Below are 72089 nucleotides of genomic sequence, written 5' to 3' on the forward strand. Positions count from 1 at the left end.
TTTATTGGAATAAATGGCTTAAAGGCAATTTCATGGCCATGATTACAGAACATATATAGATTCAATTCCAAAAATTAATCTCACTTGAAGTTATCCTTATGTAATCATCCTTTTAACCTTCTCTCTTACTTGTGCAACCAAGCATAATAATTACTCTGACACTTTTTATGTTCACAGTATTATGTAAACATTTTTCCTCCCAACTTTGCCATCACATGCAAAAGAAATTTGTGACCTGTGGTTTCTTTTCATTTTAACCAAGAATGAGTCAGGACATTTGAGTCTGACATTTTTCTAATTCTATATCCATATTCCAGTGTTTCCTTTAAATGAATTTGCCTTACAACTGAATGTTTTGAGTAGAAACATTCCCTTGGTTATTTCCACCTTATTTCCTAATACATATAATATTTCTATCAGTAAATACTTTTGCCTTTCATTAGTAGTGTGGTCTAGGTAGCATTTTACCACCATTTTTTGCCACATGTAAGCCAGAGATAGACGATACCATGCAATATACATTTTAATTTCCTTTATGATTTATCATTCCAAACATAGAATCCTGCTCCTTAATCTGGTATGACATTGCCCTTCCCTTTCCAACAAAATGAGTAAAATCTTGGATAATCTGTCAATTATCAGGAATGTATGTTCAATGGTCTTTAACAAAGAGAGTGTATACTCCTTCATCATTCAGCTGAGTCATACCAAGAGAAAAATGAAGCATTACTAACCACATTTATATTGTAGTTATGTATGAGAGATTTATTAATACTAAATTTATGTGAATTGTTGTTGTTTCTTTCCCCCAAAGTGATCACACAACCCATACACTGGGATTGCCAATATTTTTTTTTAATTCCATCAGCCACAAAATTTCGTGATAGCCATGAACAAGCATATATCCTAGAAAACAAATTCCCTTATGAATGGCTATCCCTTCTTTCTTGAAGCACATGAACTTGGGTTTGTTCACCGAGAGGGAAAGGGCTTATTCTTATTAAAGTGGCTCTATCATGAAGATATGAACATAGCCTAGAAGAAAAGCTTAGGTATGAACACAGAAGAAAATGCCTCTCCCCTTATTTGTGGCAAAGATAATACATACGAACATAGAAAAATAATGTCTCTCTCCTTATTTGTGGCAAAGATAACTGTTCTGGGCAGGTTAAACCTTGCACCATACACATGGAAATCAATATACAATAACTGGAAGCACATGAGGGACAATTAGACAGCAACCCAATAACACAAGATATCAATTTGATACCAAAAATCTTGAAAAAAATAGTATGAAATGTGATCTACAGATTTGTTTGATAGGAAACTACTTGTTTGACACATTGTGTAATGCATTCCACAAATGACACATCTTCAAAAATACTAATTTTCCCAACATGTGGATTGTTCAATCTATTCTGGGAAATAAAGAAAAAAGCAAAATTTTTAAAAATGTCTAATAATTAGGAACAAGTAAAAAATAACACCTCTATCTTTCAGGATATAATTAAGACAGAAATAGTCACTGTGAAAAAAATAAAAGTAAATTATATGGAAACACATGTATAACTTCTTTGAAGTTTTCAACATATGGGGAAAAATACAGAGAAATATCTAGTTGAAAACATCCTCTTCAGACTTTAATAGTTCATCAAAATGATTCTTATAAGAATCTCCTTAGGGCTGAGAAAATTCCCCTAGTCTGATAAGGGAAGACAATTCCCAATTCAAGCACCCACTATCTTGAAATGCCTATAGTCATGCATCTGTTTTTAATAAGCTAATTCTGTCAATATTGGGGTTTCCAAATACCAGTTAATTAGATATTCTACAGGGAGACTTTCACAGACTTTAGATTAAAATGTATTCACTCAAAGGAGGAAGAGTTAAGATGGCAGAACAGCATGGAGACCCTGAGCTTTTCTCATCCCTGAAACACAGCTAGATCAGCACCAAACCATTTTGAACATTTAGGAAATTGATCTGAGGCTCACCACGACAATCTGCATAACTTGAGCCATAGAACTTGGCATGTACACGGTATGGAGAGGGGAACTGGGGGGGGGGGGAGAAAAACTGGGGGAAAGGGTAGGGAGCTGTTTTGGTGGAGAGACGACAGAGAAAGAGAAAGGGGGAGAATGCAGCACATTGGGATTGTGCAAGAAAAGCACTCCCCTGAAAGTATCTGGAGAAAGAAACAGTGAAAACACAGGGACTCAACAAGAAAACTTTTCCCCAAAACCACTGACGGGAAGAAAGGAGAGGGTTTCAATAACACCAGGATTCTATAAACACTGGAACAGGGAGTCTGAGGTTCTGGAGCTCAGTGCCTGGCAGTGCCCTGGTGAAGAAGTAGGGCAAATCCCTAGCAGCAGGCAGCAGGATCTGAGGGGTCCATGTGCCACATGGGGAGAAGCAGTTCTCCTGCTTGGAGTACCTTTGGTAGAGGCCATACGGCTTCCCCTCAGGCAAAGGTCCCAGATGACCCTGGAGAGCAGCTACGTATGCTGGTATTGGCACAAAGATGCCAGACTATGGTAAAACCTGGGGCTGGCTGTGTGTTGTGATTTAGCATAATCTCTGAACTTCTGCCGTTGTGCAATTGCTCCACGTTTTCTGGGGCAAGCTGGTACCCACCTATTGTTCAGTGAGACCCTCACCCAGAGAGCATAGGTCCAAGCCTCTGGAGTCTCTGAAATGTAGGGTTTTGAAACACAAGTTCATTGAGATAAAACTCTCCATCCCCTTACTTTCAATCTGAAGGTGTCTTTAAGTCTAAAATGAGTCTCTTGTAAGCAGCATATAGATGATCTTGGTTTTTTAAATTTTTTTATCCACTCTGATATCCTGTGTCTTTGATTGGAGTTTTTAGTCCATTGACATTTAGAGTGAGTACTGAAAGATATAAATTTAGTGCCACTGTGGTGCTTATAGAGTTGGTGTTTCTGGTGGTGTTGTCTGGTCCTTTCTAGTCTTTTTTGCTTTGGGTCCTTTTTGCTTTGTTATCTTTTCTCCATTCAAAGAGTTTCCTTTTAAGTTTCTTGCAGGGCTGGTTTAGTGGTCATGAACTCCTTTAGTTTTGGTTTGTCTGGGAAACTCTTTAGCTCTCCTATTTTGAAAGATCTCAAATACACAACCTAATTTTACACCTGAAAAGCAAGAAAAAGAAAAGCAAATAAATCCCAAAATCAGCAGAGGAAGGGAAATAATAAAGATTAGAGCAGAAATCAATGATATCAAAATCAAAAAACAGATTATCAACTTCAATAAAACCAGGAGCTGGTTCTTTGAAAGAATTAACCAAACTGATAAACCCCTACCCAGACTGATCAAAAAGAAAAAGGAAAGGACCCAAATAAATAAAATCAAGAATGAAAGAGGAGAGATCACAACCAACACTGCAGAAATGCAAACAATAATAAGAGAATATTATGAGCAATCATATGCCAACAAACTGGTCAATCAGGGAGAAATGGAAAAATTCCTAAAAACATGTAAACTAATAAAACTGAAACAGGAAGATATAGAAAAAATGAACAGACTCATAACCAGTAATGAAATTGAATCAGTAATCAAAAATAACCCAACAAACAAGAATCCAGGGCCAGATGGCTTTCCAGGGGAATTCTACCAAACATTTAAAGAAGAGTTAATACTTATTCTTTAAAAGCTGTTCCAAAAATATAAATGGAAGGAAAACTTCCAAACTCTTTCTATGAGGCCAACATTACCTTGATTCCAAAACCAGAGGAAGACTCCAGTAAAAAGAACTACAGACCAATTTCCTTGATGAACATGGGGCAAAAATTCTCAATAAGATTCTAGCAAACTGGATCCAATAATATATTAAAAGAATTATTCACCATGATCAAGTGGGATTTATTCCTGGGATACAGGGCTAGTTCAGTATCTGCGAATCAATCAATGCGATACATCATATTAATAAAAGAAAGGATAAGAACCACATGATCTTCTCAATAGATGTAGAGAAAACATTTGACAAAACACAGCATCCTTTCTTGATAAAAACTCTCAAGAAATTAGGGATAGAAGGATCATACCTCAAGATCTTAAAAGCCATATGTAAAAGATCCACCACTAATATCATCCTCAATGGGGAAAAACTGAGAGTTTTCCCCCTTAGGTCAGGAACACAACAGGGATGTCCACTCTTGCCAGTTATTCAACACTGTATTGAAAGTTCTAGCCTCAGCAATTAGCCAATACAAAGAAATAAATGGCATCCATATTGGTGAGTATGAAGTCAAACTTTCACATTATACTCTAAATGGAAAATCCAAAAGATTCCACCAAAAAACTGCTAGAACTGATCCATAAATTCAGCAAAGCTCCAGGATATAACACCAATGCACAGAAATTCGTTGCATTTCTATACACCAATAATTAAGTTGCACAAAGAGAAATCAAGGAATCAATCCCATTTACAATTGCACCATAAAATGCCTAGGAATAAACCTAACCAAAAAGGTGGAAAATCTATACACTGAAAACTATAGAAAGCTAATGAAAGAAACTGAAGAAATACACCAAAAAAATGGATAAATATTCTTTGCTCATGGATTGGAAGAAAAAATACTGTTAAAATGTCAATACTACCCAAAGCAATCTACATATTCAATGCAATCCCTATCAAAATAACACCAGCACTCTTCACAGAGCTAGAACAAACAATCCTAAAATTTGAATTGAACCATAATAGACCCCGAATAGCCAAAGCAATCCTGAAAAAGTAAACCAAAGCTGGAAGCATCACAATTCCGGACTTCAAACTGTATTTGGAAGCTGTAGTATCAAGACAGTATGATACTGGCACAAAAACAGACACATAGATCAATGAAACAGAGTAGAGAACCCAGAAATTGACCCACAAACATATGGCCAACTAATCTTTGACAAAGTGGGAAAGAATATCCGATGGAAAAAGAGAGAGTCTCTTCAGCAAATGGTGTTGGGAGAACTGGACAGCGACATGCAGAAAAATGAGCCTAGATGATTTTCTTACACCATACACAAAAATAAACTCAAAATGGATGAAAGATCTAAATGTAAGACATGGAGCCATCAAAATCCTAGAGGACAAAACAAGCAACAACCTCTTTGACGTTGGCCACAGCAACTTCGTACTTGACATGTCTTAGGAGGCAAAGGAAACAAAAGCAAAAATGAACTACTGGGACCTCATTAAGATAAAATGCTTCTCCATGGTGAAGGAAACAACCAACAAAACTAAAAGGCAACTGACAGGATGGGAGAAGATATTTACAAATGACATATCAGATAAAGGGTTAGTATCCAATATCTATAAAGAATTTATCAAACTCAACACCCAAAAAACAAATAACCCAATGAAGAAATGGGCAAAAGACATGAATAGACACTTTTGTAAAGAAGAAATCCATATGGCTAACAGACACATGAAAAAATGCTCAACATGGCTCATCATCAGGGAGATACAAATCAAAAGCACAATGAGATACCACCTCACACCTGTCAGAATGACTAAAATTAACAACTCAGGCAATGACAGATGTTGGTGAGGATCCGGAGAGAGAGGATCTCACTCTCCCTCTCTCTCTTCTCTCTCTCTCTCTCCCTCTTGAAACTGGTGCAGCCACTCCGGAAAACAGTATGGGGGTTCCTCAAAAAATTAAACATAGAACTACCCTATGACCCAGCAATTGCACTACTAGGTATTTATCCAAAGGATATAGGTGTGCTTTTTCAAAGGGGCACATGGATCTCAATGTTTATAGCAGCACTATCAACAATAGCCAAAGTATAGAAAGAGCCCAAATGTCCATCAACTGATGAATGGATAAAGAGGTTATATATATATATATATATATATATACGTATATATATATATACGTATATATATATATACGTATATATATATATATACATATATATATATACGTATATATATATATATATATATATACACATACACACAAACACACTGAAATATTACTCAGCAATCAAAAAGAATGAAATCTTGCCATTTACAATAATGTGGCTGGAACTACAGGGTATTATGCTAAGTGAAATAAGTCAGTCAGAGAAAGACAAATATCATATGATTTTATTCATATGGAATTTAAGATACAAGACAGATGAACATAAGGAAGGAGATCAAAAGTAATATAAAAACAGAGAGGGAGGCAAACTATAAGAGACTCTTAAATACAGAAAACAAACTGAAGGTTGCTGGTAGGGTGTTGGGTTGGGAAACTGCTAAAGGGGAGAGAGGCATTAAGGAGGATACTTGTTGGGATGAGCACTGGATGTTATATGTAAGTGATGAATCACTAAATCCTATTGCTGAAATTATTATTACACTATGTGTTAACTAACTTGGATCCAAATTTAAAAAAAAACAAAAACAAAAACAAAAAAATCTGTAAACAAACTGATGGTTACCAGAGGCTAGGTGGGTAGGGGGGATCAGTGAAATAGCTAATGGGAATTAAAGAGTTTACTTACCATGATAAGCACTGAGTATTGTATAAAATTGTTGAATCAGTACATTGTATGTCTGAAACCAATATAACACTGAATGTTAACTATACTGGAATTAAAATTTTAAAAAATGTTTAAAAATGTCAATTAAAGAAAATATTCAAATAATCAGGTTTCTATAAAATAAAATAAATGTATTTATAGTAGAAATCAGACGCTGATGTCACACACATACACTTCCTAATGTTAACCTTACAAAATAGAATACATTTTATTCTTTATTTTATTTACAAAAGCCTAGACTTTTTTTGCCTAGTCAAAAAAGTATATAACAGACTCTAAGAGTTGGGGTGGATATCTTTCCAGATGGTTTCTCTCAGCCAAGGACAATTCCTTGTATAAGTTTACAAACTTAAGCCATTACCTGCACCTTGCAGATGGTTACAACTTTAGGTAAAGGGAATGTAGGTAGTACATCAGGAATATTCACTAGAATCATCTAACTGAAGCCAACTGATAGGTATATAGCCTATAAAAACCTTCACCAATTTATGTCAGCATTTCAGTTTTTTATGGCGCATTAATGTAACATTTTTCACACCCTTTTTAAACTTTGTTTAAAGTTTATTTATTTTGAGAGAGAGACAGAGAGAGTGAGCAGGAGAGAAGCAAGGGAGGGAGGGACAGAGAATCCCAAGCAGGCTTTACACTGTCAGTGTAGAGCCCAACCCAGGGCTCGAATACACCGACTGTGAGATCATGACCTAAGCTGAAATCAAGAGTCCAACACTTCACCCACTGAGCCACTCAGGCGCTCCAACAGAATATATTTTTAAATTATTAAAACGTCACATTTCAAAATGTCAAAATTAACACATTCACACAAGTATACAATCAAATTTGCAATAAAATGTCAATACATTTGAAGAGTTACCATTTCTTGCCTTGAATGCATACCAGAGTATAAAAGATAACTGGCTCTAATCAGCAAAGCATCTGTATATGAACTTTCCTCAAAGATCTTTGCAGAGCCTGGCATTAACTTTTAAAAGCATATTTCTATGTGCTATGTTAGCTACTCATTGCTTGAATATTACATGAATACAATAGCAGACTGTTTTTCTTCACCATAAAAGTTTAGAAAAGTACAGGGTAAGACTGAATTTAATCAATTATTTTTATATACTTATGTACAAAAAGGCAACAAATATTCAGAAGGCCATGATAGATTGCTCATTTCTTAGTCTGTCTAAAGAAACTTTCTAGTCCAATAAGCCAAGGGCATCATAACAACTCCTTCAGATATTATTAACAAAGAAACTCTAGAAAACTGATAACCATTCCTTACAAGTGCACACAGAAGGAGATTAGGTATGGCTTTGCCGAATCAGCATAGTATTATGAACTGACAATCAGCCTGCAGAAGACAGCTCATTAACAACCTAAACCACGAAAACACCACAGAGAAGTAAAGATCTCCATAGGTGACATGGGGCTGAAAGCTGTCAGTGAATACTGCTTCTTCTTCAGTGCAATTGCCTTTAAAAGAAAAGTTAATGGGAAGAAATAGCAAACCAGATCAATAAAATCAGCATGACCTTCAAGATGGCAGGAGGCAGAACATGTTATCTAACCAAGTTAATGGTTTCTTGAGCAGTCATAGACGCCACTTATTGGAGGACAGTGTTATTTGTATCTGACATGGACATTACATACACAACTTCGAAACATAATTATTTAAGAATTGACCAAACATATTCTATATCTGACAGGAAATCACAAGGAACCATCATTAAGGCCATCTAAAGATTAAAAAGTCAGAGGGTGATGCAGTTTTGCAGTCGTATCGAATAAGACAAGAATTTTAAATGAAAGAAAAGGTGTAGGTGTGGTATCTGCATGTTTTATGTTAGAAAAATAAAGAAATGGGAGTATTTTCCCAAAAGCATAGCTATGATTGGCAAGCTCACGAAGAAGAAAATGTCAAATAACTAAGAAATATTTATTTTTATGATTCAAATATCTATATAACACCAATGAGTAAGTTTAAGCTCCACTAATTTCTATTATATAATTCTTCATTTTCTTTGAATTTATAAAATTTTCAACATAAGTGAAAAGCACAAACGTAACCAGTAGTCCATTAAGGTATAAATAAATATACAAAAATATTAGGATAAATAGATAGTAAGATATATTTATGTAGAAAATCTAAACTCTTGTTTATAAAATCAATACATATATACACACTGATGTATAAAAGAAATATATATAGATATATGCACATAAAACACATTTGTCTATGTGTATATATATATGTATATATACATACTTTAAATAATATGTAAGAGGTTACTATATTTAAATATAAAATAGAATGTCTGTTAGCAAGGGAGTACAAAAGGTTGACATCACGTCAAATCTAAAAACAAATCTCAGAAAACATATCATTTTGTATTGTGCGTCATAACATTTGACATACATTTACTTGAACAAAAATAATAGATAAATATAAAATAAGTTCAAATGCCAGAAATACACTTACAATAAAATTTGACATGAAACACTTGTGAGCGTTGAAATCAAAAGTGCAATTCAAAATGATAGTTCATTCTATAGAAAAATCTGAAACAACAAATTGAGATACATATACATACTGTATACATAAATGGATTTCATCTATTGGCTCTTCCACATAAATCTATGAATTAAATATAACATGACCATTGAAAAACATACCTCAAGTGCAAGTATACCATTTTTGGGGGTAGAAAATAGGCATGTGTAAGAATATTATACTTCAAAAAACACCACAATTGATACTTTTCTAAAATCACAGTGAATTTCTTCTTTGGGTCCTACTGCAAATCCTAAAGCTCTTTCTTCACAAATATAGAAATAGAGATTCTAAGCAAATGACACTCACTTGAATCAAAAGTATTTTGAAACAAGTGATCATACAGAAAATTCATACTTGCAGAATAAGAGTGTCTCTCATGGCACTAAAGAGAAGCTGCATTGTTTTAAAAAAGAGCTCATGAAGTCAACTTGTTCTTAAGAAATAAACATTAGACTTATTATTTTTTTAAAAAAAAGGAATTTCCTGGGGTGGCTGGGTGTCTCAGTCAGCTCACAGTCATGATCTCACTGCTCCTGGGTTTGAACCCTGAGTCAGGCTCTATGTTGATAGCTCACAGCTCAGAGCTCAGAGCCTGGAGCCTCCTTCAGATTCTGTCTCCATCTCTCTGTCCCTTCCCGGTTCTCTCTCTCTCTCTCTCTCTTTCAAAAATAAATAAAGATTTTAAAAAAAATTTTAAAGGAATTTCCTAATTAGTCAAGAATATCACTCTACCCTCCCCCTCCTGCCCCCCACAACACAAACTTTTTTTTTTTTTAATAGGTGGTTCAGGGAAAAATGTCTTTATAAATATTAATAAGTTAAAAATAAACAATATAAATTCAAAAATAAAAAGGAACTTAAAAAACTGTGAAATATGAAGCATTCTTACCAAGAAAAATAATATTGCTTTTGGGTGCGTTAATATTGTCAACAAAGATGCCATCATTACACAAATGTCATAATGAAGCTGTGTCCTATACAAACACTTTTAAAAGGTAAACTACAATATATCAAGGAAGAGATGGTAAGATACCAGAGATAGAAGTTGCATTGGCATAATTAGGAAGAGAGGTTAAAAAAAGTAGATTGTCCCCCCTAAAATTAAGGCAAGCCTCAAAAGATCAAATGGAAGAGATTTAAAAACAAACAGACAAACAAACAAACAAAAAAAAACAGTAAGGAACATTGTAAAATTCCAGGCTATGTTACTAAAGACACCATCTAAAACAGACACCATCTAAAACAGACACCGTCTTTGTTTTCTAAGTGGAAAGGTTTTAATTATAAAGCAGTGGTTCTCAAATTTTCTTCTCAGAAATATTTTATACTCTTAAAAACAATTGAAAACCCAGAGATTATGATGATGTGAAATTTTTTTAGTAATATTACCATACCTGAAATTAAAATGGAGATTGATTATTTATTTAAAAATAACCGTGATAAGCCAAGCATGTGTTAACATCAATAACCTTTTTTTAATTTCAGACACATTTCCAGTACAAAAAAATTGTGAGAGGAATGGCTTCATTTACATTAATGTCTCCCTTCATTATAGACAGGTGGATTCTTGTATCTGCTTCTGCCTTCAATGTTATACCATGTTATTTTGGTGGAATGGCTTTAAAAAAATCCATTCCCACAGAGATAAATCGTTAGAAAGGAGAAGGACTTTTTTCAAAGACTTCTGAGATAATTGTGGATATTCTTTGATTCTACACTGAATGTGATATAGAACCTAATCAATGATAATATCCATCAGTCTATCTCGTGCTTTGAATGGACTTTCTCATTATCCATCCTTCCTAATTGTTAAAGCTTACATTATCTACTTGTGGTGTGACCGGCTGTGTACAATGACTAGATAATGCAGTGACATGGCATTGATTGCATAAGAAGTATCTCAAACCAGGACCTATGATGCTACATGTGGGTAAAACAGCTCATCACAAAGAAGTTTTTGAAAACGTTTATATTAAAAAGTATATACCAGAATTATTCAGAAATGTGGCTGGGCTACAAGAAATCTGAAAAGCTTAGTCTTACCCTGAGATTACAGACTCCACTCTACTCATGCTGGCAACCAAGTGGGAGAGTGACTGCTCATAAGGGTATGCGGTAGGGAGACACAGGAATGTGTGTTCACGAATATTCCTTAGGCTGACGCCTACAAATAACTAAAGTAAAACTCATTTTCTGCATATTTTACGTGTGCATCAGAATGCTTATTTTTGCCAATCCTTAAATCCAGAACTGACACAAGTGGTAAGGGAGTGGCCTCTCTTAAATCTTTTATGCCTTCATACATGACCAAAAAAGTTTTGGGTTGTTTTGTTTTTTTTTTTTTTTGGAAATAGCATACAACCTTTTGTGGAATGTGGCACAATGTATGCATAGGAAGAGTTATCTCCAGCATTCTACAACAGTTATGTATTTTTAAGAAATGTAAGTCAAAAGTCAGCTAAGCTTTTTAAAACCCACTCATAGCTTAATAACAGTAAATACTGCTGAAGTTACTGTATTTCTCCCTCAGAAATTATTGCATATGCTTAAAAATATACAAGCTGTATAAAATAAATGGGAACTTCAATTTCTTCTAGAGAATATTCTAAGCTGGGTTCTTGGGTTAAAACTTTCAATGGGTAGCTAATGATATTCAATATTCCATGATATGATTATAAATGATAATATAAAAGATATAGTAAAATTGAATTTTGACCTCATATTCACCTCTGAATAAAAATGATAAAAGACCATGGGGACTAGGGAATTTAAACTGAAGGAGAAAAATCAATAAAATTAAGTAGACTTTTCTCAGTAGCCTGGAGTGTATCTTTGTGCTTAAGCTGCATTTAAAGTCTCTTTTTTTTTCTTTTTGCATTGGCAAAATGGTGTTTAAGTTATTATAGAAATAAAAATCTTTCATACTCATTTCAAGTTAATATCTTTGAAGGAAATTTAGCTTTCCAGAGTTTCTGCTCTCTTATTTAAAGACACTTCAATAATTATTGAAATAACTACAAATTACACTTTAAAAGGTGATTTTTCTACTTATTTACTAATTTCTAATCTAGTTTAAAAAGATTCCCCCTTTGGAATCTTAGTAATTACTTATTTTTTTTCAAATTTCTTAATCTTCTCAGTTGCTTATTTATCTAGGTCATAAATATTGGTATAGATATTTTTAATATCTTGCTATAGTCACTTCATGCTAAAGCAGTTCTGATTTTTGATACTTATTATATTCCAGGTTATTAAATACATATTTGTATATGTATATAACTATAATTATGCATATATATATACACACATATATACATCTCTTTAAATATACACTTTAATTTGAAAGCTATATATGCTTAAATTTTGAAGCTTGAATTTGACGTATAAGGAATAAAAGTCATACCCAAATGATACCCTTGCTAAAAAAGTCCTATTAGCCCATGGTCTCACTTCATCCATAGGTATACTCCATTTGATTTAATTATCAACATTAAGTGATAAGATTTTACTTAAATACTCCATAGGCATTTGAGTTTTGACTTTAGTTTTCCTTTGGATTATATTGCTGAGAAAGATTAAGGAGGTAGGAAACAAGCAGGTTTCCCATTGTTTAAAAATTAAATATTTCAATGTGCCAACAGAGGAAGTTCCTGTGATTCAGGTTTTTTTGTTTGCTTGTTTGTTTTAAGGTTCACAATTATTATATAATTGTCTTAGCTCAGACTATTATAACAAAACACCAAGGACTGGTTGGCCTAAACAACAGACATTTATTTCTCACAGTTCTGGAGGCCGGGATGTCTGGTTCCTGGTGAGAGCACTCTGGATCTGCAGACAGAAGTCTTTGCCACGTGTACTCACACATCAGAGGGAAAAGAGCTCTCTCACACCTATTCTTATACAGTTACTAATTCCATTGTGAGGGCTCCACCCCAATGACTTCATCTACACCGGACTATATCCCAGAGGCACCATCTCCTAATACCATCATATTGCGAATTAGGGCTTCAAAATTCAAAATATGAATTTTGGGGGGCACACAAACATTCAGTCCTCGAGAATGCCCATGAAAAGCTATCTCTTTTTCTATTCCTTAATATCCTAAAGGCAATATAAAAGGGTTTCTAATAACTTTCAGAACAGGGGATCCTAAATATCATTCAAAATGATTGCGAAGATGTGATCTTATTTAAAACAACCCGAACATTAAAACATCCTTTTACCTTCTCTGTATCTCTATATTATATAGAATCAATGAGCATAACATCACCCTCTAGATAAGGTTTAAAAATAAAGTAAACAAAGGAATGAGACATAACTGAACACAGGTTTTACAAAGCACAGAACCACAAAAGTGTGAGGTAAAGAAAAATGGTCACACTAAATTGAATGATTTATTATATTCATATTTTCTAAAATAGTAGAACTTCTAGTCCCTCTCATCAAGCAACCATAAAAATCAATATCATATTTCCATATAATTTCAAAGCATAGCTCCTGTTAAACTTGGGGAAATTTGTGGAATCTGCTGTTCCTGTCACCAGGAAATCTGTTCTTGAGAGAAAATATTCTCATAAAATCTCATCTCATTATGCTAAGCCTACACATTGCTTATAGGGTAAAAAACAGATTCTTCTGCTGACCCCATCAGAAACCGATCGGTTCCCTTACGGAGATGGCATCACTCTGGTAAACCACATTGTTGTCACTAATATGGCAATGTTCCAAGAATTACTTACATCAAGAAGCAGAACCAAGAAACAAAATTTGTAAATGTACACAGTGACAGTGGTTTTTGGAAAGCCATTTTGCTTTGACAAAATACATCTCACACTCCTTTGCTTAGATTTAGTGACTATGGGTTCTGAGAAATAACCACATGGTGAATCCTGTGACTTTACTAAAGTCACACTGGAGTAAGACGACAGAAGCAGCAGTAAATAATATGAAAAATTAAACAGCATTTTATATGCATGATCTGATTCAATCTTCTCAACCAGTTTATAAATTACAAATTTAATAAATGAAAATTTTAATAAATTAAAAGTTGCTGCTCTCCTTTCACCAGGATGGAAACTGAGGCTTTACAGTTATGTAAGTAACATCAACGGAAGATATAAATCTAGTAAGGGCCAACAGAACAATCTGGTTTAATCTCATTTCAATAACATGTTCTATTAGTAACTTTACTATCCTTCTTCCTTCTAGAGAATGCCGAGTTAAGACTTCTGACAGACAACACATTCTGGTACATGAAATTATAGATCCAGAACCCTTCAAAATAGCATCAGAATAGCTTCCACTTTGTTTCCACTTTGGTTTCTTTGGATTGACTCTGGTTATCCTGTTCTTACTCCAAATATTTACGAACTCAGACCATTCTCTTCCGTGTCTGTCTCCTCTTTCTATTCCTCCTCCCACTTCCTCTTATTCCTTAACCTTTTTAAAGATTTCCTTATAAAGAACTATACGACAGATGGACCTTTATTTACCTCAAGGGGTTTATTTCTGTATTCATTTCTGAACAAAACTTTCTTCTCTTCTCCATTTTTGTGCAGTGTAAGCAATCCAAAGAAGACTGTTTTCCACACACAGGTTGGGCAAATGCAGAATCAGTGCAATTAGTTTAGGAGTAAACCGTTCCAAAATGATTAAGTTATTTTATGTATGTATGTATATGTGTGTATTTATGTATGTATGTATGTATGTATGTATGTATGTATGTATTTTATGTATGTATGTATGTATGTATTTATGGCTGAACAATAGTCTTTTTTTTTTTATTATTCTCAAGTTAGTTAACATGCAGCGCAGTCTTGGCTTCAGAAGTAGAACCCAGTGATTCATCACTTACATATAACATCCAGTGCTCATCCCAACACGTGCCCTCCTTAATGCCCATCCCCTCACCCCTCCACCCCCATCAACCTCGGTTTGTCTTCTGTATTTAAGAGTCTCTTGTGGTTTGCCTCCCTTTTTTGTTTTTATCTTATTTTTCCTTCCCTTCTATGTTTATCTGTTAAGTTTCTTGAATTCCATGTATGAGTGAAATCCTATGATATTTCTTTGTTTTCAGAGAGACAGAGAGTGCAAACAAGGCGGGGAGAAGGCAGAGAGAGAAGAAGAGAGATAATCCCAAGCAGGCTCCGTATCATTAGCACACAGCCCAATGCGAGGCCCGCACTCAGGAACCATGAGATCATGACCTGACCTGAGGAGATCAAGAGATGAATGCTTAAACGACTGAGCCACCTAGGCGCCTCCCCCAACAAATGATAGTTTTATGCCATTATTTTTCTGTACTCTTATTTCCCTTCCTGTCTCTGCCAAAGCAGAATGATGTACATATATTTAATCAACTTATTTAAATTATTACTTCCCTGTCATTTTCTGCCTTCTTAAGTTCTTGCTTAGCAAGAAACTTGATATTGTTTCCTTTACTTTGTAACAGTAATACTTTACTTTATAATAATAATTATAGGCACTTTGGGGTGGAAGACTGTTTAACTGAAGAGATATATAACCAATTTCTTGAATATAAGGAACACTAAAACTTCTCAGTATTTAAATACAAACAGAGCAGGAATTTATCATATTAGTAACACTGGTTAGACCTTACATTTCTAGACTGCTAACCTAGATGCTAAATATATATGGTAAAGTCTCTCAAGATTGTTCTAAGCAGGCTCAAAGCATCTATTGTGTAAACTGTGAGGTCCTCAAATGACAGAGTGAGCCGAAGTGACTGCTAACTATCTGACTGCAAATTCTAGGATACAGAAAGCGAATATGGAATTCTGGGTTCATGATTACTTAGTTTCACTGTACCTTTACTATAGGTATTATTTTAAATATATATAAATAACTAAATAGTTAATGTGGCCTACTCTACCAGTAGAGTTGTTTAGATACAAGCAAATAGACTGTTTACCAGTCCACAATATTGACACAGTTGTTGTATTTCGGTTTTAGCATCATCATTTGTCCATTTATTTTACTCTACAAATATTTCCAGAACCATATGTGCAATCATTCTCAATCCCTCTTTCATTCCCCGCCAATGGCCTGTTTAAGAAAACACAAACATATCTCTATCTCAGAATCTTTCTATTTCACATCACTCTATTAAATGTGAACCAGAATGGGAATCAGAAATCTGTATTTCTCTTAATTTTCTGGTGTGGTGATTAATTTGTATTGTTTTATATATAGTTAGCTATCATATGTATGAATTGTAGAAATATGTCATTGTACATCACAATTTACCAATTCTAATTTTGCATCTTGATAGTACCTTAAAAGATGCTAAGATATTATCTTTGGTGAATATCATCTTTTATTTCTAGATGAATTAATTAAAAATTTTCATAATTTCTGGAACAATTATAATGTGCAGCCAAAATGGAAAAACCACTGATAGCTCAAGTGGCAGTGAGACCAATTTCTCTGGAGCCTTATTCTTGAATGCCCTGTGTCTTTCTTTGGTAATAGACAACTATCTGGGTTCTCTTACACTTACTTTGTTCAAACTGTGCCATTCATGTAATAACAAAAATCTTATTAAGCCCAAATATCTATTACTCCACTCCTATAAGATGAGAGGGAAGTGAGCATTTAAACCAAACATCTCTATCCACATAGCAAAAAGTTTTCCCTCAAACTGTAACACAAAAATTTAGTGTGACAGAGGAGGTTTGTATAAAAATACCTCTTATATCCTACCACCTTCTTTCCTTTCTAGTTATAACTCCTTAAAATAAAACACATCTGAGTCTGGAATAATTCTGAAAATAGTATATATGTGTAGAGATTGTGGTTTAGTAATGTAAGTGATTAAGTTCATCTGCATTAAATTGGGGGTCAGTAAACTTTGCCAGTGGTCTAAATCTAACTCATCAACTGCTTTTGTAAATAAAGTTTTATTGGAACACACATTCCCAGTCCTTTACCTGTTGTCTATGGTTGCTTTCCTGCTAAAATGACAAAGTTGAATGATTGTCACAGACTGCATTGCCTGCCATGCTTAAAATATTGGTTATCTGACTCTTTACGGAATGTCTGTCAACTCTGTACTAAACGGAAAAATACACACACACACACACACACACACACACACACACACACAGGTATGGACATATTTTTTTAAAACACCTCCAACAATGGTAGAGGATGTATGAGCTGAAAAATGATCATAGTGTAAGTGGCAAAAAATACCTGGATACATCAAAATAATTCCCTGAGAAGGATGCTACCAAACTGATCTCCTACATCTGATCTTATCTACAAAACATCCCTACAAGGGATCTTTGGAATGACTTCAAGGATTTAAGACCATAATTTAATTCATGGCTAGGAAACCATTTTTCTGCCTTGTAGAAAATGGATTCGACAAAACAATTATAATAGAAAATAAGTTGGAGAGTACACAGAAGAGAGTAAACATACTAGGTTTGAGATTGCTTGGAAGGTTGTTCTTTGGATCAAACGCTCAGAACTGGGATTTTGAGAGGGTTAAATAAATGATAATGTTTCATCATGCCTAGACTGTGCAAAAGATTTATATTCAATACTTGCTTTTAATCTGGAAGTCTGGAATTTTGATAAATTTTAGGTAGAAGGTGCCTATGTGACTACCTACCAATAATAAACCTTGAGTCTCTAGTGGGCTTCCCTTTAGAAACATCGCATACATGTTGGCGCATTTTCATTGCTTGAAGAATAATACTCTCTGTGAGCACTCATAGGAGGGTGAGAGCATAAAACAGCCTGAACACAAATTCCTCTAGAATTCAACCATGCCTTTTTCCATTATCATCTGACTATACACTCCTACTATGTCACTGTGATGAACCTTAGTAGTTAGTATAATTATATACAGAGTCTTGCGAGTCCTACTAACAAATCTTCAAAATGAGGGTTATTTGTGGAGCTCCAATACAAGAGGTATTGCAAAGAGCATAGCAAAATTATGGAAGTATAGAGAAGAACAAGGACAGTGGAATGGAGAGAGGATACATTCATGGAACTGATTGATAAAACATCTCCTAGTTTCTTACTGGATAAAAATAGTGTCTTAATAAATAAAATCAGAGAGGAAGATAGTATTATATTCCAGCACTAATCATAGAGAGCTCTATAATCAGGATTATCCAGATATTTTATTGAAGGACAAAAGCAGGCTCAGAATATGCGCAGAAGACATACAAAAGAAGAATGTGGAAGACTTTTTCTAAAAAAAAAAAAAATTTAATTCTTATTTATTTGAGAGACAGAGAGACAGAGCACAAGTAGGGGAGGGGCAGAGAGGGAGACACAGAATCCGAAGCAGGCTCCAGGTTCTGAGCTGTCAGCATGGAGTCCGACGAGGGGCTCAAATCCACAAACCATGAGATCATGACCTGAGCCGAAGTTGGACACTGAACCGACTGAGCCACCTAGGTGCCCCAAGAATGTGGAAGATTTCAGGGGGGTGGGATGGAAGGAAAAGTGGGTGATGGGCATTGAGGAGGGCACCTGTTGGGATGAGCACTGGGTGTTCTATGGAAACCAATTTGACAATAAATTTCATATTAAAAAAAAAAAGCATGTGGAAGATTTTAAGGAGTGGTTTCAGAGGGCCAATTTTGGGGAAAAAGCACTTAACTCCAATTCCACTGCCAACAAAATAGAAGCAAATAAGAGCTTTTGGTAAGAAGTAAAGCATGATATATAAGGAGTAAATTACACAGTAGGAGCAATAGGTAATGAGAAAGTAGGTAAATGGATCTGTCATAAGAACGATTTCTATTACTGATCATGAAAACACCGTAACTCTCAAAATCGGGGGGGTTTGTACGAAAGGATGCAAAGAGTTCATCTTACTCCTTAATGTCCCTCTAGAGAACAGGTTTATATGAACATTTTTTTATAGCAATTAAGTAAATTCTCTCATAATAAGGTCATATTACATGACAAAGAAATCTCAGAACATGGATTTTTATTCTAATTCTCCCAAGATTCTCACATAACAAAACTGGAAGCTTAACTTCCACAGGAACATATTCATGTAAGACCCAGTCAGTAGAGTGTCATGTATGGGTCAACTATATCTCCCTTTTGAATAAGATTCATTTGGTAAAACCCAACAGTCAGACTGTGTTTTAAAAGTTATACATATCTCAATGAGATAAAACTACATTATTATCAGAATCTTTTAACTCAACAACTTTTAGCTAATTCTCCTCCAATGTCACAATTATAAGAGAAGTTAATTAGACAAAACAAAGACTCATCAAAGTATAATCCCTGGAAGACAGCTTTTTACATGGACAGGAACAGGTGAGTACATGGCTCTGACTCTGAGTTTCAGCATCATATTGAGGTTCTTTTGCTTTGATTGATGAAACTGTCACCAACGAAATACCTTACAGACATATGTTGATCCAGAATATGTAAATTTAAAAAAAGACAAGGGGCGCCTGGGTGGCGCAGTCGGTTGGGCGTCCGACTTCAGCCAGGTCACGATCTCGCGGTCCGTGAGTTCGAGCCCCGCGTCGGGCTCTGGGCTGATGGCTCGGAGCCTGGAGCCTGTTTCCGATTCTGTGTCTCCCTCTCTCTCTGCCCCTCCCCCGTTCATGCTCTGTCTCTCTCTGTCCAAAAATAAATAAAAAACGTTGAAAAAAAATTAAAAAAAAAAAAAAAAAAAAAAAAGACAAGAAACTTTAGGAAGAGAACAGACTTTCCTAAATACTCTCTCTCTCTCTCTATATATATATATATAAATCTTTTATTTGTATATTATATACATAATTATTATATTATAATATATACATATATAATGGGAAAAGTAACTACTCTGAATTGTTCAAAATTTCCATCCTACATAACTAGTTTGCTTCTTGGTCATAAAAGCACTGCACCATTCAACACACTTTTAGGTAAAAGAGAGTGAGGAGGGTATTATCCTAAGTGAAATAAGTCAGTCAGAGAAAGACAGATATCCTATGTTTTCACTCAAATGAAGAATTTAGAAACTTAACAGAAGACCATGAGGGAGGGAAAAATAGTTTCAAACAGAGAGTGAGGCAAACCACAAGAGACTCTTAAACACAGAGAACAGACTGAGGATTGATGGGGGGTGGGGGGGGAAGAGGGGGAAATGGGTGATGGGCACTGAGGAAGGCACTTGTTGGGATGAGCATGGGGTGATGTATGTAAGCAATTAATCATGGAAATCTACCCCCGAAGCCAAGAGCAAACTGTATATACTGTATATTAGCTAACTTGACAATAATTTATATTAAAAAAAAATCCAAACCTAGCATTCTCAATTCAAACAGGCATTAACACTTTGGAGGGATACTGTACAAATTTCGTATTTTTTAGGTGTATGCCACACTGTTTAATAATGATTTCATCTTAATATTCTTTCTAGAGCCCCGATTTCGTTTTAGCCAAACCAAGAAAGCAAATAAATATTTAAAAAATACATATTGTTAGGCTGCCCATATAGTTTCATCCACCTAACAAGGTTACGGATTCAAAGGCAATGAGGTTTGGGTCTATAGTCTCAACAACACAAGTTCTCAGGCAGAAAAGTTTTAGAATAACCACTAATGGATAAAGAATTTTTTTAATATATTCAGCTTATCATATTATCAACTTTCTCCACCTATTTATATCACACTTAAATACATAAATAAGATACAGTGAGCCTGACCAGCTGTTTAAGTAGAAGTGGTGAAATATTTTATAACCATTAAGATACATGAAATTAATATTTAAATCCAATATCCAGAAGTTTGTACTTAGACTCCTGCATAATTTTGTGCATCAGTACTTTCATATTCTTACTATGTATTTTAATCACTACAGTGTTATCAAAGAGCATCTTGGAGAACTCTACATAAGTACATTCTTGCCAGTATCATTTGTAATAATTTTACTGTGCCATTCAATCAAAATTCCAAACTGATGTATCCATATAAATTTGAACTTGCCTTACTACAAAACAGTCACAATTAATTAATATAAAATTATTATAATAAATGCAGCTAACAATATAGGCATTATATTAATTAATATAGGCATTAATTCATCACTTCAGTAATAATACAACAAGGCCTCATTAGATATTACAAGTCATTGAGTCGTGAAAACAAAATGTAATGTGAGATCTGAAATTAGATCCTGAAAAAGAAAAAAAAAGCCTTCAGTGGAAAAAGCAAGTGAAATCCAGATAAAGTCTATAGTTTAGTTCATAATATTCTATCAATATTATCATTGTTGTTCTTGTTATTAGTTTTAGTCCTAGTTCAGATCATTATACTATGGTTACAGAAGTTGTTAATGTTAATGGCGAAGAATATGTGGAACTCGTATATTTTTGCAACTCTTCTGGAAATCTACCATTTTTTTTCTAATTCACAAGTTAAAAAAACAAGTCACTGTAGTTCAATTACATCTTTGGACAGTTCTACAAGTAAAGAAACAAAAAGTTTTTATACTAAGCCAGTATTTGACTTCCTGAAGCTTCCACCCATACATTCCAATCTTATCTCTTAAACTATAGAACACTACTCCATGATGGATGGTTTCAGATATTTGAATGGACTTCTCACATCACCAGAATGTTAACTTTTCTAAGTTAAACATTCTCTAGTCCTTCAGCTTTTTATCATGTAAAAGGTTTTTAATACCTTCACCACCAGTCACTTTCTCTCTAAAAGTGAAAGAACAGGATCTGCTTTGTCCTAAGGGCTTTACTTGACTGCAGTGCCTCTTGGCAGATACAGTCACTCTTGACAGAAACACTTCCTGATGCACCCTCAAAGGCGAGGCCCTAACACCAGTGTCTCCATCAGCTGTCAAACCCTCCTAGAGACAGAAGTTCCTGGCAGCTTGTGAAACGAACAGTGACAGCTCTTGTAAATGTTAGCTAGTAATGTAAGTAACAATTCCCAGCAGTATCCAGGGCTGCCCCAAATTTCCCTGCAGTGACTGCTTTTCTTGAATAGTTCTACTCTTCACCATTGCTGTATTAATACACCTAGTCACAGGTTTCTCAGATACCAGAGGAGAAGATTCTTGGGACTATGAAACCTATTGTCTTAGTCTACTTGGGCTTTCATAATAAATATCAAAAACTAGTTGGCTTAAACAATAGAAACTTATTCAAAGTCCTGGAGACTATTAGGAAGTCCAAGATCAAGGTACCAACCAATTTGGTTTCTAGTGAGAGCTCTCTTCCTTGGTGGCAGATGGCCTCCTTCTCACTATGTCTTCTTATGACCTTTCCTAGGTGCATGAACATGGAGAGGACTCTGGTGTCTTTCCCTATCCATCAAGCAGTAATGACTGCCATGACAAAGAGTTCCACTGGCCACACCACCCAGACCAGTTTGAACTCAACCCTTGATTCAGACTTGTGTAGATGGACCATGGAGTGTCCCACAGAGTGACCAACAGTTAGTTACCTTTACCTCATTATAATACTAAAGTCTTCACCCAAGGAGAAGCATAAGGCTCATTTACATAACACACAATGTATGTATAGGCATGTATCCCCAAGGTGCAATCTTACTCCCATCTCTACATATGATAACAAGCCTCCCTTATCTAAATATTTATCCTAACTCTAAATGAAAGGAGCCATCCACACTTACTCAGAAAGTCACAGCTTTGGAGGTTATTCCCTGTGATCTCCTTATTTAAAAGTTTCCTTCGCATGACAATTCCACTTGGTGTAATTTCTATCTGTGACTCACCAAGGAGCAAACTCACATTTGGTTTGGTTACAAAACTAAACAGGTTACATGCTTCCAAAATACAATGATGGACAGGCATAAGATAGATCTTCCCATTCAAAGAGGAAGAGGTGATGGATAGCAAGCAAGTCCAAGCCCTAGTAAGGCAAATTTCATGAGTTTATGGCTTGCAAATAATCTTCTTTAGTTCAATATTCTGCCCTCTAGTCCTACTGCAGTAACATAGTCATCTCCATGACTCTGTGGGTGGCCCTGCCCCTTCAGTTCTTGCAAAAGTAATCCCAACTTTGTAGAACTGGGCAGGACCATCCTGCCCCCTAAAACCAGAGAGACAGCCCCACTTTCTGTTACTCATTTGTTTGTTTCTTAAATTCTGCATATGAGTGAAATTATATGATTATTTGTCTTTCCCTGATTTATTTCACTTAGCATTATAGTCTCTAGATCCATCCATGTTTTTACAAATGGCAAGACTTTGTTTTTATGGCTGAGTAATGTTCCATATTTTAGCTATTGTAAATAATGCTGCAATAATATATGGGTGCATGCATCTTTTATATTAGTGTTTCCATACACTTTGGGTAAATACCCAGAAACAGAATTATTTGATCATATGGTAGTTCTATTTTTAATTTTTTATATTGTTTTCATACTATTTTAATACTGAAATACTGTCTTCCACAATGGCTGCACCAATTTGTATTCCCACAAACAGTACATGAGCGTTCCTTTTTCTCCACATCCTCACCAAAACTTGTTCTTTGTGTTTTGATTTTAGCCATTCTGCCAGGTATGACGTAATATCTCATCACGGTTTTGACCTGCATTTCCCTGATGATGAGTAATGTTCAACATCTTATTACGTACTTGTTGGCCATCTGTATGTTTTCTTTGTACAAATGTCTGTTCATGCCTTCTGCCCTTTTTTTAATTGGACTATTTTTTTTTGTTATTAAGTTGTGTAAGTTCTTTATAAATTTTGGATACTAACTGTTTATTGGATATGTATTTGCGAGTATCTTCTCCCATACAATAGGTTGTCTTTTAGTTTTGCTGATTGTTTCTTTTGCCGTGCAGAAGATTTTTATTTTGAGTATTCTCAATAGTCTATTTTTGCTTTTGTTTCCCTTGCCCCAGGAGATATATCTAGAAAAGTGTTGTTATGGACAATGCAGAGAAATTACTGCCTAGGCCATCTTCCAGGATTTTTTATGATTTCAGATCTCACATTTAGGTCTTTAATATATTTTGAGTTTACCCTTATGTATGGGTGTAAGAAAGTGTCCCATTTCATTCTTTTGCATGTAGCTGTCCAGTTTTCCCAACAACAGTTGTTGAAGACTTTTTCCCATTGTGTATTCTTGCCCTCTTTTGTCTGAGATTAATTGACCATATAATGGTAGGTTTATTTCTGGGCTTTCTATTCCGTTCCATTGATCTATGTGTCTATTTTTGTGCCAGTACTATTTATCTTGGATTGCTACAGCTTTGTAGAATATCCTGAAATCTGGAATTGTGATACCTCCAGTTTTGGCCTTCATTTTCAAGATTGCTTTTAGGGTCTTTTGTGGTTCCATACAAATTTTAGAATTGATAGTTCTAGTTCTGTGAAAAAATGTTATTCATATTTTGATAGGGATTGCATGAAATCTGTAGACTGCTTTGGGTAGCATGGACATTTTAGCAGTATTTTTTTCTTCTAATCCATGAGCATGGAATATTTTTCCATTTGTTTGTATTGTTTTCAATTTATTTCATCAATGTTTTATAATGTTCAGAGTATAGGTGTTTCACTTCTTTGGTTAAGTTTATTCTTAGGCATTTTTTTTTTATTTTTGATGCAATTGTAAATGAGATTGTTTTAACTTCTCTTTCTGCTGCTTCATTATTAACATATAGGAATGCAATTTATTTCTGTATGTTGATTTTGTATTTTGCAACCTTACAGAATTCATTTATCAGTTATAGTTTGTTTTTGGTGTAGTCTTTAGGGTTTTCTGCATATAGTATCATGTCATTTACAAATAGTGAAAGTTTTAATTCTTCCTTACCAATTTGGGTGTTTTTTATTCTTTTGTCTGATTGCTGCGGCTAGGAATTGAGTATTATGTTGAATAAAAGTGGTAAGACTGGGCATCCTTGTCTTGCTTCTGACCTTAGAGGAAAACTCTCAGTTTTTCACCACTGAGTATGATGTTAGCTGTGGGTTTTCCTTTATGGCATTTATTATGTTGAGGTATGTTCCCTCTAAAGTTACTTTGTTGGGGTTTTTATCATGAATGGATGTTGTACTCTGCCAAATGCTTTTTCTGCATCTATAGAAATGATCATATGGTTTTTATACTTTCTCTTATTGATATGATGTATCACATTGCTTGATTTGCAAATACCCTACCCTTGCATCCCAGGAATAAATCCCACTTGATCATGGTGAATGTTTTTTTCTTTTTTTTTTTTTTTTATGTATTGTTGGATTTAGTTTGCTAGTACTTTGTTGAGGATTTTTGCACTATGTACATCAGGGATATTGGCCTATAGTTCTCTTTTTTAGTGGTGTCTTTATTTGGTTTTGGTACCATGGTAATGCTGGCCTTATAGAATGAATTTGGGAGTTTTCATTCTTTTCCTACATTTTGGAACATTTTGAGAAGAAGAGGTATTAACTCTATTTTAAATGTCTGACAGAATTCACCTGTGAAGCCATAGAGTCCCAACACTTGTTTTGGGGGATTTTTTTTTTTTTTTTTGATTACTGATTCAGCTTCATTGCTGGTAATCAGTCAGTTCAAATTTTCTATTTCTTCCTGACTCAATTTTGGGAGGTTATATAGTTCCTGGAATTTATCCATTTCTTCTACGTTGTCCAATTTGTTGGCACACAGTTTTTCAAAATATTCTCATAATCTTTTGTATCTGTGGTGTCAGTTGTTATTTTTCTTTCATTTCATTTTGTTTGAGTCTTCCTTTCCCCACACCTCTCTCTTCACTTTATTTATTTATTTATTTATTTATTTATTTATTTATTTATTTATTTATTTTGTATGAATATGTGAGTCTGTATAAAGGTTTACCAATTTTATTGATCTTTTCAAAGAACCAATTCCTGATTTCATTTGATCTGTTTGGGTTTTTTGTTTTGTTTTGTTTTTGTTTGTTTGTTTTTAGTTTCCATCTTACTTATTTCTGCTCAAATCCTTATTATTTCCTTCCTTCTACTGGCTTTGAGTTTTATCTTTTTTCCAGCTCTTTTAGGTGTAAGGTTAGGTTGTTTGAGATTTTTCTTGATTCTTTAGGTAGGTTTGTGTTGCCATAAACCTTTTGCTGCATCCCAAAGATTTAACCATTGTGTTTTCATTTGTCTCCATGTGTTTGCTGATTTCTTCTTTGATTTCTTGGTTGACCCACTCATTGTTTAGTAAGTAGCATGTTATTTGACCTCCATGTATTTGTGCTCTTTCTAGGTTTATTTCTTGTGGTTGATTTCTAGTTTTATAGCACGGTAGTATGATTTCTTATATTTATAATTCTTATTTTTCCTTCTTTAGGCTATTGAGTGGTTTCTGAATTTTATTTGGGGGTACATATTATTTTATTCATTTAGCACCTCCATTTTATGGATGGTTTTGGATTGTTGATTTTTTTTAATTTTTATATTATTTCCTATTTCTGCTTTCTTTTGGTTTGCTTTGTTGAAGTTTTATATATTTTTTGAAGTTCTTTCTTAACTCATTTACTTTCTATTTTTTTCATTATGTTTATATTGTTAAGTAATAAAAATTCAACAGAGTAAATTTTAAAGATCTAAGTGGCTTTATTTTTTTGTTTTTTTAATGTTTCTTTATTTTTGAGAGAGAGAGAGACCAAGAGACAGAGACAGAGAGAAAGCACAAGTGGGAGAGGGGCAGAGAGAAAAGGAGACACAGAATCTGAAGCAGGTTCCAAGCTCCGAGCTGTCACCACAGTCCAACGTGGGGCTCAAACCCACAAAACATGAGATCATGACCTGAGCCGAAGTTGGACACTTAACTGACTGAGCCACCCAGGTGCCCCTAAATGGCTTTATTAATTGATTTATGAATTAGGCAGCATCCCATCTAGCAAGTATAGGGGAAATCCAAAGTACTACAGAAAAGGAAAGGTTTTAAAAAGTAACGAGTGAGTGAAAAAAAGAGAAAATATTAATGAAGAATCTTTTATTTATTTATTTATTTATTTATTTATCAACATCACCATCTTACAGGGAAGAGAAAGGGTCTATCAATAAATTTCCTAGTGCTGACTAAGAAATGTCAATGGTGATTGGTTAAAGGATTCATACTTTAGAGAGTTGAAACTGCAGTTAGGTTAGGTTTAAGTCTTGGTTTATGGGCATACGGCCTTAGGTGACACCATTTGGGGCTTATGGTTTGTTTATATAAACATTTAACACTATTCTTGTAACCAGGGTGCAGGAGTGGAAAAACACCTGGCTCAGGAGTCCCCTACAGACCAGTTTTAGCCACCCACCACTGTCAAAATCCAAACGCAGAGAAATTAACAGTGATGAAGCAATAAAGGAATTTATTTCAATAAGGCCAGCACTAGGAAGACAGTGGATTAGTGTTTCACAGACTGTCTCCAAAATGCTGAAAATACCTCTAGGTTTATATGAGAAAAATGTAGGACAAAGGTCAGTGGGTACATTCAGGTGGGCAGCAAAGGTCAGGTTGATCATTGTCTTTGGGTCAATCACATGGGGTCTTGCTGAATCGGGGTAGTGATTATTGGTGGAGGGGGTAGTTTCAGTTTCCGCCTGGGGATACTTTGCTTTCAGGGTCTTTTGCTTGAGGTAAGAGATAAGCTAGAAAGAAGAACTTAATCAATTAGAAAGTACAGACTGAGGTCAAAATGGAGGTAAATGAAGTCCTCTTTCACTCTCTAACTTTACTGTGTCTCAAATTCCAGTATATATTATATTCATTAACATTTAAAAATCATTTTCCATCTATTTTCATTTTGCTTTTGACCTAAAGTGTCTAATTGGGAAATCCATTATTCTTCCAAATAAATGTACACTTTTTTTTTTTCTATTTTGATCATATACTGCATTTAATCAGACTTACTTTATGGTATATTGTGACTTTTAAAAAATGATTTAATATAGGTTAATGTAGCTTTTGTAAATGTTCAAATTTCCTGGAAAACAAGTGTGTCTTTTTTCCCCCCATTACAGGTATACAAACACACACATATATAAATGTAAATATCAATATATACACATATGTGAAATATCTTATTATGTTAAACTTACTTCATATTACATAGTCTTGCGTTTGTGTGTGTGGATGAGAGAAATCGATTATAGTATTCATATAAGAAAAGACATAAGAATAAATAGTAAGAACAATCCTAAAAATGATACGCTATAGTAAGGAGCTGGGAGAGATTCCACTAGATAATAAAATATATACATATGATAAAACCCCATGTTATATACAAAATGTTTGTGTTCCCACATAATCATATCTTGGAGTCCTAACGCCCAGTATGACTATATTAAAGATAGAGAATTTATGAAAGTAATTAAGTTTAAATGAGATCATATGGATAAGGCCTTTATCTGACAGGAGTAGTGTCCTTATAAGAAGAAATACCAGAAAACTCCCTTTCTCCTGCATGTTCCCTGTCTATCTGCTAGTCTGTCTCTCCTGAATGAACAGAGAAAGGAGTCTGTGAGAACATAGCAAGGAGGTGGCTACCTATAAGCCATAAAGAGAGCTCTCAGCAGGAACTGAATCAGCCAGCACCTTGATCTTGGACTTTCCAGCCTCAAAATTGTGACATATTTATTTCTGTTTATTTCACCCATCCAGTTTGTGATATTATGTTATAGCAGCCCCAGAAAACTAACATGCCCCATCGTAACAAGAATGTTTTGGTATTGGTTCCTGATGAACATTAAGACCAATGAACTAGAATAGGGATCCAGAAATAGAATCAACTTATTATGGGGACTTATATTTTTAAAAGAGTATCTGAAATCCTGGAATTAAGACGACTTCATAAAAGGTATCTGGGAAGCAGGAAGTTATGTGGAAAAAGTTAAAATTGGATCGATACAACTGGCATACACCAAAATAAACTCAAAAGGAATCAAATTAAAAATATATATATGTAAGAGTTTAAGTAGAAAATGGAGACATATGCATAATGTTTCTTTAAAATTCTGGGTGAATATTTTTGTTAAAAAATCAGATTTTCAAAAAAAATAAGACTTTTATGTGAAGTATTTTCTTTAATTAGTTAGAGCTGCATATACATTATTTTTCTTATACATTTAACACATATCATTAGATTTAGGAGTCTTAGATCAAACTCATTTTCCGTCAAGTTTCTGACATTGTTCCCTGTTAACTTTTAGATTTTAATTTTTTTTAACGTTTATTTATTTTTTGAGACAGAGAGAGACAGAGCATGAATGGGGGAGGGGCAGAGAGAGAGGGAAACACAGAATCGGAAGCAGGCTCCAGGCTCTGAGCCATCAGCCCAGAGCCCGATGCAGGGCTTAAACTCACGGACCGCGAGATCGTGACCTGAGCTGAAGTCGGACGCTTAACCGACTGAGCCACCCAGGCGCCCCAACTTTTAGATTTTAGAATTATAGACTCACCCAAACTCATTCTGCGTTGTAGAAGAACTTAAGCAGCTGGCCTGGAATCCATTCCTCCCCAAATTATAAGGAAAGTTTGTTGGGGAAAGTTGTCCTGGGAAAAAGGAGGTTGGTTGATGGCTTGGTTTTATCTCGCTGCAAGTATTCTTACATTTTGATCTTTTGGTAAATAAACTTCTGATATTTACTATAAGAGTAGTATCTATGGATTAGTCTTAGAGGAATTATCATGCTTTAGGATTTTTTATAGTAAACAAATCTCAAATCTACAGATTTATGAATCATGATTCCCTGGAAAATGTCACACAATCCCTAGAATCATCTGAATATAAAACAAAGATGCTTCAAAACCTAAGCTCTTACTTTTGGGTGAAGTGACCCAGAAACTACACTTAGTGACCTCATCTATCCCATTGGGCCAGAGGGAATGTGTCCAATGTGAAACAAGTACCAAGGAACTATGCAGAATGTGCAGATTTCTCCCATCTTTGCCTTTTCTTCTTGCATGATTGTGTATTTCATATTATTAGTAACATTTAATGCTGGGTAATGTCTCTGATTTGTGTGAGTCAGATCTGACAATTCAATTTTTGTGTTAGCTTTCATTGGCATTATGAATAGGATTGCTTTACAGGCTCATAAATCATAATAGGGTACTTTTTAGAAGAAAAGGTGAGGAAAAAAAAACATAATGAGACTTTGATGACAGAATTATTACATACCCATCCTTTGTATGAGGGAAATGATGGGGTAAATTGTGGGGAGTCTTACCAGTGGAATTTGGAGAAAAGAGATCCAGTAGTTAAATAATTATTAGTATAAGACTGAAAGAAAGATAGCAGAATTTCTCTTCCTTGGTCATTGCTAACAGCCTTTGTTCAGTCTAAAAATTTGAAAGAATAAATGAAACGAAGAGAAAACTCTGTATGTAAGACTAGTTTACCTGTCTCTGAAAAGCTTTCTTAAGCCTTTGGCTTAAGAAGCCTTATGGCAGTGAAGAAATGTGATATTCACTTACAAGGTAACTCAATTAAGGTCTTCTATTATCTGTAAGAATATACAGATATCTGGAGGCCAAAGAGTGTATTCTTTTAAATAGCTGGATTGTTTTATGAAACAATATCAACAGAAACCTAGTGAGTTATATAGGCACATATTCTTAGAATATTCAGAAGGCACATCACTAATTTTTTATTCTACTGAGTGAAAGGGATTTATGTGAGTTGATACAGATACTCAATAGATTGCACATATTTGTGGACAGGAGTTTCCAGGCATATTCCATCTAATCTGCAGCAGTAGATAAATGCTATTGGGCACATCTACCCTGAGAAGGGTAACGGTCCTACCCTTCCCAACATACAAATGGAATCCTTCCTGAGTAGTCAAAATGTTAACCATATAAGTGACTTCCTACTGTCTTTATGATAGCCACAGAGACAAACTTAATTAATTAATTAATTTATGTATTTATGTATTTATTTATTTTAGAGAGTGATAGAGTGGGGAAGATGGGAGCAGACAGAGAGAGGGAGAGAGGGAGAGAGGGAGAGAGGGAGAGAGGGAGAGAGAGAGAGAGAATCTTAAGCAGGCTCCATGCTTGGCACAGAGCCCAGCACAGTGGTTGAGTGGTTGACGCAGGGCTCTATCCCACTATCCCACGACCCTGGGATCATGACCTGAGCTGAAATCAAGAATCAGATGCTCAACCAACTGACCCACCCTGGCACTTCAAAACAAATGAATGTAATGCCATTGACAAGGATGTTTCTAGATGTGGTGATAGGGTGGGCTCTTGATCTTGGGTGCCTTGTATAAACTTGCACTTGGGAAGGAAGGGGAATATTCAGGAGAAGGTATTAAAGGTAAAAGAACTACATAATTAGGGGGGAAATTCCACACCTTACAAAAGAAAGGGAGGCTGAAGGGGAGACTTGAAAAGGCCTGTGAGGAAATGACAGCCTGATCGGCTGGGTGGTTTTGTTTATTTAGTTTTTAAAAATGGAGTGAAAAAAGTAAATATATATAGTTTTTCTATTAAAAGTTTGACAGCTTATTATCAAAGTTTGATTGGTGAAGGGAGCAGCCCCAGCCATGCTCCAAACTCCTCAAACACCTTAGCAAATTCACTTTCTATATCCTAGTCTGAACGAACTCAAATCCAATTATGAGGATCCTGATTTATAACAGATAATTCTCAAATAAGGTGCTAAATTTATTGCTTCAATTAAAGCCATAGAACCTGAAAAGGCCTGAATGAAAAGCTAATATCTTGCCTCCTACTGAGAGTGAAATAAAAGTGGAAATCATAAGCTACATTCAATACTTTGGGGAAAACAGCCTTCTAGTAGTAAACAAGAGGGAGCAGTGGGGTAAAGCCCACTCGTAAACTGGATTATGTCAAAGAACACAGTGACGGGAACAGAATTCAAGGGGAGTTTACTATGTTCAGGAGGAGGCTGATTCACTGCCCAAGAAGTGAAGGAGAGAAGGTTCCAAAGATCTTTTGCTCCCATGACTGTCTGTCAGAGCCCCAGATTCTATCTCCGCCAAGGCAAAGCTGGCCACCTGACTCACTGATGAGACTTTCTGGATTAAGGGACACTTCATGTTTGGAAATCAGCTTGATGATGGAATATATGTATATATACATAATTTTTCATAATAAAAATTTCAAAACTTTCCTAAACATCTTAACTTTTGCATTAATTCAACTATTGATCTCTATATATTCATATGTGTCTCCCATTCTCAATGCATTATAATAATATGCACAGAATCTTAGGATATAGCCAATAGCACTTATGTATAATTAGACAAATAGGCTCAGAATGAATGTAATTTTTGTGGAAATTTGAAGAAGTAGTTTATGTAGATGACCACCAAAAAAAAAAAAAAAAAAAGAATACCAAAAACCAAAAACCAAAACATAGTTGAAGACTCAAAAACGATTATAAGGCTAAATCAGATGCCTTGGTTATATCCCAAAGATGGTTGCCTGGTTCTAGTTGTGTCAGTAATTAGACTTTGTGTCTGATGGACTGAGATGACAGAAACCTAAGGACAAAATCAAACTACAGGGTCACTGTGCCAAAGAACTGTGCCCCATCTACACAGGAAAGGCATCACTTTAAAACAGCTGTAAGCAAAATTCTCCAGGGCATAGATGTCAAGTGGATTGCATGAGACTTCTCTTCTAGCCTCATGTAGGTATTAACCAGAATGACGCCTAGTTCTACACTACCCCTATGCTGTAACAAAACCAGCCTTGAAGAATGCAATTTAAGGTCTTTAGCAAACTCTATCAATTTGGCCTACCTGGATGAATTTCTTTTGATCAACATACATCAATCAAGGTGAATAATTCACAACTATCTTACTGTCCCTAGAACAGTGACCTCATTGAAAACAGAATGAAAAATGCAAATACTTGTTACTTTAAAAAGTTGTAAAAACAAAAAGGAAAGTGGAAACAAACCCATAAATACAAAGAAAAACAGATGGTAGCCATTGGGAAGGGGATAAGGGATAGGCAAAATGGGTGAAAGGGAGTGGGAAGTATAGGTTTCCGGTTAAGGAATGAATAAGTCACAAGGATAAAAGGTGCAGAATAGGAAACACAGTCAACAGTATTAAAATAGTGTCGCCTGAGCATAGCATAATGTATACAGACCTGTTGAATCACTATATTGTATATCTGAAACTATCATAACATGGTGTGTCAACTGTACTTCAGTTATATACATAAATTTATAAAAACCTGGGATATTTTAGTTAAATTAGTGGGCCTTCAAATTGAATTATGAAAGGAAGTAAGATTTCTAAAATCTGGTTGGTGGAGAATGCAATTGCCTAACTGTGTAACTTTTTACCTCTTCAACACGTTTTTTCTTTTGTTTTCCTAATCTAGTGTTCCCACACCTGAGATTAAATAAGCATTCCAAGTAAATTGAAGCCCTGAAACATCGTATCAGTAACTTTATTTTTGACAGTGTATATTCCAGAGACACTTTAGGCTGGGTCATAAGTTTACCTCATCTGGCCTCATTAAGGCTAATTGTGAATCCCTCTATTATGACAGTTCTAGGATTCTCTATTTGTCAAAATAAAGTTAGATGACTGGGAGTAGGGGCCAAGAGCAATTTCTAGTGAATGTAATGTTATTATTAGCTTTGTAGCAAATTGTACATCTGCTGAGCTGGAAAGTCTGAATTAGAGGGAAGGTAGAAGGTATGGAGTCACATTACCCTGGCTGTAGGGGGGACTGCCATTTCTCACTGGAAAATTCAAATCCCAGTGGTCCTTTTGCATATTACTTTGTAAAATGATTTTGGAGAAAATTTTGTAAGACAAATATTTTTTAAAAACTTAAAAATATATATAGCAAGGGGATATTAAACTGAAAGGAATACAAATGGGAAAAAAAGAGTTAAAGCAGTTAGACCATGATTCATCACTGACCTGAATACTGGGGAAATGCTCCTAGGGAAAGAGACAGGTGACCTGGTCTAATTTCCTTGCAAATTGCAAACTGAAAGTCATCCTAAAGAGACTCTTAATATTGTCTTGAAAGTAGAAGAGTCCTTATTTATCAAAACTCTTAGCCAAATATCCTTGGCCTAGGATTCCTTATAGTAAACACAGCTAAAATCCAAGGATTTAGGTATACATGATTTTCTGAAAATATTATATAAAATCTTTAAATTTTTTTATGTTTATTTTTGAGAGAGAAAGAGAGAGACAGAGTATGAATGGGGGAGAGGGAGACACAGAATTCGAAGCAGGCTCCAGGCTCTGAGCTGTCAGCACAGAGCCCAACGCGGGACTCAAACTCACAAACTGTGAGATCATGACCTGAGCCGAAGTCGGACACTCAAACGACTGAGCCACCCAGGCGGCTCTATATAAAATCATAAGCCATCTTGGTATAAAATGGAAACATTCAGAGCGCCTGGGTGGCTCAGTCGGTTGAGCCAGGTTTTGGCTCAGGTCATCATCTCACAGTTTGTGACATCGAGCCCCGCATCAGGCTCTGGGCTGACAGTGCAGAGCCTGCTTGGGATTCTCTCTCTTCCTCTCTCTCTGTCCCTCCCCCACTGTCTCTCTTTGCCACTCTTTCTCAAAATAAATAAATAAACATTAAAAAACATCTCCCAGCTGTATGTGAGCCTCTTTGTTTGCCTTTCATGTTATTAGTAAAGTATAATCCTGGGTAAGAACTGATTTGTAGGACTCTGATTTGACAGTCTGATCCTCCGTTTGCTCACATATTCATATGTTTTTTCCTCTTTATGAACCATTTCCTCTTCCATATCAAACTGTATTTTTCTTTGTCTTTGAAATTTAAACATTACAACCAGATTTTCAAAATTTTGGAGTCCCATTCGCCCTACTTTTTGTGGGATTTTTATTTTATTTGAAATTACAAGTTCAGTTTATTTGCTTCCACATCATAAATGCTCCTTTTATAGTTTTTTTCGATTCTTGTAATCTACTTCCTTCTAAACTACTATTATACAAAATTTAGCTTTGCTGTACCATTCTTTGTCTTATTTCATTCATTTTAAAATACCACTTCTTTCAACAAAAATTCTTAACAATAATTTGCAACTTCAATTCTTTGCTTTCATTATTACACTAAGTATTCACCATGCCAATTTGTTTAATACATTGATCATATTTTCAAATTCCTATGATATTCTCTGATTTTATGAGAAGTTGTTTTAATTTTTTAAAGATTTATTTTTGATAGAGAGAATGTGAGTAGGGGATGGGCAGAAAGACAGCAGGAGAGAGAATCTGAAGTGGGCTCTCTGCTGACAGCACAGAGCCTGATGTGGGGCTGGAACCCACGAACTGTGAGATCACAACCTGAACCGAAGTTGGACACGTAACTGATTGAGCCACCCAGGCACACCTTAAATTTTTGATAATAAAAATTATAAAATTTTCCTAAACATCTTAATTTTTGCATTAATTCAACTACTGATTTACTTCGGAGGTTTCTGGTTTTTGGGTTTTGGGTTTTGTTTGTTTTTTTTTTTTTGAAACAATGTTTTCATGTGTCTGATTCTTTATTTTATTTATCCTTTCAGAGAAAATCCTCTGCTTGATCAGTATTTAAAATTAAAATGGGGCACCTGGGTGGCTCAGTCAGATAAGCGTCCCATTTCGGCTCAGGTCATGATCTTACAGTTTGTGGGTTAGGGACCCGCATCCGGCTCTGTGCTGACAGCTCAGAGCCTGGAACCTGCTTTGAATTCTGTGTCGCCCTCTCTCTCTGCCCCTTCCCTGCTCACACTTTGTCTCTCAAAAATAAATAAATGTTGAAAACAAAATAAAATTGAAATGAAGTTTATCAGTGATTTGACTGCTGTACAAATCATTCAGGACTAGGTAAGGAATACAGAAAATATTAAAATATAGAGTAGTTTAATTTTGCCCATTGAGGGGACCAGATAAGAGGGATAAGGAGAGAAGTCTTTCCAGGGATGTCCAAGGTAGAATGATTGTTTTTATGATGAAGAACTATTTAAAGTTTTGTGTAGCTGTTAACAACTGGTACTATTTTATTTACCCCCTTTGTGTGGTAAAGACGAGACACAATATCCTTGTTCGCTATGACATCGATTTCAGTGCTCTGTACATGTGTACTCCATAACTTAATAGCACCCAATGGCTTCTATTACTTTCTCACTTTGGAAAAGGGTTAGTGTAGAATCTTGTTATTTCTGTGTACTTCTTAGAAGGCATTTGAGAATAACTGCAGATCAGTTTGGCTCTTCTTTCAGATAATTTTCCTTGGCAGATAGTTTTCTAAGTTGTTGACGTGTATACTAACATTTTCTAACTTCCAGCACAGATATGTATCATAGCCCTTATTTTCACATAAAATCGGTGTTTTTTATGTTAAGTTAGGAAGGAGGTCAGAATCAGATGCCAATATTCAACTCCCAAGTTACCTAGAAGTAGGTTTAGTTGCCTAAATGCATTTCTATATTATATATTCATATCCTAAGAATATCACATCATTGTCACTGAAAAATAATTGGTTAATAGTGACCACACATTGTGAAAATGACTCTACATGCATTATTTCACTTCATTTTTACAACACATACAAGATAATATAGTAGATAACTGATGGTTGCCCTCTTAACAATAATGAACCCTCTTTGCCTCCTTGGCGACCCCCTGACAAACCCACTTTAGGAACTAAACATCTTCCAGAAAAGCTACTCCACACCTAGTTCAAGGAGTGAAGGACTTTACTTAGGTTAAGCTGATCAGAATTGTCCATTTTTTTGAGAACACTGTATTATTCTGGACTAGGCATCTGACCTTATCTAGTTGAATCATAGTAAATTTCAACCATTTTCTGAGAAGGTAGGAATTGTCCTAAGGACAGAATGACATGGGTGTTTTAAGGACTAAAATTCACACCACCATTTTTGCTACCATATGGAGTACAGCCTCAGACTGGACCCAAAACTCAGAGAAACAAAGAATGAAAAGGAAGCAGGACTCCAAATGAATTGTGAAATTTTGGATTAAAGTGTGCCTTAGTGCTAGCTTATAAAAAGTCTACTCAGCTACCTGGTTTTTTGATTTGGTTTCTTTCCTCTAATGCTATTTAACACCTCTGCCCCATCTTTTGCCACTGTGCACCATTAAGTTCGGTGATTGTTATCACCTTTCCTGGGTATCTTTGATGATTTTCCTTGTTCCTCTGTGAGGCCATTTGATGCTCTATGACACAAGTGTTGGCAAAGGTCTCTTATCCATTAAACAGTGCTGCTTGGAATTTTTTCTCAGGGAAATGGAACATCCCTTAAAATTATGAGATGGACACAGTTTCATCCATGTCTACAATCTGAGACAGATGACATGTTCTCTACTCAATCCCATTTTAACCTAACACGCCAGAAATTTCTCTTATTCTTCTTCCAATAAATTCATACATAAACGGACCCTTTTAGTACTCATTAAAAAACTTATACTGATGTGGACACATGAGTGACTCAGTTGAGTGTAGAGATACTTAAGGATAAATTTTTTTTTTTAAAAAGGAATACCAATGCATTTCATATAGTAATTGGAATATAGTAATTGGAGGTCTTTTTTGCAATAATTATCTATTGAAAAATTTGGGGTATGTGGAAAAAGAATATAATGCTAATTTCATATTTGCACAAAATTGCCCTCAGCTCACAGTACGATGTAAACAAGATTTGAGTGAACGCTAGAGACCAAGGGCATGGAGATCACAAGAAATACTTTTATAGTTATAGGTTAAACCAACTCCTTGACCCAAATGTAATATAAGAAATATTTATAAGTATTTTATTTGTTAAAAAAATCAACTACAATTAAACATATTTTATGCAATTATTTTTTGTTACTATATATGCTCATTAAAATATGTGTTGTCTAGCATTAATTCATTTATTCAATAGTAATAGTGACAACCCAAAATACTGAGAAGTATAGATTAGAAGGGGTAATGCACAGTCACAATGTTTGGGGCTGGGTACAAGAACTATAAAGCTTCTCTCGTAGCATGATTTATATTTTCCATCTACTGAAAGACATGATCTCCCAATGATATATATTTTTTAGTGGTACCTAGACCCCCATCACCAACACCAGGACTGCTTTTATTGGCAGAAGATTAGCTATCCCAAGTAACAAATCACTTCATTTCTGAGAGACACATGGGCTCAAAACCAACACCATCATCGATTTCCAAGTTTCAAGGTTGTGTAATGGGAATTTCTTAAAACTTAGCCTTCAGCTAATTTTATTAAAAGTAAATCTTGGCAGCAGGAATATTCAGATTTCTGTAACTCTTGCTTGCTCTTCCTACGGGTTACATCAGTTTTCTGCTTAAACAGAATTAAAGATACTCTAAAATATTTTGGAACCTAGAGAAACCTAATGAGTGATTTCATTTTTTAAATTTGTATTTTATTGGCCCTGTTTGTGAATATCTGAATTCACTGTATTATTTGCAACTGCTGTTTATTTCCCAAAGATTGGCAGTTTAAATAGGGTCGTAGGAGCCAAACTCTTTCTCAAATAAAACAAACTCTGTTTTTTCTCCTGAATCTTTATACTTTTTCAAAATAACATATTTTCAAGAAAATAAATAAAACAGTGGCTTCTTCATACTATGCGAATAAGAAGAGTGATATGGAAAAGGAGAATGTTTTAGGTACAGAGACTTTTTTAGGTCCAAGGCATCCTTTGAGAATCCATGGAATTGTGTAAATCTGCACTTTATAAGAGTGGAACTTTGTTTCCTCAGACTTTGAGCCCAATTAGCCTTTTATGTGCTGTCTCCCAGGACAGAGTTACTAATAAATAAGGTCCCTCTGGACTCCTGAATTCTGATTCAAATTCTGTCCTTGATGCCAGAAGGCCTCAGTATTAACGATGGAAACAAAACTGATCAGGAATCTAAAGTTAAGTGACTTACAAGAAGTTGTTGAGTTAGTGGAAGCAACCAGCACTCTCCTGCAGATAGATGGGCTAGTCTGTCATAACATGACTGATTTGAATAAGTAGAAAATATGGTGTATGAAGCATTTAGCTTCGGTTAATAAGTAACTACACTTGAAGGTTCACTTTAGAAGATTCTAACAGCACTATATGGTCCTAAAGGTTTAAAGACAGTAATGATAAATCCAAAGATTTTTCTTTTTACTATCACATTATGTGGGGCATTCATGAATTCTGACAACAAGGGACACATAATATGATTCTTTTTTGCAGAGTTACAGCACCTTGTGTGTGTTTTTCTGCTTTCACTCTGCAGTTCAAAATTGGGCTGTGCAGCCTGAACAGGTGCAGAGTGATGAGCTCTTTGAGCAGCTCTCCACGCATTCTGGGACTGGTTGAGAACCATTGGATAGATACAGTCCTACCTTGCCAAGAAGAAAATCTCCCCAAACAGGAACAGATGTTAATATGGGCAAAATGTTCTGTAACAATAAAATTTTTATTTAAACATTTATAGGAATTCTTTTATTCCCCAAAATGTTTTAGCATTCCAGTTTATGCAAGAATCATTTTGCTGCAGAATTTCTGTCATTTCAAGGTAACCAGTAAACTGCTGCATAATAGAGAATAAAATTTAGAAAATAATCTCTTTGAATTTTTATATGTGGATCTCACAAACTATGCAGTTTGGTTTGAAGATTTGATTTAAAGTAATCCTATAATAAAAAATTATGTGAAGCTTAGTTGGATAGATAGATATAAATCTGATGAATCTTTGAAAGTCTTTGTACATAAATTGGTCTTCAAGGCAATTCACACTGTCAGGTGCACTTCCAATAATTTCTCAACTCCTTAGGAATTTCCATTGCCACAACATCTTGGATTAATTTAAATGCACTCTTGAAAATAAGAATCACATTTTAAAACTGTTCCTCTAGTCAAATATAAGTTGAATGAATAATTTTCAGGGTACGATGTTAATATTGAGTCATTACTAGCTATCACTAGCTTTGGAATACTTCTAAGTTGTTTTACGTGATCCTGTCCCCCTAATAAATAAATGTGTTAATGATAATTAATGACCAACAAAAAGATGATTTGGGACTATTTTTACTTGTGGAACATTTATTTAGCACAGAATATTCAGCAGACAGCTACTAATTTAAATAAGTGTTCCAGAAACTGCCAGGTATTCAGTTTTAGATGTGACACTATCATAATTTAATTTTAAAAACTGATATATAAATGCATGTTAGCACATATATGTTTTAATTATTACTGCTTCTTTGTTTTACATCTGCTGTATCTTCTGTCATTTGAAAAACATGGAAATAATTTAAATAAAAATAAATTTTTGAATTTCAAACAAAAAAAGATAATCTCAAACACAAACTTGTCATTTTTTTTCTGAAATTGGTAACTACGTACTATATTCTTTGTGAGTTTAAATATAAATTCAAAGAAAATATTTGAATTCCATTCCGTGCATTGTGTATGGCACCAAAAGAGTTGAATGAATACAAACCTGAATTATAGTTCCATCTAGTATGCAATATATATCTGATTAATTGAAAGCTTCAAATATTAACTGTCACTCAAATTACTTCTTTAGACCAACAAGTATAATAATGACAGTATGCCAAACGTTAGATATTTGCCAAGTTAAAGTAGGCATTTATGTCAGAATGCAGGCAAACAATCTAAACAATTTAACTCAGCTTCTGAAGTCAGAAGGAATATTAAATACTGCTTTACTGCAAGCTTGTAAGGCCCAAAAGATTGTCTGCAGTGGGATTCCTTTTAAAGAACAGGCCAGAGATACATAAAAAGACAGAGATCCAGGCTACACCAGTTAGTCACTGTGGTTTATTTGAACAATTGTATATGAGCAGAGTGGACACATAACCTACAGTAAAAGGCAGCTGTGGTTAGTAATTTTCAGGTTTTGGACTTATTTAAAGTCATCCAATTTCATTTTTATTCTGCATTGAATGAAAAGAATCACATATTAACTAGAAGGAAAAGAACACTTTTCATTCTAGAAAATTAGCAGTTGAACATAGTTTACTTAGAGTATGAACTCTGTCTAAATGAGGATAGATTAGTATGCTATATAATTGTTAGTCAAAGTGTTAATACAAAGAAATAACAAATATTAATCAATATATGAGATTTGAACACAAGGGGTTCAAAAGATTGATAAATACTGCAACTCAGAACAACAAAAGGAAAGGATCCTCACTAAACCAATATTTATATCCACCCTTACCAAAGACTTTCAGCAATCTTATAGTGTTTAAGGATTTTAATGTTATTAGCATAGCCGCACATATAAAATTTTAACTTGACATTTATTAATGTGGGTCTTTGTTAGTCATTAGTAAATTGTATGTCATTTATTACCTAATCATAATTGTCATTCTTAATAAATTCTGTATTGCCTTTCTAAATCCTGAGTTATTGAGGCTGCTCAGATATTATCTGGTAATTATTTAAACTGTGTTGATTAAGATGAATGACTCAAGAGAAGTAAATCGAATTTAAGAGAAAACATGGCTAATAACTATTATTCCATGACTACACAATGGATTATAAAGGCATTTTGAATTTGTCTTCTATTTTGTGTGTTTCTGCTCCATTTCAATCCCTTACCATTAAATTCAGGAGTTGAGCAGTGCAAACTACTGCAATAAGAAAAGAATAATGGATTATTAGAGTATAATAATCTTGAGGTGGGTTAATTTCAAGTGACAATTTGAAGCTGACTTGGGGAATCTTGTTGAAATAGTGAACCTGGATGTGTTAGAAAATTAGTTGTTTTTTTTTTTCTTTGCAATCTTTTCACCATCAGGTCTGGATTAGTTGATCTCTGTGTGCACTAAAACACAGGGCAGCAAAAAAGGGAGACGAATGCACAGGACATTTCCAAAAGCAAAGCAAAAGAGGAAATGCTATATCAGCATGGAGAGACTTTGGAAATAAAATAAGGTGATTAAAGTACTCAAAGACATCCAGATAGGTGAGGGAAAAGTACAGGAACATAAAAGCTGGGACTCCATGCATCCAGCAGTGATGGAGTAACAGCAAAGACAAAGTTAAAGATGAAAACAAACTAGTAAGTACCAACTGATACTTTGATCTTCCTTGGCCTCCATTTGGTGTTCAAGGGGCTATGCCACACGAAAGACAACTGTGCTAAGAGAATTAGTGGTTGCTCGATAATGTGAGGTCACCCAAGGAAGCCACATAATACACAATACCTCATGTTTGAAGGAAAAAGAGAAGCAGGTGGACTTCTACAGTGAGTGTTAACATGATATCCAAATGACATGGGAATAATGGTCATACAATGAGACTCCTCTGTGCAAAATCACAAGGATGCAGTTCTGATTATCCACCGTGCAGCAAATTCAACAAAGACAGAGAAAAAAAATCATTTGGACCACAGTCTTTACCACCATGAGGGTCTTATTCCTGGGAGGAAAGATTAGAAAGGTGGACATACGCCTGATAAAGAGAAGGGATATGAATTGAATGCATTTTACTAATAGGAACTGGGATCACATGAAGGAAAGACAGTTTTGATCTCTTCACAGTAAAAAATTTCAACTTGTAAGAAGATACTGGCTGACTAATTAGTCAATTCAATGACCAAGATCAACTGGCAATTTTACCAAGTTAACTGGTGAAGTCAATCCAACTGTACTATTTGATTATGTGTATTGCATACCCAACTCCAGGGAAAAGAGAGTTGCAACAGTACTCAAAGTTTCACTGTGGAAAATTACAGAAAGAGAAAAAGGAGATAGCCTATTTCTACTGACCGTCCTTGGCACTGATTTTTCAACAGAGAAAAATTTTTTTTTTTTATTTATTTTTTTTAATTTTTTAATATATGAAATTTACTGTCAAATTGGTTTCCATACAACACCCAGTGCTCATCCCAAAAGGTTCCCTCCTCAATACCCATCACCCACCCTGCCCTCCCTCCCACCCCCCATCAACCCTCAGTTTGTTCTCAGTTTTTAACAGTCTCTTATGCTTTGGCTCTCTCCCACTCTAACCTCTTTTTTTTTTTTTTCCCTTCCCCTCCCCCATGGGTTTCTGTTATGTTTCTCAGGATCCACATAAGAGTGAAACCATATGGTATCTGTCTTTCTCTGTATGGCTTATTTCACTTAGCATAACACTCTCCAGTTCCATCCATGTTGCTACAAAAGGCCATATTTCATTTTTTCTCATTGCCACGTAGTATTCCATTGTGTATATAAACCACAATTTCTTTATCCACTCATTAGTTGATGGACATTTAGGCTCTTTCCATAATTTGGCTATTGTTGAGAGTGCCGCTATAAACATTGGGGTACAGGTGCCCCTATGCATCAGTACTCCTGTATCCCTTGGATAAATTCCTAGCAGTGCTATTGCTGGGTCATAGGGTAGGTCTATTTTTAATTTTCTGAGGAACCTCCACACTGCTTTCCAGAGTGGCTGCACCAATTTGCACTCCCACCAACAGTGCAAGAGGGTTCCCGTTTCTCCACATCCTCGCCAGCATCTATAGTCTCCTGATTTGTTCATTTTGGCTACTCTGACTGGCGTGAGGTGATATCTGAGTGTGGTTTTGATTTGTATTTCCCTGATGAGGAGCGAAGTTGAGCATCTTTTCATGTGCCTGTTGGCCATCCGGATGTCTTCTTTAGAGAAGTGTCTATTCATGTTTTCTGCCCATTTCTTCACTGGGTTATTTGTTTTTCGGGTGTGGAGTTTGGTGAGCTCTTTATAGATTTTGGATACTAGCCCTTTATCCGATATGTCATTTGCAAATATCTTTTCCCATTTCGTTGGTTGCCTTTTAGTTTTGTTGGTTGTTTCCTTTGCAGTGCAGAAGCTTTTTATCTTCATGAGGTCCCAGTAATTCATTTTTGCTTTTAATTCCCTTGCCTTTGGGGATGTGTCGAGTAAGAGATTGCTACGGCTGAGGTCAGAGAGGTCTTTTCCTGCTTTCTCCTCTAGGGTTTTGATGGTTTCCTGTCTCACATTCAGGTCCTTTATCCATTTTGAGTTTATTTTTGTGAATGGTGTGAGAAAGTGGTCTAGTTTCAACCTTCTGCATGTTGCTGTCCAGTTCTCCCAGCACCATTTGTTAAAGAGACTGTCTTTTTTCCATTGGATGTTCTTTCCTGCTTTGTCAAAGATTAGTTGGCCATACGTTTGTGGGTCTAGTTCTGGGGTTTCTGTTCTATTCCATTGGGCTATGTGTCTGTTTTGTGCCAATACCATGCTGTCTTGATGATGACAGCTTTGTAGTAGAGGCTAAAGTCTGGGATTGTGATGCCTCCTGCTTTGGTCTTCTTCTTCAAAATTACTTTGGCTATTCGGGGCCTTTTGTGGTTCCATATGAATTTTAGGATTGCTTGCTCTAGTTTCGAGAAGAATGCTGGTGCAATTTTGATTGGGATTGCATTGAATGTGTAGATAGCTTTGGGTAGTATTGACATTTTGACAATATTTATTCTTCCAATCCATGAGCAGGGAATGTCTTTCCATTTCTTTATATCTTCTTCAATTACCTTCATAAGCTTTCTATAGTTTTCAGCATACAGATCTTTTACATCTTTGGTTAGATTTATCCCTAGGTATTTTATGCCTCTTGGTGCAATTGTGAATGGGATCAGTTTCTTTATTTGTCTTTCTGTTGCTACATTATTAGTGTATAAGAATGCAACTGATTTCTGTACATTGATTTTGTATCCTGCAACTTTGCTGAATTCATGTATCAGTTCTAGCAGACCTTTGGTGGAGTCTATCGGATTTTCCATGTATAATATCATGTCATCTGCAAAAAGTGAAAGCTTGACTTCATCTTTGCCAATTTTGATGCCTTTGATTTCCTTTTGTTGTCTGATTGCTGATGCTAGAACTTCCAACACTATGTTAAACAACAGTGGTGAGAGTGGACATCCCTGTCGTGTTCCTGATCTCAGGGGAAAAGCTCTCAGTTTTTCCACATTGAGGATGATGTTAGCTGTGGGATTTTTATAAATGGCTTTTATGATGTTTAAGTATGTTCCTTCTATCCCGACTTTCTCAAGGGTTTTTATTAAGAAAGGGTGCTGGATTTTGTCAAAGGCCTTTTCTACATCGATTGACAGGATCATATGGTTCTTATCTTTTCTTTTATTAATGTGATGTATCACGTTGATTGATTTGCTAATGTTGAACCAGCCCTGCATCCCAGGAATGAATCCCACTTGATCATGGTGAAGAATTCTTTTTATATGCTGTTGAATTCGATTTGCTAGTATCTTATTGAGAATTTTTGCATCCATATTCATCAGGGATATTGGCCTGTAGTTCTCTTTTTTTTACTGGGTCTCTGTCTGGTTTAGGAATCAAAGTAATACTGGCTTCATAGAATGAGTCTGGAAGTTCTCCTTCCCTTTCTATTTCTTGGAATAGCTTGAGAAGGATAGGTATTATCTCTGCTTTAAACGTCTGGTAGAACTCCCCTGGGAAGCCATCTGGTCCTGGACTCTTATTTGTTGGGAGATTTTTGATAACCGATTCAATTTCTTCGCTGGTTATGGGTCTGTTCAAGCTTTCTATTTCCTCCTGATTGAGTTTTGGAAAAGTGTGGGTGTTTAGGAATTTGTCCATTTCTTCCAGGTTGTCCAATTTGCTGGCATATAATTTTTCATAGTATTCCCCGATAATCGTTTGTATCTCTGAGGTATTGGTTGTAATCATTCCATTTTCATTCATGATTTTATCTATTTGGGTCATTTCCCTTTTCTTTTTGAGAAGCCTGGCTAGAGGTTTGTCAATTTTGGTTATTTTTTCAAAAACCAACTCTTGGTTTCGTTGATCTGCTCTACAGTTTTTTTAGATTCTATATTGTTTATTTCTGCTCTGATCTTTATTATTTCTCTTCTTCTGCTGGGTTTAGGCTGTCTTTGCTGTTCTACTTCTATTTCCTTTAGGTGTGCTGTTAGATTTTGTATTTGGGATTTTTCTTGTTTCTTGAGATAGGCCTGGATTCCGATGTATTTTCCTCTCAGGACTGCCTTTGCTGCATCCCAAAGCATTTGGATTGCTGTATTTTCATTTTCGTTTGTTTCCATATATTTTTTAATTTCTTCCCTAATTGCCTGGTTGACCCACTCATTCGTTAGTAGGGTGGTCTTTAACCTCCATGCTTTTGGAGGTTTTCCAGACTTTTTTCTGTGGTTGATTTCAAGCTTCATAGCATTGTGGTCTGAAAGTATGCATGGTATAATTTCAATTCTTGTATACTTATGAAGGGCTGTTTTTTGACCCAGTATATGATCTATCTTGGAGAATGTTCCATGTGCACTCGAGAAGAAAGTATATTCTGTTGCTTTGGGATGGAGAGTTCTAAATATATCTGTCAAGTCCATCTGATCCAATGTATCATTCAGGGCCCTTGTTTCTTTATTGACCGTCTGTCTAGATGATCTATCCATTGTTGTAAGTAGAGTGTTAAAGTCCCCTGCAATTACCACATTCTTATCAATAAGGTTGCTTATGTTTATGAGTAATTGTTTTATATATTTGGGGGCTCCGGTATTCGGCACATAGACATTTATAATTGTTAGCTCTTCCTGGTGGATAGACCCTGTAATTATTGTATAATGCCCTTCTTCATCTCTTGTTACAGCCTTTAATTTAAAGTCTAGTTTGTCTGATATAAGTATGGCTACTCCAGCTTTCTTTTGGCTTCCAGTAGCATGATAAATAGTTCTCCATCCCCTCACTCTCAATCTAAAGGTGTCCTCAGATCTAAAATGAGTCTCTTGTAGACAGCAAATAGATGGGTCTTGTTTTTTTATCCATTCTGATACCCTATGTCTTTTGGTTGGCGCATTTAATCCATTTACATTCAGTGTTATTATAGAAAGATATGGGTTTAGAGTCATTGTGATGTCTGTATGATTTATGCTTGTAGTAATGTCTCTGGTACTTTGTCTCACAGGATCCCCCTTAGGATCTCTTGTAGGGCCGGTTTAGTGGTGACAAATTCCTTCAGTTTTTGTTTGTTTGGGAAGACCTTTATCTCTCCTTCTATTCTAAATGACAGACTTGCTGGATAAAGGATTCTCAGCTGCATATTTTTTCTGTTCAGCACATTGTAGATCTCGTGCCAATCCTTTCTGGCCTGCCAAGTTTCAAAAGAGAAATCAGTCACGAGTCTGATAGGTCTCCCTTTATATGTTAGGGCACATTTATCCCTTGCTGCTTTCAGAATTTTCTCTTTATCCTTGTATTTTGCCAGTTTCACTATGATATGTCGTGCAGAAGATCGATTCAAGTTACGTCTGAAGGGAGTTCTCTGTGCCTCTTGGATGTCAATGCCTTTTTCCTTCCCCAGTTCAGGGAAGTTCTCAGCTATTATTTCTTCAAGTACCCCTTCAGCACCTTTCCCTCTCTCTTTCTCCTCTGGGATACCAATTATGCGTATATTATTTCTTTTTAGTGTATCACTTAGTTCTCTAATTCTCCCCTCATACTTCTGGATTTTTTTATCTCTCTTTTTCTCAGCTTCCTCTTTTTCCATAACTTTATCTTCTAGTTCACCTATTCTCTCCTCTGCCTCTTCAATCCGAGCCGTCGTCGTTTCCATTTTGTTTTCCATTTCGTTTAAAGCGTTTTTCAGCTCCTCCTGACTGTGTCTTAGTCCCTTGATCTCTGTAGCAAGAGATTCTCTGCTGTCCTGTATACTGTTTTCAAGCCCAGCGATTAATTTTATGACTATTATTCTAAATTCACTTTCTGTTATATTATTTAAATCCTTTTTGATCAGTTCATTAGCTGTTGTTATTTCCTGGAGATTCTTCTGAGGGGAATTCTTCCGTTTGGTCATTTTGGATAGTCCCTGGAGTGGTGTGGACCTGCAGGGCACTTCCCCTGTGCTGTGGTGTATAACTGGAGTTGGTGGGTGGGGCCGCAGTCCGACCTGATGTCTGCCCCCAGCCCAGCTCTGGGGCCACAGTCAGACTGGTGTGTGCCTTCTCTTCCCCTCTCCTAGGGGCGGGATTCACTGTGGGGTGGCGTGGCCTGTCTGGGCTACTTGCACACTGCCAGGCTTGTGGTGCTGGGGATCTGGCGTATTAGCTGGGGTGGGTAGGCAAGGTGCATGGGGGCAGGAAGGGCAGGCTTAGTTCGCTTCTCCTTAGGTGATCCACTTCAGGAGGGGCCCTGTGGCAGCGGGAGGGAGTCAGACCCGCTGTTGGAGGGGTGGCTCCGCAGAAGCACAGTGTTGGGTGTTTGCAGGGAGCGAGCAAGTTCCCTGGCAGGAACTGGTTCCCTTTGGGATTTTGGCTGGGGGATGGGTGAGGGAGATGGCGCTGGCGAGCGCCTTTGTTCCCCGCCAAACTGAGCTCTGTACTCCCGGGGCTCAGCAACTCTCCCTCCCTTTGTCCTCCAGCCTTCCCGCTTCCCGAGCAGAGCTGTTAACTTAGAACCTTCCAGATGTTAAGTCCCGCTTGCTGTGGGAACACACTCCGTCCGGCCCCTCCCCTTTTGCCAGCCAGACTCAGGGGCTCTGCTTGGCCGGCAGGTTGCCCCTCCGCCCCGGCTCCCTCCCGCCAGTCTGTGGAGCCCGCACTGCCTCGCCGCCCTTCCTACCCTCTTCCGTGGGCCTCTCGTCTGTGCTTGGCTCTGGAGACTCCGTTCTGCTAGTCTTCTGGTGGTTTTCTGGGTTAGTTAGGCAGGTGTAGGTGGAATCTAAGTAATCAGTGTCAGGACGCGAGGTGAGCCCAGTGTCCTCCTACGCCGCCATCTTCCTATCCCCACCTAGAAAAGCAATTTAATTCAACCTTCTGTTTTTTCTTTTAACAGACTAGTGATTTCCTCTTTGTTTTGGAGTCAGGAAACCTTTCATATATTTGTAGAAGATACAGAAAGTGGTTTTGAAAGTGTACACAATACTGCTAAATCAGGAAACAAACACATGAAAACTTTTAACATGGTCACAATTTACTATAAACTATCTCTAAAAAAGAATTTTGTGATTACCAAAGTCACCTAATTTGTAATTCATTTACTGCTAAACACTGTGGTTGAAAATATCCACTCTGGTTTCCAGCAAGGACCATCTTTGAAAGAGAATCCTTAAAAGTTTGAAAGCAGTGTATAGGGGGACAAACACTTTGCATTTTTTCTCCCCAAATTCTAATGTAATTGTCCATGTAATTCTATCTCTGCTGAAAGTATGTTCCATTTTTGTTAGTCGGATTTGAATTAACTGTATTTTCTTGAACTCTTTCGAGAGGTTTCTCAGGAATGCGTGGAGGTAGGAAAGAATGCTTTCAAGCTTTGCTGTTCCATGGCTGGGCTTCTCTTGCTACAGTGGAGAAAGCAGCCACTTTGTGTCCCTCCACTGATACTGAGAAGCCAACCTGGGGCAAAAGAGCTTGGGCGGCTCCCAGGCTTCCCTTTTTCCTTCTTAGACGGCTTCACGGGTCACTGTCATCAAGATACACAGCCCTTGATTTCCAAGGAGAAAAACAATGAATTTATTCTTGTAAACTTAATTTTAGTAGAACTCTCTGTAAACTGACATGTTTAAGTCACTCTGGCAAACTTTGTGCCTTCTTTATTGAATTTCACTAGTACTTAAAACCTGTTCTACTGCCATCCTGGATACAGCAGTTTCCTCTCTGGGGTGATCTTGTCCTCCCTGCAGTGATAATTTACTCCACCAAGTCCAGATCCTTTCCATCTCCTCCCTACCACAGCTTAAAGACTCCTTACATCAGGAAAACGTATCTGAAACATCTAAGGTCACCTTTGTCTTCTAGTGACTCTGAAAACTGAAATTTTAGGGTTGTTGTGCCTCTGGAAATGTTGCAAAGTTCAGAACCAAACTCTCTCCATGTTTTCCACATATCAAATGTCTTTCTAGGCATGACTTCATATGAAAGTTTATGGGGAAAACTACTTTCCAAAAGATTCCTGGGATGTTATGGAGATCTCAAGTTTGACAGGTTGCATTCTCATACAGAATTTGAAAATATTTTCCTTGAATTTAAATCACAGAGGCTCACAGGGTCAAAAGATACTTAGAGGTTATTTAATTAAAATTCCTAGCAAACATTTGAAAGCTTACACACATTTTAGGAACTCTCAGAGTCCACTTTTGGCATTCCTGCATGTTTGCTTAATACCCTCTCCTTTGCTGTGTCCTGTCACGCATCACAAATACTTATTAGAACATAGTCTGATTACCTGTACATCAGTTTCACCAAATAATAAGCTCTTTGAGAAAGAGCACTGTATGCTCTTTACTCTGTTGTTCTAGCACATAGGAAACCACCTGGAATAAAGTACATGCACATGAAACAGTCTTTCTCCACCCCACCACCCATTTCTAATCTTGCATTCTCTCTGTAATTTCTTTACTTTTTCTCCCCTTACCGGTCTTATCAACATTCACATTGTATATATTTTAATTATCTTTTCCATGTATGGTGTTGGGAGAAATAAACCTCATGTGGGCTGGGATATTTTTGTATTCTTTGTACATTATGCATTGAATAGTGTCTGTCCCATAACAGATGCTCAGTGAGTATTTCTTTTGTAAATAAATGAATGCAGGGTGGGGGGAAATGAGTGAATGAGACAAAAAGAACAAGGGTTTCCATATGGACAAATATGTAATAACAAAGATTATCTTAAAAAGGAGAACTTAAGCAAATGTATTTATTCTTAAACTTTATGCCACAGGTTACAAAACACTGTCCTGTTGACTTCTTTTTTTTGGTTCACACGGATATTTTTTTTCTTTTTCTTTCTTTTTTTTTTCCTTTTTGCAGAGGATGGAGCATGTTATTGCCAACTGATTTAATGTTATGAACACACACACAGAAAAACCTAGAGTTTTTTGGTTGTTTTTAAAGAAACGTAAGATTTGGCCACATTTAACGTCATTGCCAGTTGCTGAATAGAGTTCACCCCTCAATTCTGCACACGTCCTACAATTCCCTATTGTCTTCTATTATCTTCTCTTTGCTCAGTTATGTTAGCACTATGGATATTCACAGTTTTCATCCATACTCTGCAGAGAAATTGAGTTGTTGCAATTACCAATTATTTTTTAGAATACTAGTTATTGTAAGACATTTTGTAAGACACTATTGTGATATTTCTCTACTGTTGTGTGACAAATTACCACACATTTAGCAGTTGAGAAAATCAGATATTATCTCATAGTTTCCATGGATCAGGAGGCCAGGCATGAGTTAGCAAGGTCCTCAGTTCAGGCTCTGAGCAAGTTAAAATCAAGGAACCAACTGCAACTATTGTCTCATCTCAGGCTCAGTACTCTTGCAAGCTCCCATAGTGTTGGCAGGAACCACTTACCCTGTGGCTGCAGAAGCAAGGCCCTATGGGTGTAATTCTACATGTAGTTCACAACCTGGCCATTTGTGTCCCGCCTCAAGTTTAACAGGAGACTCTCTCAGGACGCTTAATCTAAGATGTCAAAGGATTAGGTCAGTCCCTCCCAGATTAATCTTCTATTTGATTACCAAAAAGTTAGCTGATTAGCAACCTAATCATAGGAGTGATACTTTGTAATATTCACAAGTTCTGCCCACCCTCACGGGGAAGGATTATATAAAAGTGTGCGTCACAGGAGACCACTGTGGAATTCTGTCTACCTCAACATTTAACTGAAACTGTAAATCCTGGGCTGGCTATTATTAACAAGCTCCCAGATCTGTGAAACTTATAAACTTAAATCTTAAAAAAGAAATGTTGCTAGGGGCGCCTGGGTGGCTCATTCGGTTAAGCATCTGAGTTCGCTCAGGTTATGATGTTGCAGTTCGTGAGTTCAAGCCCCACGTCGGGCTCTGTGCTGAAAGCTGAGAGTCCAGAGCAGGCTTCAGATTCTGTGTCTCCCTCTCTCTGTGCCCCTCCCCCGCTCATGCTGTCTCTGTCTCAAAAATAAACACTAAAAAAAAAAAAAAAAAAAATTTAAAAAAAGGAATGTTGCTCTCAGCTTACTGTGTCTTTGAATAAACTTTTGAGTAAAAATATTTTCACACAGGAGTCATTTGAAACTACAATAGGCATTGCCTCTGCTTTCCCAAACCTAAGTAAGATCATGAATCTATGTTACTGTACTGTACACGGGCCCATGTTTAGCATAGGATGGTTATACCCAAGGGAAGTTTAGTGTGTCACATAGAAGGTTATACAATATAAATATACAAGAATTGGCGATATTACATTTATCAAGTGCCCCAATCAAGACAATCTGGTTACTTGTAATACCACTATATTCCTTACATATGTCATTTTCATGAGGTTTTGTAATACAAAAGTTTACACACACACCCTGCTGCCTTATTTAATTTTCAGTGTAAATTTGTTTCTGCTTCTCACTAGGTGCAAAGATAGTTATCAGACAGTTTATCCACAATACACAGAATTTTCCTTGAGAAGGAACCTGAAGAAGGTTTTCTTTCATTTTTACAGATTCTATCCCATCTCTTTACAAGTCAAACCCCCATGCTGTAAGTTCAAAGAATCACTTAGGTTAAGACTCATTTGACTCCGTACTTTTTAAAATATGGTTTTACCCTTGAACCACAAAAGAAATGTTATCACTGCTCTAATCCCAGAAAGGGTAAAAGATGAAGAATTTTAGTCCCTGCTAACAAACTGCTAATAACTCAACTCATCTCCCAAGAAATATTACTTTGGAATGATTTCCTTTTTAGATGTTTTCATTATTAGTATCAATACATTATTTCGAGGTAGGAGCAAACTGCCTGTTTCAATGCAGGATGTGTAAAAAGAATGAGATTTCTCAAGTGAATCTGTAAGCAAAGTACACGGTTAGGAATTATGGTTCCGAAAACCCTGCACTGAATTATGCTATGATACAAAATGTGAAAAAATCATAACTCAGTTCTTGTTATGAAAATGAGATGTGCTAAGAATCTTAAAGGGAGAAAAATCTTTTCAAACTAATGTCTTACAGGTATGGAGTTGATTTTTTTTCCCCTGTACTGAGATCCAAAACATTTGGCTACTTATATTTACCTCTCTAAATATACAAACTGAGAGTCTGAATGCCACAAATTTATAGTGTTATTTAATATTATAATTATTAGCTACTATAATGTATATAAAGCTAACTTCACCATCTAATTTAGGACCATGCTGAAAATCCCACATTATGTATCATCGAGATTTTACTGGTTGGAAGTATTTTTACACAAATGTTATCTTGTATATTCCTACTAATTCCATTTAGGTTAGAATATTTTGGAATGTCTTATTATAAAGGGGGTGGGGCTCCTTGATACATGCGGTGCAGATTTCCGAGAGGAAGTTTGTCGGCATCTTCAAAGCTGAACGGAATGAGTTTCTCACTCGGAGCTGGCTGAAGATGGCGACTCCTGGGTTGGGGTCCGAGTTACATCAACCAGGACAGAAATCATTATCTTGGCCAACAGGACGCAGGATGTTCTTGGGGAGAAGGACCTATGGATTCAAGAATTGACTGCTGTGGTTCAGCAGAGGTTTGGTTTCCCTGTAGAGTTTTTATGCAGTGTAGAGCTTTATGCTGAAAGGTGGCCCCAAGAGGTCATGTGCTGACCCAGGCAGAGTCTCTGCGTTACAAACCCCTAGGAGGCCTCACCGTGTGGAAGGGCTGCTGTGGCCCGTGCTGTGGGTCATCAAGGAGAGTGGGGCCAAAGGCTGTGAGGTGCTGGTGTCCGGGAAACTCTGAGGACAGAAAGCTAAACCCAAGAAGTTTGTGGATGGCCTGATGATTCACAGTGGGGGCTCCGTTGACTACTACACTGATAGTGCTCAGACAGGGTGTCCTGGGCATCAAAGTGAAGATCATGCTTCCCTGGGACACAAGTGGTAAGACTGGCCCTAAGAAGTCCCTGACAGATCATGTGAGCATTGTGGAAATCAAAGATGAAATACTTCCCACCACCCCCATCTCAGAACAGAAGGGTGGGAAGCCAGATCTGCCTACTGGGACACAGCCAGTACCAATTGCATAACAGGGTCACCTCAGCAGCTAGATGTGGAGTCTGGATTTTGCTCTGCAAAGACCATTAATAAAATCTTTGTAAAAGAAAAAAAAAGTTACCGGAAATAAGGGAAAAAAAGATTTATTTAACATTATTAAGATTAATTTTATGGAAAACATTTCACCAAAAATGTTTTTGTGACATTTAACAGCAACTCTTAGTCTATTAGAGTTTGAGTGTCTAATTGTTGTTGTAGTTACAAAGCCCTATATGTATTTGTACTGTTTCTCATATAATGACTACTGCTTTCCTAAGATGTACACCAGAACTGATTCTCATAGTTTCCTTTGATGCTCGGTCTCAGACATTGCCAATCAAATATTCCGTTCATACACAGAAACCATGTTTTAGTGTGTTTGGTGCTGTGTTCATCTATCTGAAGCCACCATACTGGTTTTCAGCCAGTAACCCTGCAAGTAGTTAGTATGACCCGAAGAAGCTATAGTAGTGATGGGGATGGCAGCAAAATTGGTAATGTAGTTAGTGATGCCCCAATGCATTGATCGTGCTGTATATAATACTGGCTTCTAGATTTCTTGGAGACTCTGAAATTCCTAATATTATTTAAAATGGTTTTAAGGGGCGCCTGGGTGGCTCAGTCGGTTAAGCGTCTGACTTCAGCTCAGGTCACAATCTCGCGGTCCGTGAATTCGAGCCCCGCGTCGGGCTCTGGGCTGATGGCTCGGAGCCTGGAGCCTGTTTCCGATTCTGTGTCTCCCTCTCTCTGCCCCTCCCCCGTTCATGCTCTGTCTCTCTCTGTCCCAAAAATAAATAAACGTTAAAAAAAAATAAAAAAAAAATACAATTGTTATTATTTAAAAAAAATAAATAAAAAATAAAATGGTTTTAAGTTTTAAGAAGTTTCTTTTCTGCTTTTATCTAACCAGAGTGAAACCTGTTGTAGGTAACTGAGAACCTTAACTAATTGGAGTGTTTCTTAAATAATGTCTATAAGCATTTTTAAAATATGATGTCCATCTCTGAATATTTTTCTCTCTCCATTTCATCATTTCATATTTACAAAATATGTGTATATATATATTATACATATATGTGTGTGGACCTATACATGCTTACATGTATAATTTCAATTGCCTGTTGCTTTCACAACAATTCAATGTGAACCTGGCATCTAAACACAACACAAACGTATTATCTTACAGTTTACAGTTCAGAAGACCCAAGTGGTTCACCTGGGTACTCTGCTTAGGGTCCCACAAAGATACAATCAAGATATCGGTAGGTCTTTGATCTTTTCTGTAGGTAGACCCTCTACCCGAACCAATCACCATGGGCTCTAAGCCTCTTTTGTCAGTTCGGTGGCTGAAAGGGAAGTTAGCAAGATTTTTGGTCTACAGTGCTTGTATTAACAAAATTTGGTAAGACCCAAGTGGGTCTTAGCATTTGCCATATTTGGTTGAAATAATGGCTAATACTTGAAGGGTTTGGAACTCTGGATCCCAAACCAATGAAAGCACCGACACCAGTAATAACAAGACTGACAGTAAACAGAAGGGTGTGCAGCTGCACCTGACAGGTGTCTGTCGCCTAATGTTGATTTTTCTCCAGCATGTACTATTACCAAGGAAGAGCTGTCTGGTTTTATAATTTGGGATATGGTATTGATTTTATTATTTCTGAATGTGATTTTTATTTATGAAGCAGGCTTTTTTAATCCCCCTTTTGGTAGTTTACACTCTACTTTCCTGTAGAGGATTTGAGGGAAAGACTGGACTAAGTAACCACTCCTTATAACCTAAATACTAAGGAGGTTTTTTTAGGTGGTAGAAGCTTAGGTTCACATGGGTTCAATACTAGAGGGACAGCCTATGTATAACAGGACCCAGGAGAGAATGCACCTTTGATTTGACCTCCAGCCCAATGTGGAACAGAAGCAGGTTGAAAAAATCCATAAGTATAGAGACAGATGTTATTAAATAACCTCATATATAATTAGTCTCTATGCACATGGCAGAGAGACATGTCCCCCTTTTAAACAGCAAAGGGAAAGTATTTTTATAGTTGGTGTGAGACAGAAGTCAGCCAAGAGGCCTTGAATTAAGAGAGATTAAGGCCTTGGGCAAGATAGAGACCCATTTAGGAATTCCCTTTGTCAGACTGGAGTATAAATAGGAGTCTCTAATATCTCTATTAAACTGGCTGTCTAGTACCTACTGGAGAGATGAACATTCTCTTGCATGCCTTTTAAAGAGTACAGCATTGTGTATTCAGAGAAGTGACATGTGTTCCTTGGTTTCTGTTAGCAATGTCTGAAACTCCAAGGGGACAAGGAGTGTCCTATGAGACATTATATTGTGACCTTAGACTATGTAGAGATATGCCGACTTGATTGATCATTTCCATAAATCTGTGGAGCAAGAGATTCCCATTGTGTGTGTGTGTGTGTGTGTGTGTGTGTGTGTGTGTGTGTGTTGTTTTTAATCCTAAAGGGGACAACTTTTAGGCAATGGCCCAAAACTTTGTAAAAAAAATGTGCAGATGGGGTGATTTTCTGGCATCCAGTACTAAAATATCACTCTGAAGTTTGGCCAATTGTGCTCACCTTGGGTCCCATTTTTATTTGGGACATCGTTATTAGGGATGGAAAGCATTTCACTTAGCTCCAGCAATTTTCTGATGGTGGCAATGCCATTCATATATTCTATGGATTCCCACTCCTACTGACTCAGTTAATCCCTAGAGATGCCCCTGGTAGCTAAGGGGTCTTGAGGAGGGATGACCCCCTCCAGCACTTAATGTCTTGTGTCTTGTCAAAGACTGAGAAGAGGGGAGACCATCCCCTCCTGCATGTGGAAAATGAAAAGAGCTGAAGTTTGGCTTCACCCTGAATCAAAGAAGCCACTGCAGTCTTGCTGAGCTTATGTGGTTCTAATTCCATGGAACTAACCGCAATGGGAAGCTGGGTACACTGGCTTAAGAATCTGTAAGAGTCTTTATTCTCAAAAGATCCTAGTACATGACCAGCAATTTTCACTTAAAGGTATATAATACTGGGTTGAGGAAGGTAATCTCTGGAGTCAGAAACCCATCAACAATTTATGGTCATCACAGGTGGTCCAGAGATTCCGGGGAATGTGGCAAGAGGTTGTTAAAGACTCCACAGTCAGGGAGTTTCTGGGGGAACTAATGGGAATGCCTATTGATTTTGATGTGCACAGATTTACAGCCTTTGTTGGAGAGAACTCCGTTTACAATGGATTTATAAGTAGCAACATGAGTGAGATTAAGTAAAATTTGTAAGTGAGGAATATGTTGCATCCAGAACTCAAAAATGACTAAAAGATACTGGACATGTGAATCCTTAATGAGTGTCAAATGAAACTTTTGGGAAGAGGATGTCATCAATGCAATGTCACCTCTGTGCTCTTGGCAAAAGTTGGAAGCAGTCGAAATCTTCACTGAAAAAACTGTGTGCAATGGCAAGGCTGCTTAGGTAACCCATGGGTAGCCTAAAAATTATATACTGTATCCTCTTGGAGGTGAAGGCAAACTGCAGCTGAGAGGCTGTTAAAATAGAACTAATCAGAATGTATCAGCTAAATCTATACTAACAAAATACTGGCTGTTGACTGGATGAAGTTAGTAACTTCAGTAATACTGGGAATTGGGTTTGGAGACCTTAATGAATGGGACCACAGCATTAAGCTTGCAGTATGGGACTGTGAGACACCATTCATCGTTTTAGGCTTAAGAATAGACAAAATTAGACTGTCAAATGGTGAAGCAGTGAAGATAATCACCTATTCATTAATTCATAATTCATGAATTAATTCATAATTCATAATTAATGAATTAATTCATAATTCATAATTAAAATGTACACTAATACATTTTAATACTTAGAGGTCCTATTTTAACTTACATTGAACCATCTTAACCAACTTAAATGGGGGTGTCCACAGAGTCTTATCTGGGTAAGCCAATTTATAACTGCCAAAGGCTCAACTTAATTTCAGTTTGGTATTCATTGTGCCAGACTCTTTATACCCATTATGGAATATTATAGGGCAATGGGTATTATGACTTTGGAAAATTTAGGCAAATCTATAAAGTGAGGTATACTGAGTTTTCTCTATCATATTTAATTATTATTTAATCCTCAAATTATTAGTTATCATGTTTAAATTCAGTAGGATCCCCAAGTATACCTCTAATTTGAACCCCAGTATTGATCAATCCATGAAGTTTTATCAATTGGTGAATTTTAGCACATGCCAAATGTAATTTAGAACTTGTGATGCAGAGGTCCAAAAGCGAATCAGTGTCCTTTTTACCTTTATGTTACATAAATTATTTTAGTAAATTGTGGATTTCCAATTAGGTCAAATTATAATTTATTTTTAATTTTTAAAATATCCCCCATCTGTATCTAGGTTTTTATGTGCTTTTTGTTTCTTGTTTGTTTGTTTTTTTTTTTTAATAACTCCTTATGCAGAATTTCTAGGTGGTTATAGGAAAGGAGCACGGAGGGAGGAGTCCAGGTATCTCTCTCATTCTAAAGCTTTCCAATCCAGCTTCCATTAAAACTTGCACTTAGAGAACTAGAGCATGCTCCTTTTAGGACAGCACAGGTAGCCCCCTGGTCTGAATTCTCAGTGCCTTGGTATGTTAATTTGGAGAAGCACTCACTGAAGTTCAAGCACCTTAGCTAGGGACCTTGCATTGTCATGCAACTGGGTAACTTTGGCAGGTGTTGGGTTTGGGATGCGAGATGCAAGAATGAGGTATTTCCCTTGCTCCAGAGATCCCTTTTGGATTAAGCATTGGGCCACTGGGCTTTAAGGGTGTAATTCACAGTACTCCTGAGGATCTGGAGATCCTGTATTTTGCTGGTGACAGCAGCTGGCTATGTGGCAGCAAAGAAGAAAGTAGCTGCTATCCCCACCTAAGTGTCATCACCAGTGATACCAGGGTGCCATTTCACTACCATGGGGTAGCCCAACCAACACCTTCTTCTAAAGGGGCTGCCAGAAACAAATGGATAAACCAGGGTTCTGTCTCAAATAATAGGAAAGAAATACCAAAGTGAAAGACATAAGGAATCCTGGAATAGCCCGCTATGAAAATATAGGCTGTGACCAAAACCCACTGGAATGCAAAATCTGGAAAATGTGGTTCAAGCGGCTCATCACTCCTCCTGTGTTAAGGCAGACCCATCTGGGTGAGTGTCTAGCTGCTGGAGTTTACACAATAGAGCTAGCCTCCAACAGGAAATGGACGAGTCAGTGGTCATGGCCACACCATTCTGCTCACAGTATCAATGTTCTATAAGCTTTAAATATGGGGCGCCTGGGTGGCTCAGTCGGTTAAGCGTCCGACTTCGGCTCAGGTCATGATCTCACGGTCCGTGAGTTCGAGCCCCGCATCGGGCTCTGTGCTGACAGCTCAGAGCCTGGAGCCTGTTTCAGATTCTGTGTCTCCCTCTCTCAGACCCTCCCCCATTCATGCTCTGTCTCTGTCTCAAAAATAAATAAACATTAAAAAAAAATTTTATAAGCTTTAAAGATTGTTTTGATGGTGTGACACAACACACAAACACTCAAAAGTACACAAGGGGCAAAATTCTGTTATTTAGCTCCAAGGAGAGAAGACAGCTAGGCAGGGCCACATAGGGAGCTGAACCTGCGACAGGGGAACAGAAATCTGGAGCTTAGGGGGCAGTTTATATAGAGTGAGTAGGGTGGGGTTAGCTAGGTTTGGTCCTAGGTCTCTATGGATTGGCTAATTTAAATAATGTTGTGGATTCCTGGGCATAAGGCCTAACCCCAGTTGTCTAGTACCAGGTCCTGGGGTAATGAGGGTGGGTGCATAGTGGCCTGCAGCATGAGAATCAGTAAGGGAAGTGGCTGTGTTAATTAAATCTTAACTGCTCAAAAAGGAAAACTAACAGGGCCTCCAGCTGGGTCAAGATAGCACGAAAACAAAAACAAAACAAAATAAATGGAAGGCTATATTACAAGGGCACCTGGGTGACTCACTCAGTTAAGCGTCTAACTTCATCTCAGGTCATGATTTCAAGGCTTGTGAGTTTGAGCCCTGTGTTGGGCTCTGTGCTGACAGCTTAGAGGCTGGAATCTGCTTCAGATTCTGTGTTTCCCTCTCTCTCTCTCTGCCTCTTCCCCACTCAGGCGTGCTCTCGCTCTCTCTCTCTCTCTCTCTCTCTCCTTCAAAAATAAATAAATATGAGTGGGAGAGAGCCAAAGCATAAGAGACTCTTAAAAACTGAGAACAAACTGAGGGTTGATGGGGGGGTGGGGGGGAGGGGAGGGTAGGTGATGGGCATTGAATAGGGAATCTTTTGGGATGAACACTGGGTGTTGTATGGAAACCAATTTGACAATAAATTTCATATATTAAAATAATAATAATAATAATAATAAAAGCTGGTAATGCTCAGTAAAAAAATAATAATTGCTTGAGAATAAATATGAGATAAGAAAATGTACTGGAAAGGCCACTATTCACCTCCACAAAGGTCCAGTTTTTGCAGAACGTTGGCAGGAATGATACTCTGAGGGCAATACCCATATATTAATCATACGTGGAGTACCAACAACCAATTCAATGCCTTGCTCAGAGATGTGCATGGAATAAATGAATGGATATTTTAATTTAAAAAAAAAAAACAAAAATAAATATGAAAAAAAATTTTAAGTCTATATTAGTTACAAAAATGTCTTGAAAATAAAAGATTTTTGGTAGGGTACAGCTATACACATAATTACAAAACTTCAACAAACAGTATTGCTCCAGTGGGAGAGGGGGTATTTGACAGAAAATCATAAGGGGTTTAGATAAAAGAGAATGATTGACTGGGAAAATTATAGGTTTTTCACCTAGAAGTCATGGTATAATGCAATGGCTCAAATGCCTGAAAGTTACTTTAAGAACCTGGTAAATAAGTGTTGGTGGGGATGCAAACTGGTGCAGCCGCTCTGGAGAACAGTGTGGAGGAACCTCAAAAAATTAAAAATAAAACTACCTTATGACCCAGCAATTGCACTACTAGGTATCCAAAGGCTACAGGAGTGCTGATTCGAAGGGGCACATGCACCTCAATGTTTATAGCAGCCTTATTGACAATAGTCAAAGTATGGAAAGAGCCCTGGTGTGTATATATATGTATACATACATATACATATGTGTGTGTGTGTATATATGTGTGTGTGTGTGTGTGTGTGTGTGTGTGTGTGTGTGTGTATATATATATATATATATATATATATATATATAATGGAATATTACTCAACCATCAAAAAGAATGAAATCTTGCCACTTGTAACAATGGGATGGAACTAGAGTGTATTAAGCTAAGCAAAATAAGTCAGTCAGAGAAACATAAATATCATATGACTTCACTCATGTGGAATTTAAGATACAAAACAGATGAACATAAAGGAAGGGAAGCAAAAATAATATAAAAACAGAGAAGGAGACAAACCACAAGAGACTCCTAAACACAGAACAAACTGAGGGTTGCTGGAGGGATTTTGCGTGAGGAAGATGGGCTAAATGGGCAAGGGGCATTAAGGAAGACACTTGTTGGGATGAGCACTGGGTGTTATACTTAAGTGATGAATCATTAAATTCTATTCTTGAAATCATTATGACACTATATGTTAACTAACTTGGATGTAAATTAAAAAAAAATCTGCTAAATAAATCATGGTTCCAACACTCACCTATAGGGGTGCTTGGGTGGCTCAGTCAGTTAAACATCCTACTTCAGCTCAGTTCATGATCTCGCAGTTGGTGAGTTCAAGCCTTGTGTCAGACTCTGTGCTGACAGCTCAGAGCTTGGAGCCTGCTCCAGATTCTGTGTCTCCCTCTCTCTCTCTGCCCCTCCCCTGCTCGCACTCCATCTCTCTCTCGCCCTCAAAAATAAAGAAACTTCAAAAAAATTTTAAGTAGTCACCTATAGTTAATGAGATTGACAGTACAATATATCATTCTATTCTCTAATGCATCTGGCCCAAAGTTTTAGGGAAACAGAATGTTGGGAATGTGATCTACTCAGCTACCCTTCATTCATATGATGTGGGAGAGATCATCTGAAATAAATCTACTCTTTATCAAGGCATGGAGAAATGCTTTGAGGAGGGGCCATTAGAGTTCTTGAAAGTCCCTATGGATACTGAATTCTGTAAGATGTAGACAACAGTGGGAGATGCAAAAATGGAATTGGGTTGCTTGATCTCAATAGGAATGATGAAATTGTGAGTAGAGGCCCAAGTGGTAGCCTTTAACTCTTAGAGACATGATGGAAAAAATTACACCACAAGCCACATTGTATGGATCACTTATTTATTTATTTGATCTTCAAGGATATAGAGTGCTGGGTAATTTATTTGCTGGGGTTTTAGAAATGAATGAGATTACCAAAATAATATAGTAAACAGTGACATATATAAAAAGAAAAAGTTTTAGAACTGGGAGGGAGAAAGCTTGCCTGAATTATGTAGTGCAGATTCATGGCCTTTCCACTCATTTAAGAAATGAAGGGACTTTAGGGCGCCTGGGTGGCTCCGTCGGTTAAGCGTCCGACTTCAGCTCAGGTCACGATCTCGCGGTCCGTGAGTTCGAGCCCCGCGTCAGGCTCTGGGCTGATGGCTCAGAGCCTGGAGCCTGCTTCCGATTCTGTGTCTCCCTCTCTCTCTGCCCCTCCCCCATTCATGCTCTGTCTCTCTCTGTCCCAAAAATAAATAAACGTTAAAAAAAAATTAAAAAAAAAAAAAAAGAAATGAAGGGACTTTAAAGACTTACAGCATCTGGATTGAGCAGGAGCCAGAATCCACTTGAGGAAGAACCTTGCTATATGCTATATATACTTTAATCTTTCTTCAAACCTTCTCAAGAGGAAAATAAATACCAAATCTTTTAGGGATTATTATCTCCTGGCTTTGAACTGTTTCTGGAAACTAATGAAGTGGGGACTTACAGAGGTCAGGCGATAGATGGAGTCTGGATCCAAGGAACCTACGGTACAATCTTAGATCCATTCTATAGTTGTTCCTCTCAACCCAAAATCTATATACAGGGTGCAAACATAAGAGATAACTGTCACAATTCCCACATTGGTTCTTCAATCCACAGAGGGAGGACTCTTATTGTAGGAAGGGCCAAGTAGAAGCCAGTGGAATCACACCTGCCCAACCCTGACTTACTAGAAAACAAAACAAAACAAAAATATCACACCCTTAGAGGAATTATAAAGATTAGTGCCACCATCAATAACGTGAAATATGCAAGAGTGCTAATTCCTACCACATCCCCATTTAATATGCCTATTTGGACAGTGTAAAGCCAGATGTGTCAAGGAGAATGACAGTCAATTATCACCCACATAATTAGGTAGTGATTCCAAGCACAGCTGCATTTCCAGATATGGTATCTCCCCTGGAGAAAATTAACACAGACCCTGACACCTGGTATACAGCTATTGAAATAGAAATGCATTTTCCCCCTATCTCTGCCAGCAAAGGAAAACATAAGCAGTCTGCTGTTATATGATAAATACAATAGTATACCCTTCCTGTTTTTTTCAGGGCTATGTCAACTCCTATCTCCCTGTCATAAAATATTCCAGACTAAGGACATGTGTTGTCTTGATGCTGTACAGAATACAACACTGGTCCATGACATTTCTGGTTGTATGAGCATTCCAAAACAGACACACAGGAAGTAGCCAACACCCTAAATCCTTAGTAAAACACAGGATGCCAAAGGGTAACAAACAGACCCCTCAATATTCAGGGATCTATAAGATTGAAATGTCTTAGAGTCAAGTGGTCGGGGGGGGGGCACATGTTTTCTAATGCTTCAGAAAGAAAGAAATATTGTGGCATCTTTCAACAACCACAATCAAAAAATAAGGACAGTACATACAATAAATAAACAGAATAGAATCTTGTTTATGGATTATGAAGGCAATATATATCACATTTGGCCATCCCATTCCAACATACTTCTTGGGTAATTTGAAAGGTGGCTAATTTTGAGCTGGCCCAGAGCAAGAAGGGCTCTCCAATAGATCCAGGTTGCTATGCTAACTATTGACACTTCAGCCTTATGACCCAAAAAACCTATTGTTATTGAAAGAGTGTTAGAGGGATAATTTTCATGAAGCCTTGATAAACCTCAGTGAGGGACTGGGAGTCTTAAATCACAGGATTTGGGGAAAAGGCCATGACCTTTCCTACCAACAAATTATTCTCCATTTGAAACGTTGTGTGCAGCTCATGCTGAAGTCTGCCTGTGAATAAGTTACCTTACATGGCAAAATGACTTTGTACATATGATTGAATTAAGGATCTTGAGACTGAAAAATTATCTTGGATTGGGGAGCCTGGGTGGCTCAGTTGGATGAGTGGCCGACTGGCTCAGATCATGATCTCGCGGTCAGTGAGTTTGAGCCCCGCATCGGGCTCTGTGCTGACAGCTCGGAGCCTGGAGCCTGCTTTAGATTCTGTGTCTCCCTCTCTCTCTGCTCCTCCCCTGCTTGTGCTCTCTCTGTCTCTCAAAAATAAATAAATGTTTAAAAAATTTTTTTAACTTATCCTGGATTGAGCAGCATTGTCCTGCAGATTGTGCAGGACCCTTGTGATTACCAATGTAATCATAAGTGTCCTAATAAAAGGAATGCAAGAGTTTCAGTGTCAGAAAAATGAGATGACAGAATTAGAGATCATTGCTGATTTTGAAGATGAAGGACGGTTCCATGAGTCAACGAATGCAGGTGTCCTCTAAAAGCTGGAAAAGTTAAGGAAACAGACTCTCCCCACAGCCTTCAAAAAATGCAGCTCTTTGAATCCCTTGATTTTTGGAATCCTGACATCTAGAACTGTAAGAAAATTATTTTGTATTGTTTAAGCCACTAAGTTTGTGATCAACTTGTTAGTGCAGAAACAGGAAACTAATACAATGAGACAAAATCATGGGCCTGAGTAGTTCCTAAAACTCAGAGAAGAAAAAAAAAAAACAAACAAAAAAAACCTAGCTGTGCAGATGTCACAGATTCCTGAACTAGATCTCCTTTAGCTTTTGCTTTCCTTTTGCTTTGCTTTTTTGCTTTGCTTTTTTGCTTTTTTGCTTTCTGCCAATCTCATACCTGTGCCTCTGCTCAAATTAATGGAACAGAAAACAGTGAGAACCTGATTTATTAATATATCTGCACATTCTGCCGCTATCAGTCAAAAGTGAATGACTTCTTCCCTATGACCCCACTCAGGAGGAACTTAAAAGACAACGGAGAAGGGAAATTATTCTTTATGGATAGATCTTTGCAATTCATGAACAATATTTAGTTTTGACTAAATATTTAGTTTTGACTAGGTGACCAGTGGCAAAGAAACAAATGAAACCCTATTTGGAATATTAGAATGTGGTGCAGAAAGTCTAGGGGAATGATGATGTATGGATGCATGGCCATGAAGTGTGAAGATATTTATGTTGCACATGAATGTTTACCAAAGCATCTAATGCAAAGAAAGCATGTGGTTATCACATATATAAAATGATCAGCAGTAGAAATATCAGCTTCTTTCCCCAGGCTACTTTACCCAATGTCCTCTTGTAAACGTGTAACGGAAGCAAGGAGAGTGGATAGGCAGGAGCTCAGCAACATGAGCTTCTTATCAACGCTAATATGGACAGTACCACTACTGCATGTGAAACATGCTCATAGCAGGAGCCAATGCTGAATCCCTGAGGCATTCCCACTTACCTGGAAAAAATAGCTAACCACTTGGTGGAAATCTGATTGCACAAATCACCTTTGAGGAGCATGGGGAGGGAACTTGATTCCATAGCAATTGCTGTATCTATCTCTGTAGATTCACACACAATACTTCTTCTGACCCACTAGACACATTTTACAAGAAATGAATGTGGCAATCTATTCACACTCACAGAATTAACTGGTTCTCACAGGTTCCATCACAAAAAAAAAGAAAAAAAACAAAAACAAAACAAAAAACTAGCTATTAGAAGGGTGAGGAAATCAGAAATTGGATCACATGAAAAATTGAGATGCCAGGCTATGGGATAAGGCAACTGCCATAAACCAGCATCTGCTATGTCATCTCTTCCATAAGCAAAATGCCTAGTACTGGGAACAAAGGCATAGGGGAGACAAATTATATGATTATCCCTAAAAATTATTTGGAGAATGTTTTTTTCAAAATCACAATTTTTGACTTGGTTAACTTGGACATCTTTGAGCCTAATAAAGGCATGTTTTCTCTGAGGAATACAGTTAAAATTCCACTGAATTGCAAAAACTATGACTGTCATCTGTCCAGATTGGAATTCTCATGTTATTGACTGAACACAAAGGGAAAGAGAGTATGTGCTCACCAGGGAGATTTATCTCAGTCACCGGAAGAAAACTGGTTTCTGCTACACTACGAAAGACAGCAGGACAGTGCCCAGAACTCTAGTTATTTATTCAGGATCCCTATTACTACCTTCTCACTTTATAATCCTGGTTAATAGAAAACTGAGGTAAACTCAAATAAAAAATTATTCCAAAATATGAAGGTTAAGTTCACCCCATTGGTTAAAGTAGCCATTCAACTGAGTGGCTTCTTGAGGGAAAGTGAAGTAGTAGGAAGTACTAGTAATATAGAGACATAATTACAAATTCAGTTCTTCTCATCCACTGAAGCGAAGACTGTACTATATTAATGAGTACACCACCTTAACCTCACTGCCTTATATGGAGAACACTAATGATGTCTAATACATTCAGTTTCAGGGGGAAGTTGAACTGAGTTGACATAAGCAAATGCTGATGTGGTAGCTTCTGGAACTTCAAGTTCTCCTGCATTGTAAAAATTACATTTTCACCAAAATAAAATGTAAGGATGAATGCTGAGGGGGTAATGAAGTAGACTGTTCTGGAGGTCTTCCCTTTGTGACTCAATTCATTCTCCATTTTGTTATCTGTTGTCTGCTCTGGGAAGCTAACCTGTATAGACTCGGTGGGATCCCTTGCATCTGAGGGCCAGAACACTGGAAACACTAGATCTAATAGACATGGGAAAGTTAAGTCAGTAGTATTCATTATCTTGGATCACTGCTCTAGTAGTTGCCGTAGGCCTGCTGTGACCCTACAAGAAACCTCAGCTTTTCAAAAGGCAGTTCTCTCCTACAGCTAACTTGCCCTGGTTTCCAGTGACCTTTCTGCCTCACGGCACTTTAAGGGCTCTGGGTAATTACGGCACCCCAAGGTCCTATACTTTCCCTTTTGGTTTCCCTTTATTAAGCTCTTCTCAAAACTTGCCACTTTGAGTTACCTCCCTTTTCTTCCAGAATACTGGCTGACACCTCTACAACATGCCAGGCACTGTACATGTATTAATCGATCTGGAAGCAACAGGGGAATAACTTTGAAAGTACACTCTATTTTTCAATTGATAAAATGTCTACATTTTGAAGGTGCTAGCATCTTCTCTCTGCAATATGGAAAGGCAACAAGGAGCACACATACTTGCATGGAGCTCAATCAAACCCTTATCTTATTACACATGAATAGAGGAATCATCAACTTGCTTTTAGACAGGCCTAGAAGCTATGAATGTCTTAAAATGCAAATATACGTTTAGTACCATATTAGAGAAAAAAAAACAGTTCAAATGGTTCACAATTTGTGTTATATTTAAGTAAGATTTCTTTTTTTTTTTCAAAATGCCATTTAACTTCCAGATATTAGGAAGCCAAGAGATTCACTCACAGTGAATCCCAAACTTGACACCCTGAAAACTAGCTATGAACAAGGAAGTACCCCAGATGTGGACAAACAGCTTATGTGTCATGAAATCATACTATATGAGTATTTGCTTGCTGTAAACTGAACCAAGAGAAAGAACAACTTGTACTTGTAATAATCTGGTTGGGGTGATTTACTGAGGAAATATGAAAACATTTCAACAAGATTCTCAAAAAGTGGCTTGAGAAAATCTGAAAAGGTGATCAGAAGATTCAGAGTACTGAGTAGTTTCTTCAAAGGTGCAGCCAAGAGATGATTTAAAAGAATATTTTAAGACTGCACTATGATAAATGTCCAGTCAGAATAAATGACAGAAATATCACCCAATGATAACAGTTTCAATTAGTTTAAGGTGTGCACAGGAGCATCTAAGAACTATGAAGAGAGTTTCTAGGAAGGCTTGTAGAAATTTACAATGATGCTGAGTTTTGGGAAAGATTGAGTTAGTTTTCTTCCCTTTTAAGAGTATAAGAAAAGATAGTATTATTTTTGAAATAATATTCTACATTTAGATGCAACAGTGTTAAATTGTTCAACATTCAGAGAAGATAATTAATTCTCCACTGACTAAAGAGGGGTCAGCATGTGGAGTGAAGGTGGGCTTACAAAGGAGGAGTTCAACAGAGATGGCCTATTGAGAAATTGTGTGTTTAAGACAAGGAGTGTGAAAATCATATTGAAATCTTGGGGCCCACATAGTAATTTTAATAACAGGACTGGCATAATTACTGTAGAATTTTAACAAGTTTCCTCATAGCAATATCAGATGTATATAAAGGGGCCTGGAAGGTGGAGGGTAAACCAGAAAACTTTTACAGTTTCAAAGGGCAGAATGCAGAGGTGAATTCAAGAATAGAATATACAATGAACTAAAGTCCGTAGCAAATATGTATGGGGCGAGAGTGAGACTGGGTAACCACAAATGATCCCTGGTCTCTGGCCTACAGGACAAGTTGATGCTGGTCAACTAGTCAGTAAGAGAGGAAACACTGTGAAGGACTAGTTTTCAACTAGTCAGTAAGAGAGGAAACACTGTGAAGGAACAGAGCCCAGAAAAAAGTGTAATTTAAGTTTTATTAGGCTTAAATGTAAAAGTATAATTCAAGTTTTAATTAAGCTTAAATTTAAAGAGTGTAGGGTGATTAAAACACGATGTTGAAAGAAAATGAAAATGCAGGACGGGGGACAGAATGTGCTCACACTGGTTCAGCTATTCAGTAAATAGTTGACCCCCCCCCCCCACACCGTCCCCCTCCCCCATCTCCCTCAGCAGGCAGCTGTGTATCAGCACACATAGAGTGCGGCTGTGAGAGGGTCAGCACAGCTTCTGGCTCTTTGCCCTTAACAGGATTAAGAGCAAAGGGGAATGGTGCCAATGGCTACATTTGCTTCTCCTTCTCAGATGCCTGGGCCTGCGTGCATCCACCAGTTTAAAAAAGTAGTAGATGACAGTAATTGATTGCTTTCAAGGGAAAAAGAGGGTTAGGTATGGGTTTTGGTTTAGTCAGTCAATAGTAACTACCACAGAGAAATCAGGATGTTAAAAACTGGATAGTAAACATACCTCTATCAATAATTTGTATTAATGTAAATAGGGTCAACAGATGTACTAACTGTCACCCAACTTCAGGTTCAACTGTGCATCTTTTTAAAGTGTAGCAGTAGCTGGAATGCCCATCTGAAACAGGATGCCACAGAAAGGCTGAACATAAGGGCAATGAAAAATGATACCATGCAAAATACAAATCCCACATAGAAACACTAAATATTAGATCACTGTGTTTTAATATGAAGTCCATTAGCAGAGATTAAAGGAATTTAGTAATTAGTAAGATGGATTTCATAATCATTTTGACGATTAAACGATTACTTACTTTTCAACTAATTGGAGTTTAATAACAAAATAATTGTCAATTAATTCTTAATGATATTAATATGAAGTTAATGAATTAAAAGAAACGACCCACTAAGAAATTACAGCAATCAATTATATTGTATAAATATTGCAAACCTGACTCGGAATACATGAAGCAAATACATATATATATATAATATATATACTATATTCACAAACGACATTATGAACCTCACAAAAATGGGAAATCATCATCAGATTAGAGCATTTGTACACAAATTTTTACAGAAATAGACATGCCAAGCACATACATTTTAATAAGTCTATAAACAACTGAATAACTCAAATAACTTAAAACTAATGTTCCCTTTTGAGGTCACATGTAACATTCATAAACATTTATCACAAAAGTGATCACAAAGGAATCATTAAGAAATCCATAAGGATAAATGCCACAGACAAGACAATTTTTAATTGTGGTACAATATAATTTGAAATCGATAATAAAAATAAAATTTAAATAATGTATATTAGAAAACTGAAAACAATTCAGGGCTAAAGGAAGCATTATATCCATCAATATGTCTTATGAGAGAAAATACAAACCTATACATACAGCTTCACAAAAAACCTTAAATAATATACTTTTCAACATACTGTTGAGCTCAAAATAAATGAGCCTAGAATTCCTGGGGTTTAGACTCAAAGAATGACCATAAAGTCCATGGAGAAACTCATGAGTGAAATCACAGACACTATGCATGTTGCTTCAAATACTGCCTCCAGTATCTGGGAATTAAATATTTATTTATACAGGATCATTCTGACTGGAGAAATACAGTAGGGACCCTTAACGAAATGACTAAATAAAACAAGTGTGTTAACAAAGTAGCATAGAAACCTATTTATATCTAGGACTCAGTTAGAGGAAATATATCCTAAGAAAAGGTGAAACTAAATGACTTTTGTAGAAATTCCCAAGCTTTCCTCCAACTTGAGGAATTAACGTAAAGCCTCCTTTCATATTATTGAAAACCCTGGTATTACCATCAGGAGTATGCCTTAAAAAAGTTCTGTATTAACACACATCAATTGGATTAAGGATCTATATATAAAAAGCAAACATTTTTTAAAGTATGGAAGAAAATACATGAATATCATGATGACCCCAGTTTATGGCAGCTTATTTTGAATACAAAATGTACAGTCTACATTTGAAAGGGTTAGAATATTTAACTACATTTAAAAAATAAATAAAAGGCCTATTATGTCAGACAACAAAATCAAAGAGAGCTATCCCATAAAATTGACAATATTTTAAGTTCAGGTACATATGAAAAGATTAGTATTTATAATGTATGTAAAAACTACAAATCAAAACCAAAGTGAAAAAAACGAAAACTATGATCAAAGGAACTGCAAGTTAAGACACACTACGTGATACTATTTTACATTAACCAGAGAATACATTTATGTCTTACAATACCAATTATTCAAGAGATGTATAAATATAGGAACTTCAATAAACTATTGAATGAAGTGTAAATTGGATAAAAATTATTGTATATGGATTTGGAAAACCAAATTTTAGCATATCAAAAGAGTAGCAATTTCACTTTGGGCCCACTTAGCCTAGAAAAAGTGTACCATGTATTCATAAGGAGGTAAATATTAGAATATACACTGTAGAAATATTTTTTGTTAATTATGACAATTTTGGTAAAACAAAAAATCTCAACAATAAAAGAAATGATAGCTATGATCTATTAATATAATGTATATTTTCCATCAATAAAAAATGAATAAACAAGTTTTTAGTGAAGCATAATAAATTATAGCATATAAATAGGTCCAAAATATATTCACACAATAAACAAGCTTGTAAAAGAAAAAAAAAAAAAAAACTAAAATTTTATGCACAGCAAAAATCTTCATGTTACAATACAAATAATTTTTCTGAGTTAGGGAAAGTGTCTATCATCATCTAAGATAGATAAATAGATGCAGATACAGATATTTAGATATAGATGTATAGATATAGATATATGTCCATAATAAATAGAGAAAAACAAAATACAGTGAAGGACCCTAAAAGGAATGTATATGTATGGATGGATGACTATTCTTCAATCAACCAACACAATACAAAGATTTATTGCTAATAAGCTTAAAACATCAGAAAAGGTGGACTCAGAAAAAAAAATTAATCCAAAAGAAAGAAGATGAAGAGAAAAGGGGACACAAGGAATGGATGAGATAAATAGTAAGTGATTATTAAGATTGTAGATATAAACCAATTGGTATCAATAATGTCCTTAAATATAAATATTCTTAACATACCCAATTAAAGGGAGGGATTGTCTTATTGGA

At 36.5% G+C, this 72089-nt stretch overlaps 1 pseudogene; it reads left to right on the forward strand.

Annotated features, from left to right (window-relative positions):
• Window positions 1–2405: 2405 nt before the first annotated feature.
• Window positions 2406–54045, forward strand: LOC122198622 (annotated as a pseudogene).
• The last annotated feature ends 18044 nt before the right edge of the window (window positions 54046–72089 follow it).

Source organism: Panthera leo, chromosome A1 (genome assembly GCF_018350215.1).
Source record: "Panthera leo isolate Ple1 chromosome A1, P.leo_Ple1_pat1.1, whole genome shotgun sequence".
Classification (NCBI taxonomy): Eukaryota; Metazoa; Chordata; class Mammalia; order Carnivora; family Felidae; genus Panthera; species Panthera leo.